Genomic DNA, 72089 nt, shown 5'->3' on the forward strand with positions numbered 1-72089 from the left:
GTGCAGTCACATGTCCGAAATCAGGCCACTGTTGTCAGCTCCGCAGCCGCACACCACAGCGAGTTCGGCCCAGCCTAGCTGCAGGAACCTGCAGAATGGGCTGCAGTGATCAGGGTGGGAGAGATTTCAAACTTAGGTCCCTGGGAATTAACTCTGGTTGCATAGGAAGAGGTTGGTCTGGCCACAGGACTTTCTTTCCGCTTGCTTGCATTCCTTTTCATTCTTATTTAAATCGATCAGATATATTTTGAGTACTTACCACGTGCAAAGCCCTTTAAAAGGCCCTGAGGAGGGCCAAAGATGAGTAAATAAGACGAAATTTCCTGAGTTTACTCAGGATTATAGTCCCTGGCTCCAGTGACGTTTCTTGTTGCCATGGGGGGGGGGGGAGTGGGGGACTTTTGCCTGGGGTTTTATTGCTGTATGACTATTTCCTAATTTCCTGAAGGAGTAACCCCTTCGTTCTGTGCCCCCATTTTTACTCTTAGCATACCAGCTATTCAGTTAGTAGCCAGCACTCTGCCCATTGCTTAGCTTGTCCTCAATTAATATTTGAGAAATGACAGATAAATGGACTTCTTGGGTAGAGCCATAAATATACCTCTTTCTAGGTCCTGGGAGGAGGGTCCCTACTGATTGATCAGTTGCTGCAATTCCTTGAGCACGGTGGGGACAGAGCCAGGAGTGCAGTTCCCAGGCTCTCGGCCTCACGTGGAAAGGCGCGGGCTCGGGTAGTAAATGGCCATCAACTGTGATCAGATGGCCATCAGCTGTGGCTCGTTGGCCGTCAGCTGTAACCCGTAAGCCATTGGTCACTAATATAACGGCCGTGGCTATGCTAGCAGCGGCTGGTGGCTGAGCTAGCAAGCGCGGATTGCAGCTAGCGAGTGGGGTTGGTTGGTTGGCAGAGAAGTGGACGGCAGGTTGCAGATTGTGTGGATCCTGTTTCCTGTGTCCTCAACCCAGCCGCCAGTGAGACTACAGTGGTGTGACTCCCCTATCTATGGCTCCGTGGGTGTTCCTTTTTGCCTCATCATATCCTGCGTTCTTATGCAGGGAGTGGGACCAGAGACCCCGCATGACAAGCTGCGTGACTAGCACCTACTTGTGTAAGCCACTCTGCTCAATGATTTAGATACATCAGCTCTAACCTTTACAACAGTGCTACATGGTAAGTGTTTTATCCACAGCTTATAGATGAGAAAAGGAAAAAGAAGAGAAGTTAACTAATTGGCCGAGGGTTACATAACCAGGAAAGGACACTCCAGGATTCAAAACTGCAGTTTTCAGTCTTCAGAGGCATGGTCTTTCCCCTGCTGTTTATGACCAGATAAAACAATCTGATTATTAGGCCAGCCTGTGGGGACAGAGCCAGGAGTGCAGTTTCCAGGTTCTCGCCCTCACGTGGAAAGGAGCTGGCTCAGGTAGTAAATGGCCATCAACTGTGATTGGACGGCTGTTAGCTGTGGCTAGTTGGCCGTTAACTGTAACCAGTGAGCCATTGGCCACTAATATAACTGCTGTGGCTACACTAGCAGGAAATGGGGGCTAGCAAGAAGATGGTGGCTGAGCTAGCAAGCGGTGGAGTGCAGGTTGCGGATTGCAGAGAAGTGGACAGCAGTTTGCAAATAGTGTGGCTCCTGCTTCCTGTGTCTCTAACCCAGCTGCCCGTGAGACTATAATGGTGTGACTCCCCTATCTATGGCTCCATGGGTGTTCTTTTTTGGCCTCACCATGTCCTGCATTCTTATGTGGCGAGAGGGACTAGAGACCCTGCATGACACCCTGCATGACACATGGGGTGCAATGAGCAGGGTACGGTGGTGGCCAAAGCTCCGCGACGGATGGGGGAGCAGTTTGTGTGTATGAACACTCAGTCTCAGTAAGAGCAGGAAGAGCAGCTGCTAGAGAACTGGACCCCGTGGAGGGGTGGGAAGATGTGGGTGGTTCCCCAACCAGCATAGGTCGGAGAAAGCGAAGGTTGTTGCAGCCCGGTGGGCTGGGAAGTGCTTGCTGAGGCAGCCCGGATGCAGGACTTGTAGTCCCAGGAGGAAACGCTTGCTGAGTCCTCCATGGGAGATGAGGGTGAGGTCAAGTTTGTCCCTCACCCCCAGGACAGCCCTGGCAAATGACTATGGACTATGGGGAATTGCCTTCCATCCGTAATTTAAAGGACCATTTGACTGTTTGGGAACATGCCACCGTGTAGTGGAACTGGTGGATGTTTGCTTTTGTGTCTTGACTGGCCTCCATAGAGAATGAGCACCTTAACTGTGAGCCGCTGTTGTTACAGCACGGTACCCTGAGAGGCCCAGAGAGAGTGGCAGTGCCCTGAGGCCCTGGCTGTGTCCAGGAAGTCTGGCTGTGTCCAGGATATTGCATTCACCTCCAGTTTCCTCACACAGGGCTGCTTGTGGAAGATGCTTGTCGCGTAGATTGTGAGGCGAGACCCTGTAGGGGTGGAGTGTGGGGACAGAGCCAGGAGTGCAGTTTCCAGGCTCTTGGCCTCATGTGGAAAGGCACTGGCTTATGTAGTAAATGGCCATCAACTGTGATTGGATGGTCATCAGTTGTGGCTAGTTGGCCGTCAGCGGTTACCGGTCAGCCATTAGCCACTAATATAACTGCTGTGGCTATGCTAGGGGCTTGGTTTGTTGGCAGAGAAGCGGATAACAGGTTGCGGATTGTGTGGCTCCTGCTTCTTGTGTCTTCAACCCAGCCGCCAGGGAGACTATAGGGGTACGGACCCCCCTATCCATAGCTCTGTTGGTGTTCCTTTTTGGCCTGGCCATATCCTGCGTTCTTATGCATGGAGCTGGACCAGAAACCCTGCGTGACAGTTACATAGGAAAAGTCAAAAGTGGAGGTAAAGTCACAGCCCAGCTGTCTGCTGCTGCAACAGTGGCATCTTGATGTTGTGTCACATCATGGCTGTCGTGCAGGGTGTCATGCTGGATCAGTAGCCCCGCTCCCCACATAAGAACGCAGGGCATGGTGAGGCCAAACAGGAACACCCACGGAGCCATAGATGGGGGAGTCACACCATTATATTCTCGCTGGCGGCTGGGTTGGAGACACAGGAAGCAGGATCCAAACGACGTGCAACCTTCTGTTTGTTTCTCTGTCAAGCAAATAACCCCACTTGCTAACTGCAATCCGCTCTTGCTGGCTCAGCCACCATCTTCTTGCTAGCCCCCCATTTTCTGCTAGCGTAGCCACGGCAGTTATATTATTAGCCAATGGCTCCCTGGTTACAGCTGACAGCCAACTAGCCACAGCTGATGGCCATCCAATCACAGTTGATGGCCATTTACTACCTGAGCCAGCACCTTTCCACGTGAGGCCGAGAGCCTGGAAACTGCACTCCTGGCTCTGTCCTCACAACATCTGAGGAGGGTTTGTGACTGGGTCTGACCAGGGCTCCTACCTTCCTCTATGGCCCTGGGTAGTCCTTAAGCCAGGGCCTCATGTTACTTTCTAGGGGATCACAGGTGCAAATAGTGTAGAAACTGGCTTGCAAACTCTGTCCTTGAAACTAGGCACAGCCTTAAGTTGACACTCAGATTCAGATGTTTCCCAATGATTTTGGAACTGCTTCCCAAGCGCAATAACTTTCAACTGCAGTCGTCCCTTGGGCTGGAAGTGAAGCAGTGACCTCAAGGTGAAAGTCTCCATATCCCATTACCAATCCAATTACCTGGCACTTGCAGGTTAGATGGGAATTGCCAGACCGGAACCCAACAATGGATCATTTAGTTCTGTGTCTTGTCTCTGACAGTAGTCAGGCCTGAGAGTCTCACTCAGGTGCTTCTTATTGTCAGCCTGCAGATGCCCAAGCATGCTGTCCTTTAAATGAAGGAATAGAGCTGGTCATGTTAATGGTGAGCGGCACAGAAACCCACTGTATTACTGCAACTCCCACCAGTTCCAGCCCCAATATCCATATTCATTAATTATTGAATGAATATTTATTAAGCATCTGCTATATGCTAAGAAATGTTAGATACTGGGCATACAATGGTGAACAAAGTCTTTGCTCTCATGGGCTTTCATTATAATGGGAGATAGAGTAGAGGCAATAAACAATGAAGCATATGGATGTGTATTATGACAACTGTTTGAAGTACTATGGAAAAAAAACCAAAAACATACCTGGTAAAGAATTTGGACAGTGATGAGGAGTTGGTACTCTGATTATTGGGTGTCCAGGGAACGTCTCTTGGAGAAGGTGACATTTCAACAAAGGCTCAAAGGCTTTGCAGGGGCATGAGGAGGCTATCTGAAGGAAGCTGTGTGGGAGTTGTGTTTTCCATGTTGGGAGAGGTCTTGGTACTAGAAGCAGAAAAGTAACCAAGTGCAAAATAGAAATATTTTTGGATGCTGGAGGGATAACAGGGTGGCAGATGTGGTTGGGAAGGAATGTGTGAATAGAGAGGTAGAGATGATTTCAGGAAGGTTGGAGGAGTCCAGGTCACAGAGGCTTTACGGACCATGATGTGGACTTTGGCTTTTATTCTGAGTGACACAGGAAGCCATTTGGAGGGTTCTGGGTGGTATAGATCGTGTAGTAACCAAGCGTCCGTTAAACATGTCTTCAGATAAATATTTGTTGAATAAATATGTGAGATATTTGTTGGATGACTGAAAGAACAAATATCACTGAATTATACAAGTAACTACACAGAGACAGAGTTCTCAGAATAACATACTGCATCCATATTCGCTGAGAAGAGAGAGATGTCTTCTCACTGAAAAAGTGATCAGCTGTCAGCTACTTTGCCTTTTATCCTCCAAATGGAGGGTGGATCTTGTTGCTAAGAGCCCAAAAGTAAAAGCATAGAGGGCAGGCAAGAGAAAGCATGCAATCCAGTAACGTTTTGGGTCTGCACTGATTCTCCTGCCTTCCCAGAAGTGGAGCATGCCCCTCCCCCTCGAATGAGGTCATTCTCCTGACAATGCAGAACAGGTGCTCCTTATTGGGCTTGATTTGAGGCATTCTTTCCATTATCTCTGCTCAAATACCTACCTGCCCCTTGTCTCAGGATCTGGATGTCCCCATCACAACCCCATTCTTTTCTTGAGCTTCAAAAACAACTTCCTCTTTAAAAGTCTCCCCTGAAACAGAATGGGAGTAGCAATCCCTTACTTTATCATTCCCTGTTTGCACTAAGTTTCCTGTTCAAATTTCACCTTTTTAAAGATGCCTTTCTTTACTCTTCTTCCTGACTCTTTTTCTTGCCGGATCAAAAATTTCCTTCTTTCCTCATCTATAGTTTGACCAAGGACCCTGGGCCATGGTTTATGTTTCTCTCCCTTCCGGGGAATTTCTTGCAGTGAAGAACATCGATTTTCATCTTTGTCTTTGGCACCCAGCATGGTGCCTGTGCACAATGCTCACAGAAATGTTTTCATTTATTGCCTTCTTTTCTTTTCATGTTTCCTCCCTTCTTTTTTTCTTGTTTTCTTGCTTTTGTTTTTAATGAAGCAGGGGTGCAAGTCATTAAGAAATTATGTTTTCTGTTTGACAAGATCTTGGGCATATAACATACATACAAGATTCCTACTGAGCCATAGGTGACATGGGTGACTGGAATTAAAAAAAAAAAAACAGCACAAAAAACTTATTGTTTTTATTTTTTATACAGGTAACAGTGATCACCACCAAACAATTATAAAATATAGATAGGTAAGCCTATAAAAATCAGCTCTAGTTCTGCTCCAAGAAAACACCTGTTAATATTTTGATGGCTATCTTTCTGAGCTCTTTTTCTAAAATACAGGCTCTTTAGAGGCCCTGTGCATTGGGCTTCTTGCAAAAAACAGGGAAGGGGCTGAGGGAAGGGTTGTGAGGCATGTGTTGGGGAAAGGGCAGATGTGGTAAGATGGTGCTAATGAGGCTGCCCACAGTCCGACTCTGATTCCACCCTTGGCATTTCTTTTCCCTTTCAGACGCAAGGGCCCAGGCTGACCATCTATCTTGTGGAATGGAGCTGTCAGAGCCACCACCAGTCTGGCATTCTAATGTCAAACAGCTTGGCACCTCTGAATTCACCTTTCCCTTCTCTCTACCTCCTTTCCCAGATTTCCCGGTGCCTTCTCTGCCTGCCCTATAAGGTCCCATGCATGTTGCCTACACATGTGACATCCCTCAGTCACAGAATACAAAGTATCTGCCTTGACCGGGAACTTCATAGGCTTGACTCATTTACCTACCTGTATGTTACTACTCAATTGACTGAACCTACAAAAAGCAAACATGTGCTGATCGATAGAGAAATAATTTTGCAAATTGTGGGCATAAATCTTTAGCGATCTGTGTGCACTGCCATTTGTTAAAATGCTGAAAAGGTAAATCAATTTTCTTTATTAAAACACGATCGCTTTATCTATTGCTAGTCTAGGCAGAGGCCAGCAGACAGGGTGTGGGGAGGAGTAAGGGAGGAGGTTTTTGCCCCTTCATTTAGGGGGAATTTGTTGATCTGAGAAAGGTCAAGTGTTGGGAGGAGATGAGAACTTTCAGGGTGGCAAGTGCTTTAATGTTAAAAGAAAAAAGCAGTCATGGACTAGCGTGATGTGTGGGAAAGACCAGCTTGAGACTGTGGAGAAGGGTGTTAAGGAGCAAAGAAGAAATATCTTCCTCATTTCAGAGTGTATCAGCCCGGGTAAGTTACATTAATGCTGTAGTAACAAACTAAAAAACCTCAGTGGCTTCAAATAACAAAATTTTACTTCTTGCTTACGCTACATGTGCATTGTTTGTCAGCGGGGACTAGGCTGATGGAGAAGCCACCATCTCAAACTTGGCTGTTCAATATGCCAGAGATAAAGAGAGGAAAGACATCAATCACGCATTGGTGAAATTAGCCTCTTCTGCTCTCATTTCATTGGCAGGGGAACAGGGATGGGGAAGTGCCATCCTATCACGTGCCCTGATGGTGGAGAGGCGGAGCACTTGTGAGTAGTTTTACTGACCAGCACACACAGCAACCTGGGACCTCCATTTTACGGTACCTTACACTGCATTGTGATGCTACGTTACTATGTCTGTGAGCACTGGGTGGAGACTATTTCTGATTCATCTTGGCATCTGACATATACTATGAATGAAAAAAGATGCTTTGTTGCAGACTGAATTAATTAATTGATAAGCAACACAGAAAGGAAGCTACAGAACTTAGTACAATGGTACAGAGAGGTGACTATGCAATAATGTCCATAGAAGCATCTTCTCTTGGGGCTGGTGCAGGTGATATTATTTTTATGGCATTTTAATGTGTCTGCAACTGTGCTAAGGCTTAAATGCATTATCCCATTTAATGCTTACAACAGGTCTCTTGTTATCCTCATTTTGCAGATTTAAAAGCTCTTTTCCTTCCACAATAAAGATAATCATGGATTTTGGAGATGACAGGCCCCTCTCAACTCCCATTACCCATCATGTCATGATGAAGTTGAAAGAACCAGACACTGCTGGTGGCATTGGTAATTTGCCTTTTCAGAGCCTCGGTTTCCTTATTAGCTAAAAAATTAACAACAAAAAAACAACAAAAAACAAAAAAACATTGCTTCGAAATGGCCTCTAAGATTCTTTCACAATAGCATTTTAAGGACTTACTTCTGAATGGTTTGTACATGGATTTTCTGGACAGCTAAACAAAGGGCTGTAGCTTTCTGTGTCAGTGTGCATAGAAACTAGAGGAAGAGTATAACCCAAAGAAGCCAAATTTTAAACCCACAATGTCATTAGATATAATATTGTTCAGCTAAAGGCTTTCTTGTATTAACAAACTACTATTAATGTTGAATTTCAAGAGGCATGTAGTGTCTCCTATATAGTAGAGAATATGCTTAGGAATTATTTGAGGAGGGACATTTTAGGGACAGAGTGTCAGACTATATTTCATTAAGTCTCACTGCCATAGGCCAGGTTTGGATGTTAATTCTTTCCACGCTCTTAACAAATCTCAAAACCGCCAGAAAATGAAGTAGAGCCCTGACTACCCTGCTTCTAACTGCTCTGCTTAAAGCAGACACTGACTCAAATAACGAAAGACTCGGGGAGGCAGTTTCTTCCTTGGATTTAATATGACAGAATGGCACAAATGGATTTAGTGGACAGAGAGGGCCACAAAACAATCCAATGCATTGTGGTGGAGCAGGGCACACAGGTGTGCAAGCTCCTGCATTACAATGTCCCCGCTGTCCTAAAGATCCCTTAGACAAGCATGGACTCAAGCTCACAATTCTCGACAATTCCCTATGTGCCAGAAACTGTGCTTAGCACTTTACAGGCTTACTTAATGTAATCCTCCTATTAGCAACACTTGGCAGAAGAGAAAACTGAGGATCGGAGAGTTTAAGGAACTTGTCTAAACACACACAGGCAGTAAGCGTTAGAGCCAAACGTCCAGCAAGACAGTGGTGATTTCACACTCTCAGCAAATGTTACACAATCTCGGTAGGTCCAGATCATTTAAAAAGTCACAGGAGGTCATGGGGTGCCCATGTAGGAATATCAAAATAGCATACAGAAACCACCAGAAGGTGATTTTCCAACCGTCAGGCCCGAGGTGGCCTGGCGTAGCTATTTCTCTAGCTTGTATGATTACTGGGCTCTCTTCCCTGAGGTCCTGGCAGGCAGGAAATGTGTCCCAATCATTTCTGCTTTCCTAGCCCTCAATCACTTCCTGTATCTGGTACACAGTAGGTGCTCATTAACTCTATGCTGAAAGAATAAACATGGTTAGATCTGGGGCCCATATTTTAGAAAGGATTTGAAAAATCTGCAGATAGGTCACTGGGTAATATAAAGGATGGTTAATGAAAACCCAAAGATTTGAGGGGATTGGAAGTAAAATATAGTCTGACACATATATTTTCTTAACTCAGGGAAAAGAAGGCTGGGGGATATAAGGATGGCTTGTATCTTCAGCTTTGTTTATACACAGTTTTTGACCCATTTAGCACAAGTGTTTTGTGCGCCCTCTGTGTGCTGGGCACTGGTATAGGCCCTGGGTGGCAGTGAGCTGTAAGAAAAAGGCCCGCCTTTCCTGGAGCAGGCGGCTGGTATTCTTGCCCTGTGCTTGGAGTGAGCGTAGCCTCCCAGGATCCCAAATTTTCGTCGCCTAGTCCTGCAATGTAGTGAACAGTGGGAGCTGGCCCCAGGACCTGGCATGCAGCAACTTGAAATCTTGAAGCATGGGAGACTTCTTGGGTTAGGGGCCTGCTCAGAGAGGAGAGAAATCAGCTTAAGTTTGTATGAGAGGAAAATACCTCATGCAATCATGTTCGTTATCTTTAAATTCTGTACTGTTTTTTCAACAATTTTTAGTGGAATCCCAGAGTTTTGTGGGGCTGCTTTGGGGGCTGTTGGAGTCTAGGAAAAGAGAGAGGTAACAACAAAGGGAGGCTTAGAGACAGATCCAAGATTTCCTGCTACATGTGGATTAGTACAGCTCCATTTTGTTCTGTATGTTTAGGGTCCACATAAGAGACCTGCAAATTCTGGCTCTATTGCTTATTGCCTGTGTGTCCTTGGACAAATGTCTTAAACTCTCTGTTCCTGAGGGTTTTTATTTTTATTTTTTGGAAAAAATGAAAGAGTCTTGCTTCTACAAACACGCACGCACACACACACACACACACACACACACACACACACACACACACACATGGCTTAAAAATTACTAGCTTAGGATTTTGCTTTGTCTTTCCCCTCACAAGCACTAATGGCAGCAGTGAGGGAAAGAAAACTTGCTCCCTCCAGAGATGCAGGGCAGCTGTAATGAGAAATTGGCTGTAGCATTGATTTCTGAAAACAAAACATTCTCTTATGCAAATGTGCAGAGAACTGCCTCTGTTTGGGCTAAAGGGAGATATCGGATTCCTCAGGCAAAGAACTGTTAGGTTGGTGCAAAAGTAATTGCGATGTTTGCAATTATTTCTAACCTTTTAAACCGCAATTGCTTTTGCACCAACCTAATAAAAGTACATTAGACAAACGCTTGGCAAAGGATGAGGATTAGTGTTTTCTTTCAGATGGTGGATGGATCTAGAACAAAGGGAAGTGGGTTGGATAGGCATTATTAGCACGATACAGTGGCTTGGGAGGAGGAAGCTAACAGAGATGGCCCACCTGTGTCGTTAGCCTACGTGTCCCTAGTCTGAGGAAGAGACAAGAGAAACATGGTGGAAAACAGCAGGCTTTGAGTCAGGGAACTTGAGTTCAGACCCCAGTTACACTATTTAATGGCCATGAGATTGCTGGCATTTTAAAACTTGTGCATATATAAATTGTGAATGTCACAGAAGTAGTGTAATGTAGTACAAGTAGAAGTAATGACCATAGTCTCTACACATTTTAGGTGAAATCATTTTGAAACAAAACAAACTTATTATAAAGAAGGTCATTGCTGGAGGGATACACTCCTGTCTTCCAGAAGTGTCCTGTCTCATGGGACAACAGGACAGGACATATAAACTTGGCATGAAGAGCAGGGGGTCAATGAACATGTGTGAAGGTGGGCAGACAACATCCTAGAAAAGCTGGCATGGATGAAGGGGATTTTCTCAGATGTACAGAAGGAGAGATGTATGAATTATGAAGGTCTGGAGGCAGACAGGAAAGGACTGAGCTTAGCTAAGCTGGAACCGAGAGCTTGGTACCAGGCATCACAGGAAACCATCTATCTATCCATCCACCATCCAGGAGGGGGACCTCAAATCTGAGAAGACCAGGCTCTCAGTTGGCTGTGAGGGATAGGCCAAGGTTTTGAAGGGACTTTTGGAGATGGCTGGAAAGAAGTGATGGAGGGTTCTGGGAAAGCCAGTGGTTCCAGCTGACAAGATAATGGAGTAGTGAATAAATAAAATAAAGGAGAGGAAGAAGGAAACCCATGATAAATCCACCTTTCACAGGTGGTGGAGGTAGATAAACACTCTTCCTCGACATTAAAGATTGCTTTTCTCCCCTTTGCTTTTTAAAGTTCAGTGGAAATGACACCAAATTGGCATTTTTTTTTCCTGCTTGGCCCCCTTTACTGGACTTCCTGACTTTTCCTGCTAGTCTTCCTCCAGCTTGCTTTCGTGTCCATGTTCATGGGCATGGGAAATTATGTGCTGGTTAGACTCTGAAGACATTGAAGGGGGGTCTCTCCAAGGACCAGCTCAACCCTTATCCCTGCTGGACTCATTCTAAAATGGTATCCCAATATCTACACAAATCGCTAGTCTTTCTTTCATATTCCCTTTCTTATACTTCTCATTTCTTCTGTAAGTATTTGTCATTCAAGTTCTACTGTGGCAATGAGTTTACATTCTTAACGTTTCCTTTACATGTAAAGTAGACATAAATTATTATCTGCAGTGCAGTGATGAGAAACCTAGCATTCACAGCATTTAGTTAGGATTAGAGTCAGACCGGAAGTAACACAAAACCCCAAATAATAGCTATTATTAAAAAAGAGAGAAGAAAATGTATTTCACTCCCATTTTAAATAATGTTTGAAAGCAGGCAGTCCAGGGATAGTATGATGGCTCCACAAAATTGTTAAGGATTCAGGCTCCACCATTACTCATCCAAGTGGGTCCGTGATGGCAGATAGACACAGCTCCTGCCATTGTATACGTATATATTTCAGGCATCAGAATGAAGAAATAGGTCAAGAAGGGCAAAATCTCACACATTTGCTCCTTTTACCTCATTAGCTAGACCTTTGTCACATTGCCACACTTAGCTTCAAGGGAGACTGGGAAATATTGCCCTTATTCCAAATGGTCATGATTAAACTAAAAACACAGGTTTTATTATTAGGGATGAACTAGATAACAGATATTGGATGGTCAAATAACAGTTTCTTGCCTGGGGTCTTGCCCAGGGCCCCAGACCAGTAAGAGAAAGAACTTAATACTAGGTTTTTGATTTAAGGTCCAGCACTTTTTCCAGTACACGTGGGCAGTCCAAGGAGGACATAGCAGGCACTAGCAGAACCCTAACCAAAGATGAGACACATTTTCTGCTTTGAAGGATTGTTCAGTCTTTGAGAAATCTAATGCATTAACTATATAATAAATGTTAAACAGTGTATGCATGTCAAGAGAATATACATTTATGTACATTAACTACATCACAAGATCAAGAGAAAGGAGCATTTCCATGTGGGCTGGAGCTGCTGAGGATGGTTCCAGCAGCGAGAACTGGAGGCCAACTTTGAGTGCTGGCTACTTCATATGGAGAGAGAATGTTGTCTCTTTGATGGGCAGCTTGTTGGAGAGGTTGGTTTCTTATCTTTGGAGGATAGTGTGATCTTAACACAGGAATTGCTGCTCAACTGATATCTGAGCTTAAATAATAAAATAAAAGAAGCCTTTCCTTCTGCATACATATAAAAGCTCTTTACTGCAATGACAACATCTGTCTACAACTTATCCTGGAGTAATAGTGATGGCTAACATTTCATAAGTGCTTGTGTGTTCTGAGCCCTTTCTATGTATTACTTACTTGTTCCTCTCAGTCTTAAGGAGTAGGAATTGTGATGCTTTTATTTTACTGTCAAGTAAACTGAGGCATAGAGTGGTTTAGTAACTTGCCCAAGATCATGTATTTAAGCATTAAAACTAATGCTCAAATCCAGGAGCTCTAATTCTAGAATCTAATTCTAGAATTCTCCATGTGACAATATATAGCTTTTTCTGTAACAGCGTTTGTCTTTAGGAGCTGATATGTTTAAAGCTACACAGTCAGAATACGCTATACAAGAAGTAGTTCCAGGGAACATAAGGAGTCATATTCATGGGGCTGAGGACAAAGCCCGTGTCCTGAGTTAGCTTGATTATGTGAGTTACTTTGCTATTGGTTTGTTTTATTGTGGATAGGATAATTGTGTCCAAACTTTTTGCCTAACTTTTCTGATCATAAAAACAAAAATGAGATGAGTGAAGACCAGAGATTTAGGTAAGTCTCTGGGCTTTCTTTGACCTTAGTTTCTGCACTTGGATGCTCTATGGAGTTTCCAGTTCAGTTGCAGAGCCCTGTTGCACTCTACCAATACTCAAGCCCTTTATGATTCCTTTTCTTCCCATTTATGAAACTCTAAAACATAGAACCAAGGATGGCAGCAAGAACTCATCCTGTATCATTCCAGATAACACTTCATAGCTCTTAAATCAATAATTTATGAGGCATGCTCCTTGTGAAACCTACACACCCATGTCCTTGAGCTGCCATGTAGAGACAATCTGCCCCCATTCATCAAGCATACTATGTGCTTAATACATTGCACTGTGTCTGAAGATACGGTGAATAAGATATTGGCCTCACACAGCTCAGTCATGATAGAGGTTCTTAACCCAAGATCCATGAATGATTTTCAGTGGATCTGTAAATACTCAAACTGTATGCAATGTTTTGTATCTCTGCCAAGATGCTCACATTTTTCCTTAGGGAGAAATTTCATAATTTTTTTTTAAATAAAATTCTGTGAGGAGATGGTAATCTAGAAAAAGTTAAGTATGTGATCAGGACAGCAACCTAAGCAAATATTCACAGCATAATATAGTTCTTTGGTAGAGATATGAATGAACTACTATGGAATACAGAAGCAGGAGCAACTAACATGTTCGTCTGGGGATGGACGTGAATTAGGGCTCCCTCAGCAGATGATGTCAGCTGGGACTAAAGGAATAAGTAGGAATTGGATAGGTGGGAAGGCAAGGAGAAGGGCATTATATGGTGTGAACTCAGAGGATGGGTAGATCTCAACTGTCCTGTACTAAGACAGTGCACGTCTGGATTTTGATGGTGGGTATACAGGCTATGAAGACGTGAGAGACGGGTGGAGGGGAATGTGGATTCTTGAAGGTCAGTGCCTAGGATTTTCTAACTGGCTAGGGAGGGTGGCTATCAGTGATTGTGGCAGTTGGGAGTAGGTGGAAGAGAAAGTCTGATATGTCCCTAATAACTCCTCAAGCAGGAATCTGACCTCTGGAAACAGACTGCCTAAGTCTTAAAGAAGGTCGACTTCACATCTCAGCTTCCTCTTTCTGAAAACTGGGCTTGATATTTGATAAATAAATCATGCAATCTTCCCTTCACACCCTGCCCCAAATGAAAACATTCACAACTTCACAACTGGCCACTGTGGGCCCCTGACAATCAATTACCCACCGGAGATGAAATTATTGTTTAATGGCTCCTGGAATGGGCTACCACTCAGACATTCATCACAATCAATAATTCATCAGCAGGGACAAAAGAAATTACCTGCCTCCTGCTAAGTGAAAGAGCCCATTTATATGCAGCAAGGCCCCTTCATGCCTACTGAGCAGGCCACCACAGGTGGGTTTCCACATTGTCAGCTCCTCGCTCCAGGGAGATGGGTAAGTAGGCTCTTAGGTGAGTACATACACCAGTACCTACTCAGGCTCAACAGAGTCAAGGCAGGTCTGGTGGGTGGGCCAGAGATGGGGATGGTGAACAAGTGATAATGCCTGAACAAATTTACAATAAACCTGTTGCCATCTCTCTCTTCCCATACTTTTTCAATGTACATTACATCTCCATGATTTTCTAAAGAGATGGATAGGAAATAATTTCCTTATAGATATTTTGTAGGCCACTGTGTTTGACTTCTGGTGAATCCTGGCTCTGCAAGATGACCATTCCTGCAGAATGACCATAGATGAATTTTTGACCTCTTAGATCTGAGTTTTTTCACCCATAAAATTGGCTTAATAATATTGACCTTAGAAAATTGTTATGAGGATTAAATGAAGGACCATATATAATACACATAACACATATTTCTTTTCCTTTCCACCCATATTTGGGAAAATATTCTATAGATAGTGTGATTCATCTTGATATTGGTGATGGATGAAATTAATTTAAATAAAGGCAGATTAAGAGAGGAATCATGTTTAAATTTCAAGTCTTAGAGAAGTCTTAGAGAACTTCCATGCTATTTCAATGTTTATGAATCAACAAAGAGCATGGAAATATCATATTTATTCTTAGATCAGCTCAGAGTCATTTTAATCAAACCAGAACCCAAGATACAAAGTTCGCTCCCCTTTCTTCCTTCACTTCGTTCATTCATCCATCCATCAATTCACTTGTTCACTATTGAATTTCTATTGAGTGCTGATAATTGGCGAGGTGCTATGTTAAACCCTGGAGATATACAGATAAAAAATACACTTACCTTGCCCCCCCACCCCATCTCTCTCAAAAAACTTGCAGTATCGTGAAGAAAAAGAGCTTTAAGTAAATAACAGAGTAAATGCAGTGAGTACCAAGTCTCCTTGGATAGGCATGGAAGGCTTCAATGAGGAGATGAAGCCTGAGCTCTCTCCTACTGGAGGGGTAGGTAGGGAGAGCCTAAGACAGGGGGGGTGCTACTTGCTCATAGTTTCCCTCATCAGTTTCTTACTCTTTTTCCAGTCTCAATATTTTGTGCTGTGCTCATTTTACAGATGGATAAACTAATATAAAGGAAATCAGTGATTTTTCTGAAATCATAGAGAGATTGAGAATAGAGCCAGAACTGGAATTCACTTGTCCTGATTCCCAGCCTAGTTTTTTGTTTTGTTTTGTTTTGTTTTGTTTTGTTTTTAACCTCTGCCATGTCTGTTGAGTGCCTTGGAGAAGAGCAGTTTCATTTAACAGACATTGGCCATCATCACAATCCACACTCTGCTAGGCCACTGTGAGAAAGGGTTGACATAAATATGAAAATGATCTCAACGTAAGACATGCAAATAAATCGTAGCAGTGCCATACAGTGAGTAATAGAAGAAGGGGTATAGCAAAGTTCTAAGAATGCACAGAGAAAGAAATAATAAAATGTACAGGGTGAGGGAGAAGGCTTTCCAGACAACTTGACATTGGAGGAGTTGATAACAGCTGTCCTTACTGGAATATGCATAGCTCAGCTCACAGTGGCCTTGAAGTAACAACGAATTCTAAGATTACATAATTTCAACATTGCCCCTGTTTGTTATTCAGCTGTCCCATTTTCTTGACCTGTGGGCTTCCTGACTAAAACTAAAATTTGCTTCTTCAACTACATGCTTAATCCTCCATCCCTGTCTGAGGTTCCTTTTGAGCCTAAGTCTGGATGCTTAGCAATAGGGAAGCAACAAGGCGTGTGTAAATGCAGCAATCTCTGCCAGTGTAGGAGTGTTTTATTATGATTAAAAAACGTTATTCCTTAAAACAACAATCTATATTGGTAATTATGTGCTGAGGTCCATCAGCTTTGTGCTCTGAAGGGTGCAACATTATTGTCAAGAACACTCGATTGCTTGCCTCTTGTTTTACAGTCTGGGCTTGCACTGGAGGCTCCATCCTAAATATTAGAGGAGAAACCAAGAATGAGACAGTGGTAAATCCAAAAACGTGCATGCGCTTCACCTTCAGATCCCTGCTTCCTTGCAGAGATGACTGACCTTAGCAGCTGCAGGGTCCTCTACCTGACAATGAGGAACAGGGAATGTGGGGCCTTGGGAACAGAGAGGTAGGTACATGGACAGGTCTCCACAGCCCAGGCAGAGACCCTGCCTTTGATCACCTTTGGTATTTCCCTGACTTTGTTTTGAATTTACCGTATTTTGCCATGTATAATGTGCACCCATGTTTTGGGTCCAAACTTTCAGGGAAAAAAATTCTTTGGTTTTAATTCAAATTTTTATTTGTTTACATTTGGTACTTGTTTTTTGTATTATAAAGTAATTTTAGCATTTATTTTTTAACATATTATGGTACAAGAAATTTTATGTGACAAATAATTAGAAAACACAAGAAGAGATACAAGGTACAAGAAATTTTATGTACCGGTAACAAATTTATGATATGTACACATCATGGAATGCCAAGACATCTTCGGTGTTGCAAGTTTGTTGTAAGTTTAACAAAACCGATGATCATATTTCAGGGTATAATTATCATATTATAGGGTACAGATATCATTATTGATTTCTAGAGTTATACTTTTAATTCATAAGCATAAATAAAATAATTAAAAATATTTATATAGATATGGAATCAGTACAACCCATGTATAATGTGTATCCTTATTTTTCCCTCACAAATTTGGGCAAAAAGGTACACATTATACACGGCAATGTACAGTATCTTCTCATTGACTAAAAATCCTGAAATTCCACCATTGAACACTCATTACTTTGAGTTAAAAAGACCTTCTTTTTGCTTATTCACTTTCTTTTCTACTCTCTCTCTGTTTCATGCACGCTCTCCCTTGCTCTTTCTCAACACAAATAGAGGGGGTTATTTTAGTGATAGTTTTACAAAACCGAAATCAAGTAAGTACATTTCTCTGTAACTTGTTTTTCTCTTAACAATATATCACAGAAATCCCACTGGGTCAATAGATATAGATCGAACAAGAACACATTTATTTTATTAGTTGAAAATTATTTTGTGGTGTGAGTGTCCTACAGGGTTTTTCACCATTCCCCCTATGGAGGGGTATTCTATTTGTTTCCACTTGTAGTCACCACAAATTATGCTGCAGTAATCATCTTTGTATGCATACTCTTTAGCACTGTACTTTCATGTTTTGGTTTAGGGACTAATTGTGATTGAGGGGCAAAGTATATGTATATTTTGAATTTTAATAGATCTTGATATTGCCAAATCATTGTAGCTATTCACATTCCCGCCAGCAATGCTTGAGAGTGCCTTACCTCCAGGATTCTTACCAGGTTAAAATCTCTTTTAAAAGGCAAATACTTCTGGGAAGGTGTTTAGCAGTCAAAATAACAATGCCTACAATTTATCTAATCTTTTTGCAGTTTACAAAGTGCTTTTTGTCACATATATTATCTCATCCAACCACAATAAAAGTCTTTCTGGATGATTTTTATAGAAGCAGAACTTCAGGACTAGAGCGCAAAGTGATTTGCTCAAGGCCAGAGGACTAGTTGATGTCAGAGGGTCATCAAATCCAGAACTGATAACTCCAGGGTGCTTTCCTCTGTACCCAGCCCTATCTTTATAGGTAAGTGTAAATTATTTAACTTTAAGGTGCAATGAAAAGAGTTCTGTATTCACGCCCATGGCCTGGCCCTACTATTAACAACGCTGCTGGCTTTGGGCAAGTGCACCAACTACTTATCCGTAAAATGAGGGATTAAGTAAGATGCTCTCCTGCGCCTCTTCCAGCTCTAACAACAATGGCTCTGAGCAGTGCTAACAGATGCTGACAGGGGTACAGAGGCCTAAAGAAAAGGGAATTCTAAGGGGGGATTGGAGTTACAGTGGGGAAAAGGAGGAAGAAATTCTTTACATTCATAAAACACTATACAAATCACAGGGTTTTTTTGTAGATTAAAGCAATAAAGGTTGAAATATATCTAGCATGATGCCTGGCCCACAGCTCCTGCCTTTTATTAAGTACTTACCACTGGGAGTATGGGTGTTGAGTATTTGCAGCCAAGCAAGTCAGAGCAGGAAATGGGAGACACTTGGTTTCTACTTTCAGCAACTTGAGGCAAAAACCTAAATGATCTTGGAGCATGTGTTCATAAGTTACTTACAAATTCTGGCATTTAAAGACTTACATGTACCAGGCAGATGTTAGTAACTTGATATACATTGAGGTATTTTCCCTGGAGGATGGTCACATTCTGTACAAGGGTTTCTCTGGTAGATTCTTTAGATCAGAGACTTCCACCTGCTCAGATTACTATGGAGGTGACTTTTAGAAGCCTCATGCTGAGGTTAGGTCTACTAAAACCCCTGGCTCTTTTTCATACAGCCCACTGTCAATCCAGTTTCACTCTTTCTATTGATTATATTTTTTCTGATTATAAAAGTAACACATGATAATTACAAAAGTAATAGTAAGCATTTATATGAGTATAATTAGCCTTCTAGCCATTAAAAACAGTGTTTTAAACACAATTGAGGTCATATTGTATTTTTATTTGTATGAACCATTTTGAGACCTGTGTTTTCCACCTAACATTACAATGTAGGTGGAAATTAAATTGCATCTGTCTTCCTCTGTCTTACACTCCATTCGGCAGAGAACACTCCAGGTCCATCCATGCTGCCGCAGCTGGCAAGCACCCATTCCTTTCCATGGCCGAGCAATATTCCATTGTATATATTTACCACCTCCTCTTTATCCATTCATCCATTGATGGATATATCCACCCAATGGATCTCATCCGCTGACATCAACCAGGCTGCCTCCACATCTGGGCCATTGTAAACAACGCTGCAGTGAACATATGGATGCGTACGTCCTCTCGCAGTAACGTTTTGGGTTTCTTCAGACAAATGCCCAGAAGTGCGGTTACTGGGTCCTTCTTTGTCTTCTCTTATAGCCTTTCTTTTAAAGTCTGTTTTGTCTGGTATAAGTACTGCTACCCCAGCCTTTTTTGTTTTTCTTTACATTTCTATTTCCATGAAATAACTTTTTCCATCCTTTTACTTTCCATCTGTGTGCGTCCTGCAGTGAGTCTTTTTTAGGCAGCATATGTAAGGGTTTTGTTTTCTTATCCATTTGGCCCTCCTATGTCTTTCGATTGGAGCATTTAATCCATTTACATTGAAAATAATTGTTGATAGATATGTAGCTATTGCCATTTTATATTCATAATTTTGATTTTTTTTTTTAATCTTAAAAAAGTCACTCTAACATTCCCTGTAATACTGATTTGTTGGTGATGAACTCTAGCTTTTCCTTGTCTGGGAAGCTCATTATTTCTCCTTCAATTTTAAATGCTAGTCTTGTTGGGTAGAGTAATCTTGGTTGTAGATTCTTGATTTTTATCACATTGAATATTTTGTGCCAATTTCTTCTGGCCTGCAAAGTTTCTATTGAGAAATCAGCTGACAATCTGATGGGGGCTCCTTTGTAAGGTACCTTTCTCTTGCTGCTTCTAGAATTTTCTCTTTGTCTTTAACCTTTTACATTTTAATTGTAACGTGTCTAGGTGTGGGCCTGTTTAGATTCATTGTGTTTGGGACTCTCTGTGCTTTCTGGGCTTCTATGTCCGTCTTCTTCATCAAGTTAAGAAAGTTTTCAGTCATTATTTCTTCAAATAGATTTTCAATCCCTGGCTTTCTCTCTTATCCTTCTGTTACCACTGTAATGTGAATGTTGTTACATTTGATGTTGTCCCAGAGGGCTCTTAAACTATCCTCATCTTTTTGGAATCTTTTTTTTTTTTTTTTCTATTTGCTGTTCTGATTGGGTGTTTTCTGCTACCTTGTCTTCCACATCTCTGATTCAGTCCTCTGCTTCATCTAGTCTGCTGCTGATTCCTTCTAGTGCATTCTTCATTTCAGTTATTGTATTCTTCACTTCTGACAGGTTATTTTTTATGGTTTTTATGTCCTTTTTTATGCTTGCTATCTCTCTGTTGAAGTTCTTCCTGAGATCACTGAACATCTCCTTATAACCAGTGTTTTGAAGTCTGTCTGTCTCTGGTAGGTCGCTTGCCTCCATTTTGTTTAGTTCTTTTTCTGGAATTTTCTCCTGTTCTTTCATTTGGGACATATTTCTTTATTTCCTCATTTTGGCTGCCACTCTGTGTTTGTTTCTATGTATTAGGTAGATCTGCTGTGTCTCCTAGTCTTGGCCAGGCGGCCTCATGTAGTAGGTGCCCTGTGGGATGCTGGCAGAATCTTCCTGGTCACCTGTACTGGGTGCTCTAGGAGTGGCCCTTGTATGGATTGTGTGCCCTTCTGTTATAGTTGAAACTTGATTGCTATTGACAGGTCAGTGGGTGGCACTGGCCCTCAGCATGAGGGATTGTGAGGTTTGGCCCCAATTTATGGGCTGCTATGTGCAATGAGAGGCTTACCCTACTGAGTGGGATTCACTCCAGCAGGCTCTGATGCCTGTTGAGACTATCCTTTGTGTGTGCTGCTTGTGGGGCTAATTGGGCAGTGCTCTGCTGTGGTCTGAAGCCAACCTCCAAACATGTAGGTTCTGGAGCCTCTTAGGAAAGGCTCTGGTGAAAGCACAGGTCACCCCTGCCTGTGACTAGCTTGGGACTACCTGGTAGGAGCTATAAAGTGATCCGCAGTTGTTCGCTGCCTCTGCTAAACCTATTGGGAGAGGCCACACTATGAATGAAGAATGGCTGCTACCAGTACCGGGCTTGGGGTAGCTCTGCAAAATGCCAGAGTACCCTGTGACCTGCCACCACCTGCTGGCTCCCTTAAGGTTCAGCCACTGATAAAGCTTTTGAGGTATGTGAGTTGGGTGAGGCACGGTCTCAGGGCATCACTAGAGTAGGAAGAGTTGTGGTTACCAGGTTAATATAGATTCTGGTTTGGTGCCAGTGCCGAACCTGGAGTGACTCAGCAAAAGTCTCAGAGCACACCAAGGTCATTCATGGCCCACCTGGGGCCCTCAAACTCTGATAGTTTTCCAAGAAAGAGTGCAATGTGGGCAGGGCTAGCTGTCTCTAGCATTGGGGCAGTTTGGCGGGGCAGGGTCTCAGTGAGTCAGCAGGGTGAAGCAACAGAGCTGACTAGACCAATCAGATTCAGATTTGGCTGTAAGCATAGGGGGTGGGCTCAACACAGGAAAGATGACACCTACCTGCTGGCTGCGTGGGAAGATGACCCCTCACAGAAAATATGGCGAGTGTCCTCCAGCCTTTATACTGAAGCTCACACTTCAGTCTGACCCCCATATGTTTCTGATGCCCCATGAGTCACTGTCCCTCCACCTGACTCCAAGGTGAGTGTCTGAGAGCGAGTGAGTCTGTGTGTGGGCTCTTTGTTTAAGAGGATATTTTGGTTTCCTGCAACCTTCCATTCCACCTGGATTATTGGAATCCCCATTTTTTTTTATAGCCAGATGTTGTGGGGTCTCCTATTCCTGGCACCAGTACTCCAGGTAGGGAGCCTGGTGGGGGCTGGGGTCCCTAGCTCCTCTGGAGGGAAACTTTATGGCTGAGATATCCTTCCTGATTCTCATCTGCCACATGCAGGTGTGGGGCTCGTTTCGTGTATCCACCCCTCTTACTAGTATTGATGTGGCTTCTTCTTTATGTTTTTAGTTTTGGAACTTCTGTTCAGCTAGACTTCAGCTGGTTATCCAAGTCGATTGTTATACAATTTTGTTGTAATTTTAATGTGTTCATGAAAGGTTGCAGGCAGGGTGTTTATCTACTCTGCCATCTTGCATTTCCATTTTCAAACTAAATGTATGTGAAAATACTTTGAAACTGTAGAATGTCATCCAAACAACACTAAGATCATTATTACTATTAAATTTAATTTGGTTGTTTGGGGACCTCTTTTTCAGTATGTATTTTAAATACTTAAGTATTTGTAAATGTTGATTAGGCCACATCAGTTTCTTCATTTGTAAAATTAGTAGTATCATTAATGTCTACTTTACTTTTTTTCTTGAAGATTATATTAATTTTTTTCTTGAGGACCATATGAAATAATATAGACAAAGTGCTTTGTAAATTATAAAATATTAATCAGATGTTAATAATAATAATAATAATAGTTATCATTAACTTAGCCATCCTTTCTGCCTTTCCCTTATCTGAAGCTTTTAAAGCAAGCCTTCAGTATCTTCAATCAGTTTCTACTGAGGAGCATTGGCGATGCCTCTGGAAAAGAAAAAACAAGGCCTGGTCATGCGGTCCACAGTGATTCCTTACATTGGTGCTTGATGGATAAAGTGGAGAGACTGATGCTATCCCTACCCTGACACTTCATGGCTTTATGGCTATGACACTTAGGATGAGTGCCTATAATTTTCTGAGGCTTATATAACATACATAACACATATATATTATATGTGTGTGTTGAGTATATTGAGTAAATGGCATAATGCTTGACATATCATCATGGCTTATTAATGATTATTATTAGTTGAAGGTTACCTTTAGCTGCATTATAAAAGGCCAATAGTCATATATTTTGGCTGACCAAGGAGAGCATGTTCACATTGGCTAGTGGAGGGCCTGAGGCTGCTAAAGAATATTTCTCTAAGAAATCTTTATGGAATCAATGATATTTTTTTAAACACATATAAATATTACCTTCATTAATAATAATACAACTGAGCAAATATTGATCCTGGGAATTATGTTATGGGGCTGAGTTTTTTAAACTCAAAATAGCAGGCAAAGCACTTGAAACCAAATAGTTTGGAGGAAAACTAGGGCAAGGAACAGGTTTTTGGTTCTGGTTTTGTCCTGTATTCATTGTGTGTGAGAGGAGCAGGAATCTTGCCTTTTGACTTGCATGAAGATGGCACTGACATTGGAATTCATCTCACACTGTGCTCCTGGGTTGTTACCCACCCAGCCTGCTTCAGACTCAGGGGGCTGCCCTGCCACTGTGGGAGGGCTCTCCAGCAGAGGATTCTGTTAAGTTTGGGGGAGGAAAGTTCCATCTGAGGTCAGGCTTCTTACAGACAGGATGTGGAGCCTTGGGAATTGAAGCAGTGTTTCTGAGAAATGCTGCCAAATGAAGCTGGGGATGTAGGGGTGGAGCTGAGCAAGCACTGAGGTCAAACCTGGGAAAGGAGAAAAAAGAGAGAGAGGCAAATAGAAATCGCACAGTGGCTGTGTGTAGCTGTAATCTAACATGACTTTCCCCTCTGTTGGCAAGGGGGGCACATGATGTTAACATTCATTATCATGTCATATTCGATTGACTGCCAGAATTTATTATATTTTCTGCTGTTACACACTGAATACTGACAAAACCCATTCCCTTGCTCAAGAAAGGTCTCTGCTTTCTAATCTTCACAGAATAACAGGGAGGTGGAAGGCCATCAATACCAGAGTAATGAGTGTCAAAGTGAGGCCAGGCTTGCAGCACCTTAATTCCGGAAGCAGCAGGAAAAGGAGGGAAGAAAAGGCCTTGGAGGGTTGTGTGCCTGCCTCAGGATAATGAAGCATTGAGATGGGGTTGGGTCTTTAACTAGGTGCAGGGGGTGTAGCTGACTGGGGTCACTCACTGTGGGTGTGTCAGTGCAGATAGTCAAGCATATGGCTTCATACAGTCTTCTAGTAAGAACTGAGCACAACAATACAGGAAGGTGGAGAAGCCATTTCTACCATTAAGGTAATCCAGTTTATCGGTGAACTGGATTATAGGTATTTTGCCTAACTAAGTTAATTAAGTAACTCCAAAACTATTTATTGAGCATCCCTTATGGACCAGGCATTGTGCCAAACTCCTAGGGATACAGGCACAGACAGACACAATTCTTCAGAATGTAACAGGCTCATGGGGACCGGGGACAGACAATCTAACAGCCATTGGACAATGTTCTAAATGTGGTAATGGAGTTTCACTGAGTCACTCGAATATTTATTAAAGCTATTTGTTTAAAACACTAAACTAGATGCTGGAAGTATGGAGATAAAACAGTATCAGTGTCCTCTGGGACTTCATAGAGAGTACTGGGGAGCACAGAGCAGGGAGGGGCCTAGCACAACCCCATCTGAAGTAAAGACTGGAACAGTGCTGGAGAAGACTCTTGGTGGGAAACTAGTAGCCAGGCGGGTGTGGGGCAACAAGGGCTCATGAAGGAAGGGGAACCAGTATGAAAGGCTCAGAGTAAGGAAGAAAATGTCTGGTTGAGAAATTTCAGCACGAACTGGGCATGCTGGAGCATAGGGGTGTGTGAGTGGAGGTGGATGGAGAAGCCACAAACCCCACCCTGCAAAGTACCATCAGTGAAAGTCACACCACCTTGGGTAATTCACTATTCCAGCCAGGATTTGCTCTTTAGCCTGTGCATTTCCCCTGTTTAGGGTTCCTTTTCCTATTTCTCCATTTCTACCCTACTCCATCTCTACCTTATCTTAAAGTACATTTCCATCAGCATTTTCATCTGAGTTAAGTATTAGGTGACAATAGCTGATGAGCCCAAGGTGAGTTACATTTTAATGGAAACTCCTAAACATTAGACAGATTTCAGAGCTTAGATCCCAGAGAACTGGGTGGAATGTAACGGGAGGCAGTAGATTTTCCCAACAAGTGCACCTCTCAGATTAAGCTATCTACTCATAATACGCATCTGCTTATGGGAGGTGAGAGCAGAGAAAGTGAATTCTGGGTGCTCTAAATTTGGTAAGTGTGTGATTAAAGAAATCAGACGGCTAAAGGCCAGGGCTGTGTCCCAGACTGAATCCCCAAGGATAGGACTCAGGGATAGATTCTTCTTTTCTTGTGTGGAGACAGAAAATTCCAGAGAGGTTTTGTTTTTCACATTTATCTTAGTCCTGAAGAACATCATGAGGAGTCTAAAATATCCTTGATGGGGGGCCAGAGACTCAATGTTTTAAATTCTGAAGGAATAGCTCTCATATGGAAAGCTGGGGTTTTATTTATATTAGAATGAATCAGATCTGCTGGAGCCCTAAGGATGGGTCAACTGAGGTAAACTTATCTTACCAGTTTCCTATAAACCTAAGGATACATTTGCATATTTGTTTGTATAAATTAAAATAATCATTTACATACACATTTGCATACTGTAAAAACTGTGTACATAAGATTAAATTAATTAGTAGCTCTGATATGTAAATTGTATCTAACAAGTACAACAATGAGGTATTGTGGTAAGAGCTCAGGCTTTGAAGCCTTTCCATGTATCTACCACTTATTAACTATATGACTTTTCTCTTTGAGTCTCAGTTTTTCTCACGTATGAAAATAAGTAAAACAATATCTACCTCATCTACCTATTTGTTTAACTCTCAGCTAGTTGAATAATAGATACAGAGTACCTAGCACAAAGAAGGTGTGCAATTTAAATCTGTTCTTTTCACAACTGGGAATACGTGGCCCAAAGTGAGAAGAGCATGAAGAGCAGTCTTTGGCAGGAGCCTCTGTATTCCCAGGTTTAGTTCTCCAAGGAATGGGAAGGTGATCCACTGGATGGTTGGGAGATAAAAACAAGCTGATCTGACTGCACGGCTTGACTCTCCCAATGTTTAGGGGCCATCGCCGTTCTCAGGGTCCCATTCCTCTTCTTAACCAGTGTGGAGTCCATGTTCGGAGATGAATCTGCATATATCAGGAACTCTCCATTCCTTTGCTCTTCTATTATTTTTTCATGCTCATTTGGAAAAGTCCAGCCGTCTGCTAACTTCTTGTGCAGACCATGACTGGAGCAACTGAAGGTGACTGGAGGAAATGACTCATAATCATGTCATGTGAGGTAGAATTTCTAGGAAGCAGATATCAAGATGGAATTTGGAATGGGTAGGGAAGGGGTAATGCATTTTAAAGATAAAGCTGAGGAGTGAGCAGTGGTAGGCAAGGAAAACTTTCAGAATATGAGGCAAATTTGACATATGTGAGAGAGTAAGGAGAACCCTGTGATTCTGAGAAAGTCTTGGCCAACTTAATGAAGAGCCCTGGTGAAGAGACTGCCCATAGAGGAGTGCCATGAGGACACTTTTTCTGTGATCAGTTATGGATGAGGAGCTGCCAAGAAAAACATGGCTTTGGCTCAAATGTTCTGTCAGATCCTACTGCATAGGGAGGCTGTTAGCTAATTGGCATAAAGTTCTGAAACTCCCTTTTCTACTGGCAGACAATTTCCATACTTTATTCCACGTAGACAATAGCAGTACTCAGAAATAATTCATCCACAGTCCCTATCGATATTCCTGCATCTGTACCCCTCATACCCTGCCTTCTTGCCCATAAGAGCTGATGAGCTCTGTGCCTACTCCCATCAAAATCAGGCCCTTCCACTTGTGTAAGAGATTTCCCTCCTGCTTGAATGCTCAACAATCTTGCTTCTTGCCCCTCATCACCCCAGCAGACAGATATCTAGTTGGCATCTTACTTCTGCAATTCCCTTAGTAATACTCCTTCAGATTGTTGCCCATACTCTTCATCTCCATTTTCTCACTTCAAATTGTTCTTGATCTCAATCTACTGAAGATTTTGTTGTCTCCACCACACTAGTGAAATTGTTTTGTCAAGATCATCTCAGGTTATTACATCTTACTTGACTTCTCAGCTACATTTTGTAGTTTTCTTTGCTTCTTCTTCTTGGAAAACTTTCTTCATTTGGTTTCAGAGACACTGTGCTCTTGGTTTTCTCCTCTCACTGGTCACATCTGAGCCTCCATACGCAGTCTCTCCCAATCTCCACAATTTGTCAAATTGGAATGCTGCAGGGCTCGGTTTTTATACGTCTGTCCTACCTCAATTTACTGCCTAAGTGATCTCATCTGCTTGCAAGGCTTTAAGTAACGACTTACCGACATCTTTGATCTCTTGCCCTGTCTTCCTTGCTTACCTCCAGATTGGTGTGTTTAACCATCTCCACTTGGATATCTAATGTATATTTGAAAGTCAATAAGTTCAAAACAGACTTTTGATTTTCCCCTTCCTCTAACCCCTTTTCTGTCCTATTTAACTAGGTCAGACCAAAACTCTTGCTGTCATCCTTGACTCCTCTTTCACATCCCACATTCAAACTATCAACAAATTATTCAGAATTAACTTTTGAAATATATCTAAGATGTGATTACCTTTCACTTCTTCCAACTCTGCCCTCTATTTCAAGCCCATTGAACCTCTCACTGCGCTAGTATGACAACCTCCTAACTAATCTCCCTGTTGCCACTTATATACCCCTGGGCTCTATTCTTCACATAACAGTTGGTCAGGTCATTTCTCTGCTAACAAACCTCCAGGGGCTACCATCACACTAAGTGCTCTGGTTTTAAACTATCCTTAAACTTAGTAGTTTAAAGCCATATTATGGACTGAATGTTTGTGTTCTTCCAAATTCATATTTTGAAACTTTACCCTCTGCCCCAGTGTAATGGTATTAGGAGACGGGAACTTTGGGAGGAAATTAAGATTAGATGAGGTCATGAGGGTGGAGCCCTCATGAATAAGATTAGTGCCCTTATAAGATCACCAGAGAGCTTTCTTCTTCTCCTTGCTCTCCATGTGAAGATGCAGTGAAAAGTTGTAATTCTGGAAGAGGACTTTCACCAGAACTTGACTATTCTGGCATTCTGACCTTAGACTTTCTGCTTCCAGAACCGTGAGAAATAAATTTCTGTTGTTTATAAGCCACCCAGTCTGTGGTAGTTTTGTTATACGTAATAGCCTATGGTGACTAAGACAAACAGCAATCATTTTTATTATGTCTCCAGATTTTCTGGGGCAGAAATCCAGGCAAGATGGAGCAAGGTGATGCTTCCTTTCTAAATGACGTTGACTTAAATCACTTAGTAAGATTCAACTTAAAGCTGTTCTGGTTCTGAGGGTCCAAGATATCTTTGCTCTCATGCTTGGCACCTTGACAAGGAGGATTGAAAGGCTGAGCTCCATTGGGCCGGGTTGGGCTCCTCTTCCTCTCCATGTCGTCCAGCGCCTCTCCACATCATCTCTCCAGCAAGACTCTATATGGTAGTGAAGGGCCCCCCAAGACCGGAATAAAAACTGCCAATTCTCCTAAAGCCTAGGTCCAGAGGTGGCTCAGCATCACTCTGCCATAGCCCATTGGGCAAAGCTGTCACAAGCCAGCCCAGATCCAAGGGGAGGAGAAACACACCTCTCCTCTCAATGGGAGGGGTAGCAAAGAATTTGTAGCCACTTTGAGTCCACCATGCTAAAAATACAATTAAGATTCTTTTTTTATGGAGTACAGTGTCCTACATGATTGGTCTCTGGCCACCACTCTCACTTCATTTCCTCTGCTCATTTTATTCCAGACACTTTAGCTTCCTTGCTGTTTCTTGAATATTTTTTTCTGATTCAAGACACTTGTAAATGCTGGATAATCCCCAAAACATTCACACCAAACTTTACCCTCTGCCCCCTACCTCTTCATTCAGGTATCTGTTCAAAGGCTAACCTCAGAGATGCCTCTTCCCACCTGGCCTGGCCTCTCTCTTCTGGTAACCCATGGCTCTAGTCATCACCTGACCTTATGTTATGGTTTGATTATTCTTTATTTTGGGAGTGGAATGTTTTCTGTTTTGCTCACCACTGAATCTCCAGCCCCTAAAAGAATGGAGGGCACTTAGAAAGGCCTTGGAAAATATTTGTTAAATGTTGCAGAAATCAGGTAACTTTTTTCTGTTCAAGGAGCTTAGCAGTGATATGGGGGAGACCAGGTATGTTCTCTTATCCTCTGAGGCACCTTGTTAGAAATGACTTGACTTGACTTGTATTTATTTCTTATAGTTGCGTGTGGGAATCATGGGAAAGGAAAATCTCAAATGTAGTGATAGAAAAGAGGCTCTGGAGGGCTTCCTTCCAATCACTAAAACTGGCAGACCCCAGTGTTTTCAGATTGGCTTAAGTATATCTGCGTAGTTAAAGCTTATGTAGAGGGGGAGAGTTTTGGGTTTGCAAATGTTCTTGTCTTGCGATGGTGCTGTGTGGGTTGAGGTAGAATGTTCAGTCAGATGATCAATTCTTACTGAGAATTCTAGGACAAAAATGACTTTGAAATACCATGTTTCTGCCAGCAGATTGATTTATTCTTCATTAAATTCCCAGCGGAGAACTTAATGCCTGTCACATAATAGGCACTCAATAAATATTAGTAAAGTAATATATTCCATTGAGGATTACATATGTGGTTTCTGTTGAAATCAAATGTGAGGTTTGATGTTACATATAAGAACCCTGGCCAACTGTGGGTCAGGCTGCTGGCTGGAGACAAAAGTGTAAAGAGGGTGGTCTGGAGAAGTCTCAGAGCCCATCCTGACTGTACCACTCTAAGACCTTTAAGACTGCTGTGATTGAAAAACAACAGAGACCCAATATAAACTAGCTAAAGCAAAGTGGCCACCCTGATGGAAGTACCCTGGGGTATCTTATAGAATCTATGGAATCTGAATACCAAGGAAGATCTGGGAAAGCCAAGAGGCAGCTGGGTCTCTGGAGGAAGCATAGCTGGTGTTTGAAATGCTGGCAGGAGCCTCTTCATCCTGCATCTCAGATTTTCCCTGCTGTGTGTTGGCACCTTCTTCTCATGTTGGATATCAGTTTTCTACATATGGCAAAAAAACATGGCCACCTATAACATTCAAGATTTGTAGCTTTGGTGAAATGAGGGAGGCTCATATGATTATCTCATAAACTCAACTTCAGTAATGGAGGAGAAGGAAACTTTTGCTCCAGCTGGTTATTGGTGTAGTATCCTGAAGAAAGCAACTGTGGTTAGAAGGTAGACTTAGATAAGAACACAGTAGCTCATATGGAACTGGAATAATCGGGGGATGGAAGGATGGTTCTCAAAGAATGGCAGACAATCATGTAACTGTTAGCCTCAGCCACCTTCTAGGTGAAGCTAATCCATATATAATTCCTCTGAGAGACAATGCTTGTGTTTTTCTCCACATGGTCACACCTTCTATCCACAAATGATTGTGCTTTTGCCCCAGGGCAACACATCCAAATTCTTCATAACTTATGCAGAAGTCCGGAAGGAAATATTGATACTGGTTAGGTTATTTTTTAGGAAACTTGGAGTTGGTAAACTTGGAGATTGAAGGAGTTATCAGTGGGGGCAGAAGCTGAAAGTGTGCATTGGGAGATGACACAAGTAGGTTTGAGCCCAATAGGATAGCCGAAACTGCGTGCTGCTCAGTTATAAGGATGCAAAAGCCATATTTAAGCAAAGGAAAGTGCTCAGGGGCATAAGACGGGACTTGATACACAGGCAGAAACTGATTGCTGTAATAGAGGTGGGGGTGAGGGGAGGTGAGAGATGTGACCCTGAGAGAAGGACCAACAGCTAGCTCCCAGAGCTTCCTGGATCCCTATTAACATTCCAGTGTCAATCTCAGTCTACCCATAATGTTAGAGTAAACTCTTTTATATAAATAAGCTTGGTCTCTGTTCTTTGAACCAAAGAAATTTGAAGGAAAAGTTGTCCTTATGTCCCCACATTGCTGGTGGGGTGCTCTGCCTCCCTGGCTCAGACCAGTTCTGGAGAACAGATTAGAAATTCAAGAGACTGGGTATTTATGGTGAAAGTTAAGACAAAGAGGATTTTGCCCATTTCACAGATGAGGAAACTATCACTATATGAGATAGTCATATAATTAGACATCTAGCTGGAGGTTAGACAGTGGATGAAGAATTCCAAACCACATACTTCTATTCCAACTTCAATGACTTCATTCCATTACAGTGACCTTACCTTTGGTTACTTGCACTGAAACTGTTAAGATCTTAGGACTTTTATTGATCTAATAAATTACATTTATAAGAAAAACTCTAGAAAGAAAATGCACTTTTACTTAATTATCAATAAAAGCAGAATCCTGCATTATGAAGTTTAAATTTACCTATTTTGTGCCAACACACACACATACACACACACACACACACATCTCAAGTAGAGAAAAACTATATAGTTTTGCATTAAAATCACTATTGCCCTTTGAAAATATAAATTTTGATTAGAGGTAGTTTTCCCCCCACAATGATTGATTGTTTGACTTTAATTAATACTCTTCGGACTACTATTTTACAAATTATCTTCTTAACTAAATTTTACTGTTTAATTTAAATTTAACAATTGTTGCTTAATCAATACCTGTAATAGATTGGATAGTGGCCCCCCAAAATTGATATGTCCATATCCTTACCCCCAGAATCTGTGAATGTGACCTTATTTGGAAAAAGTGTCTTTGCAGATGTAATTAAGTTGAAGATTTTGAGATGAGATTACCTGGGTGAACCCTAAATACCCTGGCAAGTGTCCAAAGACAAGTGTCCTTATAAAAGACAGAAGAGGAGAGGACACAGACACAGAGAAGAAGAGGCCATGTGAAGACAGAAGCAGGAGTTAGATTTATGCAGCCATGAGCCAAGGAAAATCTAAAACACCCAGAAGCTGGAAAGGCAAGGAAAGATTCTCCCCTAGAGCCCAGGGGAGGTAGAGCCTGCTGACACTTTGGTTTTGAACTTCTGACATTTAGAACTGTGGAAGTATAAATTTCTGTTGTTTCAAGTCACTTTGTTTGTGCCAATTTGTTACTGTAGCCATAGTACTAATACAGTATGCTTCCTTTTTCTTTTAAGAAAATCTTTACTTTCTTTTGCCTCTACTTCCTCAAGCTAATTCATATTTGCTCTATGATTTGATCCTGTTCTCCCAGGGGTCTCTTAAACTATGTTCATTTTTGGTGTTTTTTTTTTTGTTTTTGCTGTTCTAGTTGGGTATTTTATGCTACCTTGTCTTCTAAGTTTGATCCTCTGCTTCATCTAGTCTGCTGATGATTCCTTCTAGTGCATTCTTCATTTCAGTTATTGTATTTCACTTCTGAGTGGTTCTTTTTTATGGTTTCTATGTCCTTTTTTATGCTCACTATCTCTCAGATGAAATTCTGATTCCGTTGAAATTGGACATCCTTATAACCAATGTTTTGAACTCTGTATCTGGTAGGTTGTTTGCCTCCATTTTGTTTAGTTCTTTTTCTGAAGTTTTCTCCTGTACTTTCATTTGGAATGTAGTTTTTTCTGTTTCCCCATTTTGGCTGCCTTTCTGTTTGTTTCTAGGTATTAGGTAGATCTGCTACATCCCTCACTCTTGACCAGGTGGCCTTATGTAGCCCTATGGGGCTGAGTGGCACAGTCTTCCTGGTCACCTCTACCAGGTGCTCCAGGAGGGTCCCTTGTTTGGGTTGTGGGTATCCTCCCGCTATAGTTGAACCTGGACTGCTAGTGGCATGTCATTGGGTGGGATTGACCCTCAGACTGATTGGTTGTGGGTTTTGGCCTGATCCACAGTTTATAGACTGCTGTGCAGGGGGCTTACCCCACTGAGTGGGATTCACCCCTGTGGGCTTTGTTGTCTGTTGACATTGTCCTTTGTGTAAGCCACTTGTGGGGCTAATTAGACAGTGCTGCTCTGGTCTGAAGCCAATCTCCAAGTGTGTTGTTTCTGGGGCCTCTTGAGAGGGGCTCTGGTGCAGGCCCATGTCATCCATTGCCTGGGACCTGCCAGGAACTACCTGGTAAGAGCTACAAAGTGATCCACTGTTGTTCACTGCCTCTGCTAAACTTCAAGGTATGTGAGAGAGGCCATGCTGTGAACTGAGGACGTCTGCCACCAGTAACAGGCTTAGGGTAGCTCTACAAAATGCTAGGACACCCCATGGCCTGCTGGCTCCCTTAAGGTTCAGTCACTGATAAAGCCTCATGCGATACTCAAGTTGAATGACACAGGATCTCAGGGATTCACAAAAATCCCTGGAAAAACTTGTGGTCACCGGGATAACATAAATTTTGTTTTGGTGCCAGCGCTGAGCCTGAAGCTACTCAGCAGAAGTCTCAGAGAACACTGAGGCCAGTAGCCATCAGCCTGGGTGGGGCCTGTAGGACTCAGATGTTTTCCAGGAAAGAGTGCATGTGGGCAGGATTGGCTGCTCTCAGAGAACGTGCCCCTAGTGTTGGGGAATTTGGGTGGGTTGGGGTCCCAGTGAGTCAGCAGGGTGGAGCTGAGGAGCTTACCAGACTAATCAGATTCAGATTTGGCCATAAGCATAGAGAGGCAGTCTCAACACAGGAAAGATGGTGCCCACCTACCAGCTGCACGGGAGGTGGACCTCCTCACAGGGAAATGGCAACTGTCCTCCAGCCCTCAAACTGAAGCAATACAACTTAGTCTGCTCCCCAAAGGTCTCTAACACACACCAAGTTACTAACCCTTCACTGGAACCCAAGGTGAGTACTTGGGAGTGAGATAGTCTGTGTTTGAGCCCTTTAAGAAGACACCTCGGTTTCCCTACACCTTCCGCTTTACCAAGGAGGTTGGAATCCCCACTGTTTTTCACAGCCAGATGTTGTGGGGTCTCCTTTTCCCAGCACCAGTACTCTGGACTGGGGAGGCTAGTGTGGGGCTGGGGTCCCTCGCTTCCCTGAGAGGGGAACTCTGTGGCCAAGATATCCCTCCTGGTTCTCAACTGCCACGGGAAGGTTTGGGGTTAGCCAGTTCCAAGTCGTTTCCCCTCCTGCCAGTCTTGATGTGGCTTCTTTATATGCTTAGTTATAAAACTGTTTAGCCAGACTTCAGGTAATTCCCCAAGTTGATCAGTGTATAGTTTAGTTGAAATTTTAATTTGTCCATTGAGGAGAGCAAGTACAGTGTTTATCTACTCTGCCATCTTGGATCTCCTCGTTCCAGGCTTCAGTTTTAAATCTAAAGGTCCACTCTGGCTGCTTTAAGGTTTTAGAGACTTAAGCATTTCAGAAAATCAAATTCTGTGTCTTTGGTTAGTTATTGACTTGTGTGAACTAATCTGTAGAGGATGTGACCTATTATTACCTGTCCCTTGCAAGGTACTTCTTGTGCAAAAAAAAAAAAAAAGAAGAAAAGAAAAAAATAAAGCTACCCTCCTCCATGCACCTTCCCTTAGCATCTCAGCTTGCTTTAAAATTACTCTGTGTCTCATTCCTTTTCTCTAGTCTGAAACTACATGAGAGATAAATGTGGAGATGGTTCCACTGTGACACACTCTGACAATCTTTTTTTAGTTAGGTTAAAGTTATAATATAGCAACCGATCTTCTAATCTCTCTATGAAGTCCCTTCTCTCAACTGACAGATTGAATTATTATTATTATTATTATTATTATTATTATTATTATTATTTTTTTTTTTTTTTTTTTACAATACTGGAAATCATCCTTTAGATTCTGTAATGAAAGACTCCTTGTTATGAAAGGGTTAGAGTGAGACTTGCTCTTTCTCTTAAGTCTACTGAACATTCAAAATGGAATTTGAGTAAGGGAAACATTTGTCAAACACACTTACACAGCAGTTTTCTTACATCAAATTTGGCTGGTTAGGATGAATCTTAAACTGATTGTTTTCTTGGCATAAGCCAGTATTTCTTTTCTAAGTTGATAGGAAACTAAACAGAGCAATTAAACTTTACTACCCTCTCCCTGGGACTCTACCAGATTTGTTCATATATTTGTGCTGTTTAGGGGCCCCCTGGCTGTCCTTGTCATTAACAGCCCCATTTCTACCAACACCCTTATGAGTAAGGTGAAGGATATTCGAAGACAATATAACAATCTCCCAAAACATTGAAGAAGCAGGAGAGGAAAGTGGGCTTGATGGCTAATGTTAGCTTTAAATTAAAAACACCACTTCCTCCCCTAACACACACACACACACACACACACACACACACACACACACACACACACATCAGAATTTTTTTTAAAAAGGTGCATGTCTTGCCAGGATTATTTATGTAAATGCTTTATAGAATGGGCCTAAAGATATTTTTTTCTCAGCAGCCTTTTGAGCAGTTTCTGTCTTTTTCATCTGTTTTCATCTAAGCTGTACTTTAATGTCTTTTAACTGTATAGTTTTATGTGTCACCACTGATGCTAGTCGCCAGATAAATACAGCATACTGCTGGCATAGATCTTCTTTATGGGGTATATATATACAAAGTTGCTTCCACATTTGTACACGTGCTCCATATTTTTGGAACCTGAAGCTGACAGGAGAAATAATAAACCAACTTTGTAAAGTAACAGATTCCCAATAGTTTAAGGCATTGAGGAAATCTTGACAACCCTTTTTATTATGATGTATAGACAGCATTCATACAGCAGCAAACATTTATTCTGTTGCTACCAAGTTCTAGACACTCTGCTAGGCTTTGGGGAAACCACTATGATTAAAATATGGGCTGTGCTTGAGAATTTTAAAGTCTTGAGAGGCAGGCATGGATATAAATGAGCTGAAACAAAACAATGCAATAATTTAAATGGAATATCTTGGGAGCTCACAGGAGAGAATGACATTTTCCAGGTGTAGGGTCAGCAAAAGCTTCAGTGCACAACCAAATTTTGTGGCTTCTTGAGAACAAAGAGTTAACCAAGGTAGATTCAATGCTGAAAATAGCATTTATTTTACCTGAAAAAATAGGACAGTAAGTGGGTGACAAATTGCTCCATGTTTATTTCTTCCTTCAGAAATGGAAATATTACAAGTCACTGTGAACAGTTTTTCGTGCTCTCCAAGTTCTGCCCCTATCCAATGTGGGAGAAGAAAATAATGAAAAGTAGCTCTGATAGCTGCCTTTAAATATTTGAGGTGCTGTCCTGTAGAGAAGGAATAATACTTGCTCAGAGATGCTCCAGAGGGTCATGGTTGGGACCCAAAGGCAACAATTACAAGAAGGGAGATTTTAGCTTCATGTGAGAAAGAGAGCTCTCTTCTGTGTAACTGGCTGCCTGATGGGCAGTAAGCTCCCATCACCAGTAGGATTCAAACAAAGCTAGGTGATCATGTCAAGAAGAATAACCAAGCTCAGGTTTCTTCTAACCCAATGTCATTTTCTATTGGATACTTTGATTTGTGTTTGATTGGGGAGTAGAAGGAGGGTTGGGGGAAAAGGTGAAGCAATAAGGCACAACAGTGGTGTTTAGGATAAAGGATTCTCACTTGTTCCTCAAAATCTCCAAGTAGAATAATTCTACCCTATTATCTACTCAAACTTCTTCGTATCTCTGGATAGAAAGAGGTATGGATATTATCATTCCAATCCTATAGAGAGTGAAGCCTCTAAAACTCACCAAGAATAACATCTACTTTCCATTAAGGTAGCACAAACTTATTTCATTATGAGATGGTGGGGTCTTGCAGATTCTCAGAAGAAGGGAAAGTAGATGGGCAACGTAGTGTTTATTTATAAAGCCAGATTTTACATACAGTGTCTGCCAAGGATTTAGAGCCATGCTTCACGTGAATAAATCTCTCCAGTGTCAGAGACATAAGACGTTGTCAAGCTGCCTATGAGACAATGTGATCATAAAGTCTTAGAACTGAAAAACCTCCAGTCACCTTGGTAAAAAAATAATCTTCTCTCAAGTGACGCTTTGTAGTTTAATGGAGTTGCTCCCTATTCAGTAAATGGAATCTGGAGTTGTGCTGTGTGCTGCAGGAGGGGCTGCAGAGCAGCGGGACGATGTTTCTTTCTCTCTCACTCACTCCGAGTTCTCACTAGGCTGACCCCAATCTGCTTTTATAGTCTCGTTGCCCATAACTGTCCTACACGAAACATATGCCTCAGCCAAATTGCCTACTCAGCCTGCCCAGGAAGGCTATGGAGAAGAGTTCAAGCCAGAGGAACTGTCCGAGTGAAGCAGGGAGTGCCCCATCTCTTAAATGTGGGTTTGGCTGAATAGGCAGGATGAAGTTAAAATGAAGCCCAAGCTGGATTTTGTTAGGTAGCCAGAGAACGTCCCAATAATCATAAATGCATCTGGTCAGGTGACTGGGGGTAGAAATCTAGTAGAAATGCCCTGTCTCGACAGCAAAATCCTGGCCATGTCACGGATGAGTCCATGCGAGTATGGAGAATGGGACAGGAGGATGGTGATGGATAGTTTGAGGCCTAATAAGGTCTAATTAGTCGAAGACAGGAGATGAGGTGTCAACCAGCTTGGGGTCCATGGATGCCAAGAAACTTACCAACAGAGAGAGGAGTTTCCCTGAAAGAGGCTTGCAACCAAATGCCATTTCAGTGTGGGATTGATCGACCTAGAGAGGACTGACTCATTAAGACAACATTCTGTGTGGAAGAGAAGGGCACATCTGGTCCTGTTTTTGCTGTGTGCCAGAATCTTTACTCCAGTCATCAGGAAGGATCTGACCTCCAGGACCTGGTAGTTATATATAACAATGGCCAGAGAGATACTTTAACGTGGAGCTTTTTGAAGGTGACAAAAGGATTTAAGTGTAATAGAACTCACAACATATAATAAGGGCAATCTACTGTTCATTCTACATTGCAATATAGAGCAAAGGAAGTATAGGTTTTCAGTTTCTTTTCAGTAAGAAAATGGGTTGGTTTAACCCATTTGGTTCTGATATAGTCCAGATCCCTCTTGAGTATTTCCTGTATTGTTCTTAACTCAAAATATCTGTGCTAATATAAGTATTCCTTGCTAAAGGAGCTTATTTGTTGATGCACTTTTTTCAAAGGAGTTTTTTAAGACCTGAGTCTTAGCTGAATTCTATGGAAAGCTATACTTCCCCCTACTATATTCCTCAAATAGCTGGTTGTGCTGACATGTCTCTGAGATAGACTCCAGCCTGAGCACTATTTGTCTCCTACCTGGGGTGGGTGAGGCTAGTCTGGTCGACAGGAACCAGAGCAGAAAGGGCTGGTCATTTGTGTAGAAGACCTAGCCCTGAGCTTTATACTGTGGGAGTGTGTGTGTGTCAGGCGGTGGGGCGGGGGTGAGTCATTGAAGGCGACTAAGCAGAGCAGTAGATGAATCTGGAGGCAGAACATTGAAAGTGGATGACAGAGAAACTAAATCTTAGAAACCTATAGGCTTGCTATCTGATTTATCTCTCTTGAGGCTAGTAGACCCATTTCATATATCCTCCAATAGGCAGATCATCTCTCAGGCAAAGTGGGATGCTGTAATGAAATGCTGTTTCCAGTGCACGGACATAAGGAGATTTTTGAATACTTAAATTTGGAGATACAGAGTAGAAATTAATGAAACAGAGTTAGATTTTGAGGGGATAGGGGCACTTGGTGATGGGAGTGGAGTTAATTTTATCTTCGGGAGGTTGGATTAGAAGAAACCATTACATAGAAAATCAAATGTATCCTTTATTTGTCTTGGAACTAATGCTTTTTGACTTACTTTAATTTAGTACAATTCTTTGGTCTTCTGAAGCCTGTGAAATGGCACATTTCTAGGAAATTTGTCAACAACTGGTGCACCTCCATAGAGAAGATAACTTAAATACAAAATTTAGTTCTTCTGTTGTGTTGTTTGAAGGCCCAGACGATCTTCTGAGAGATCATCTTGGTGGTGGGTAGAATAACACTGGAAGGTTCTTTGAGGCCATTAGTCCTTTCTGTCTGTCACCCTAGGATAAGGAGGATAGAAAGGGTGAAGTTGCAAAGTGAACACAAAGGTCTGTTAAAACTGGAAAACAAATGGGGGTCTCTGGCAAAGATAACTGGGTGTGTTAGTTCATGGAGGTGGAATGTTTCTTGGACAAACATATACAGTCCCTTGGTTAAAAGAAAGCAGGATATTTTGTGAATGTGCAAATGACCATAAAACTGTTATTGTTAGCCCTAATGTGGAAGGCGTCAGTGACAAAACACACCAACAGGGATAGTGGTTAATTAAGGTTTGGCAGTAATTGGAGGAGATTTTCAGATTTTCTAGTTCCTCTTTTGGCACAAATAGACCCTTCAAAGATATCTGGATATTTTGGTATTTTCTTGATAAATGATCACCAAACTTCTGTCACTGAAATCTAAAGGATGAGTTGGAGCTATTGAGGCAAGGGATCAGTGGTGATAATAACTTAACTCTAAAGTATTCCTAGGAAGAGAATACTGTGTTCAAAAGCCCATGAGTAAGAAACACTACATTGTTTACAGCATGTTGAAGTTATGACATGGTAGAGGAAGAGGAATCACAAGAAAAAGTTTCAAGTAAATCCTTGTAGGTCATTTTAGAGAATTTAGGCAATGAAGTCCTTTAATAGATTTTATACTGGAGAATAAAGTGACATGTTCATACTTGAAGTTCAGGCAGCTAATGATGATATGGAAGGTTTGAGATAGGGAGACTTGTTAAGTGACCATGGGACGATGCAAATAAGAGATGATGTATATCTCAGCTAAGGTCCTGGCTGCAAGCAGGGAGCAGATGAGAAGAATTAAAAAATTAGAAAGTACGATTGATCTGACTTGGTGATTGTACTAGTCAGAATTCTTTAGAGAAACAGAATCAATGGTGTGTGTGTGTGTGTGTGTGTGTGTGTGTGTGTGTGTGTGTGTGTGTTTCCATAATAATGGCTCATGTGATTATAGAAGCTAAAAAAATCCCATAATCTGCCATCTACAAGCTAGCGAACCAGGAAAGCAAGTGGTATGATTCAGTCTGAGTCTGAAAGTCTGAGAATCTGGGGCCAATAGTGTAAGTCCTGGTCTGAATCTGAAAGCCTGAGAACAAGGAACATCTATGTCTGACGTCTGAGGGCAAACAAGATGGATGTCTCAGCCCAAGTGAATTAACTCTTCCTTTGCCTTTTCTGTTCTATTTGGGCTGTCAACGGATGGGGTGATGCCAGCCCACATTGGTGAGGGTGATCTACTTTACTCAGTATACTGATTCACATGTTAAATATTTTCCAGAGGTACCCACACAGACATACCCAGAAATAATGTTTACCAGTTATCTGGGCATCTCTTAGCCCAGTGAAGTTGACACATAAAATTAACCATCACAGTGATGAATTCATATGAAAAGTTACTTAGAGGGAGGAGACAAAGATGACAGCCGTGTTTCTGGTTTAGATGGTAGACCCATCAAAGTAGATAGTGGAGCAATCAATTATAACAAGAAAATTAGGCAGAAGAGAAGGTTTTGGGGGATGGGGGTCACTCATTTTTAGATATGCTGTGTCTGAGGTATTGTGAGATGAGCAAGAAAAAATATCTATCTGAACCTCTGGTAAGGAGTTACAGCTGGAAATTTGGATTGAGGAGACATTAACTTACATGTAGCAATGAAGAAAATGAAAGTGAATGCGTGGGCTTCAGGAAAGCCATAAGCATACATGAGATAGAACATATTGGGCCCATGGGGATTAGGCATTCTGGGCCTTGGAGATTCATTTCTTCCCTATTTTGACAGCTCAGCAAGATGCCAACTAGGTAGCCCTGAGTTAGCTCACTGGAACAGGCTGAACTCCAGAGCCTTTTCCTCTTTCTAATAATGCCATTTCCCTGAAAAGGAAGTGCCTACTGTTCAAGTGGGAACTACATATTCCCTGCTTCTTCTCAACTCTGCTCTACGTGGGTACTGTAATCCAAATATTCACAAAGTGAGATGGTCTTTCTGGTAGAGCGCTTCCCATGGTGTACCCAGCCATGTCTAGCCTAGACGTGGCTCTTTGTGGGCAAGGATCAAAGCTGCATGGGCTCTGCCCCTTCTCTTCTGTAAGTTTTTCCCCATAACTCTTTTATATATTTTCAAAGCGTGACACTGGTTGTGGTGGTTGTTGTGGTGTGTTTGTCTGTGCTCCCTTTCCATGGCATCTATCTTTACCTGACTTGAGGAAAGGAGACTTGGGTCAATGAAATGACCTGAAAAGTAAGGTTCTTGCTAATGTCTGTAGGATGTTACTGAGAATTAGCTAGAAAGGTTAGGAGTATATAATTTATTCCAATCAGAAATCAATGTAGAATTTTATGCAAGAGAATGACATATCTTTCAATTTTCTTTTGGAATACTAACATGAAGTTTCATGACAAAAATAAAGACCCAGATCCTTTAAGACTATCTTTGAAAGGAGTATCTCATGGTAGAGAAGGATATTCTGGACTCAGGACTCTGATTCTTCTTCTAAAAATACCTTTTTGTAAGTTTCTTTCTAATTTTTACTGTTTTGGCCAATTCAGCATGATGGGGACATTTTTACTCTATGACCATTCCCTTTATACCCTTTTAATATATCCTTGCAGTAAGGCCTGATGTTTTCATTCATTATTTTAAGATTTTATGATTATTCAGTAACTCAAATGATACTTTGCTAAAATTAAGGAGTTTTTTAAATGACAAATATTTTACAGTAAATTATTATGGAGAATTTACTCCATGCAGGGAGGTATCTGAAGTGCATTCCATGCAAAGACTTATTTTATCTTCACAGAAACCACATGAGGTAAATTCTGTGATTATTCCCATTTTAAAAATAATGATGGGATGCAGACAGAGAGTCCATAAGTCTTTCAAGATTACTTGGCTAATTAGTGGTGGAGTCAGGATGTGAATGAGAACTGTTTGCCTATTGGGCTCTTGCTCTTAACTGCTCTATCACCTCTTTACAGTAAACAGAAAATAAGACATATCTAAGGAATCTTGCAGTCTATGGCTTGCCCTATCAGGTCCAGTGTCCTCTCCATAAAAGATCCATGGCACATACGGAGTAATTGGTCCCTTTTAGCTCCTAGACTAGTCTCTTATTCTAGACATCATATCAGTACCCAGTGCTCAGGGGAACACAGCAGAATCTATACCACTAGAATCCCAGGCCATAGGGTTTTAAGACCAGAGAGGGAGATAAAAGGAGTCCTTTTCTCTCCAAAGCCTACTTTCAATAGTCTGTAGTTCTCTCCAAGGCATCTCCTCTGACAGGGAGATTGTCAAAGCAATTCTGTACTTTTTCTGTTTTGGGCATATCTTTACCAGGGCACAGGTCTCAGCTTTTTATTTCCATCAACAGAGCAAGTCCAAAATATATACAGGAACTGCCCACTTGTACCACCATTGTGTAGGTTGCTATGTGGGGTGGTTGGCAATTTCCTGATTCCTCTAGAGAGAACTCATCTCTGTCTCTCTCTCTCTCTCTCTCTCTCTCTCTCTCTCTCTCTCTCTCTCTCTCTCCCCACATCTTTGTTTTTCTCTTTCCCCTATTGTAACCTGCTCTTGATTTAATTAATCATGGTGCCTGCTGTAGTCTCCTCTGGTTAGTCTGTAGGCACCACAGGACTTAGGCACCATGTGACCTTAGTTTCTATAGCATCTCTCACTTGCATATGGTGGCTTCATACAAAATATGTGTTCCATAGATGAAGGAGTAAACTTAATTTAGTTCAAACCTAATTTTTAGCATCCAGTCTCCTGCCCTCAGATTCCTCTTTCAAAAGGCCTTCTGAATTTTTTAATTTGTTGAATATTTTAAAAAACAGATCATGCAATTCAGTGGTAACTTAATATATTCCTCCAGAATCTTCTGTTAATTAACTTAGTGATTTAACAACACTGGACTTTATTGTCATTTTATAGTGCTTTGCTAATACTTCATTTTTATTCTCATCTTATTTCTCCACCCCCTAATCTGAAATAATTTTTACTACCTTCCATGCAGCACTTTTTATCCTTCATAATCAATATTAATTTCATTCTAAGATCAAATTTTGAGATGGAGCTGTTAGCTTGGTTCAAGTTTGGAGATCAAGAGGTAGTTTGTAGACTCTGTGTTTTCAAAGAAAATTTCTTATTAAGATAATTATCTGCCAGGCTACAAGGATAATTTGAATCTCCTTGGCACAGAACTCACACACTGATGTATTGCTTCAAGGTGACTGGGTCACTCTTCGAGAGAGTTTGCCACAGCTTGGGTGAAGTGGGCATGGAGGGTGAGAGGGAAAAGAATCCAAGAAGCAGGTGGTGTTCGCCCCATTGCCCTGGATTTCTGTGCAGTTGGCACAGTGAGGCTTGGCATTGGGAGACTCATGCATGCTTCTCCAAGCTTTCAGAAGCATTTGACACTGCACGGAATGAAGGTTCTAGGAACAAAGCCATCAGTGAGAGTGGGCCAACAGGAAAAAAAAAAGGTAAGGGAGAGATGGTGAATAAATAGATATCAAAAAGTAACTTTGAGGAGATTTGCAGTGATCTGAGAACACATCTGGATTTGGTGAGGAATTTTTGCTCCATGTTCCAAGTAATTTGTGAATTCAAGACATTCCATTTGCAATAGACCTTAAAAAGGTTTGAGTAGAATTTGTTTTCATTAAGATGAACAATACGATTTACTTGTTCATCATTTAAAAAGTCAAGAAGTTGTTATATAAGTGCAGAATGGGAGCAAAATAAGAAATCATTTCTGTTCTTTCTGGAATCAGCATTCTGAAAATTAGAATGAGCCTTTCTTTTCTTGGCTTGGTTTTTGTCAGGAGAATGTTATCCACTGAGTAATTATGCAGAGGTTCACATGGGGGAAATGCAGACAATGGAGGTAGCTCTTTAAAAGGGAAAGTAAATAGCATCATGGCTTAATCCAAAAGGAGGCCTTCTGATTCATAAATAGATCATGAGATGATGGAGCTAAAGGCAGGACTGACATCCGAGGATGGGAATGAACCCTTTGTGTATGTTTATAATATTCACAAATCAGTCTTTTCCTTTTTTCCTATTCTCTGTTTTAAACAGCTAAATGAAAACCACTCTAGCATTCTTTTTCTCCCTCCTTTTCTTTCCCATTTTTCTCCTCCTCCTTCTTTCCCCTTGTCTTCCTCCGTCTCTCTTTCTTCTGCTCGACATTTTCTCCAAATTTTTTCTCAGCTACCTCCCAGAACACATGCTAAGTTAAAAAAGTTACATTATTTTCTTCAGGCATTTTTTTTGGGGGGGGGGTGAGCTTACATACCTGAACTCTCATACCTAGAGCAGTAGGTACCTTCTACATAGATTTTAATTGCTTCTTTGCTATTAAGGTCCTATTATGGTATATTTTGTATTTTCATCTTTTAATTTCATCTTCTAAAGTGACCTGACAGGAGGTAAGACAGTATCTTTCCCAGTTTTATAGATTAGAATACCCAAACAAAGACAACTGCACTGCTCAGCCTGTCTTGACTGGTAAGGGACAGACTTTGGAACTAAATCCCCACCCCCCCCTTTTTTTTTTAATCCCACACCTATTGGTCTTCCACCCTTTCTAGCTGCCCTGGATCACTGTAATAGTTTCCTAAGTTGTCCCACAAAGTCACTCTTTTTTTTAATTAAAGTTTATTGGGGTCACAATTGTTAGTAAAGTTACATGGACTTCAGGTGTACAATTCTGTATTACATTATCTATAAATCCCATTGTGTGTTCACCACCCAGAGTCAGTTCTCCTTCCATCACCATATATTTGATCCCCCTTACCCTCATCTCCCACCCCCCACCCCCCTTACCCTCTGGTAACCACTAAACTATTGTCTGTGTCTATGAGTTTTTGTTTCTCATTTGCTTGTCTTGTTCTTTTGTTGTTTTTGGTTTGTATACCGCATACATATGGTTGTCTACTTTTTCTGTCTGACTTATATCGTTTAGCATTATAATCCCAAGATCCATCCATGTTGTCACAAATGTTCCTATATCATCTTACTTACCGCCGAATAGTATTCCATTGTGTATATATACCACAACTTCTTTATCCATTCATCCATCGAAGGACATTTTGGTTGTTTCCTTGTCTTGGTCACTGTAAACAAAGCTGCAATGAACATTGGAGCACACATGTCTTTATGGATAAATGTTTTCAGATTTTTTGGGTAGATATCCAGGAGAGGAATTGCTGGGTCATATGGTAATTCTATTCGTAATTTTTTGAGGAACCTCCCCACTGCCTTCCATAACGGCTGCACCAGTCTGCATTCCCACCAACAGTGTATGAGGGTTCCTTTCTCTCCACAGCCTCTCCAACACTTGTTACTATTTGTCTTGTTGATGATAGCCATTCTAACTGGGGTGAGGTGATATCTCATTGTGGTTTTTCTTTGCATTTCTCTGATGATTAATGATGTTGAGCATTTTTTCATACGTCTATTTGCCATTTCTTTTTGGAGAAATGTCTCTTTAGGTCCTCTGCCCATTTTTCAATTGGTGTCTTTGTTTTTTCATTGTTGAGTTGTATGAGTTCCTCGTATATTTTGGATATTAGCCCCTTGTCAGATGCACTGTTTTTAAAAATCTTCTCCCTTTCAGTTGGTTGCCTCTTTATTTTGTCGATGGTTTCTTTTGCTGTGCAGAAACTTTTAAGTTTCATATAGTCCCATTCATCTATTTTAGCTTTTACTTCCATTGCCTTTGGAGTCAAATTCATGAAATGCTCTTTGAACCCAAGGTCCATAAGTTGAGTACCTATGTTTTCTTCTATGCAGTTTATCGTGTCAGGTCTTATGCTTAAGTCTTTGATCCATTTTGAATTAATTTTGGTACATGGTGACAGATAGCAGTCCAGTTTCATTCTTTTGCATGCCACACATTCACTCATTTTTTTAATACCTTTTTTTTATTGGTTTCAGGTACATAAAACAATGTAATAGTTAGACATTTATCATTTATATCCCTCACACAGTGACAACCCCCCTCTCCCCCATCCACTATCCCTCTGACATCGCACACAGGCATTACATTTCCACTGTCTCTATTCCTAATGTTGTACTCTGCTTCTTGTAACTATGTGTATGTATGTATATATATATGAAATTATAGTTGACTTATATTTGACATTCATTATTCTTCAGCTTATGCTTCAGGTGTACAGTGCAGTGATCAGGCATCTACATCTTCCCTGAGGTGGTCTCCCTAATGAGACAAGTGTCCGTTGGATACCCTACAAAATCTTTACATTATTGATTACATTCCCCAAATTGACTTTCATAACCCTGTTGCAGTCTTGTCATTACTGACTATGGTTTCTAATCCCCTCAACTTCCCCCTTATCCCCACCCCCCATCTAGCAACCCTCAGTTTTTTCTCTGTGTCTCTGAGACTGTTTCTGATTAGTTCATCCATTTATTCTTTTTTTTGGATTCCACATATAAGTGAGATCAGATGGTATTTGTCTTTCTCTGTCTGACTTAAATGCTCAACCTCACTAACCATCAAAGAAATACAAATAAAAACCACAACGAGATACCACCTCACACGTGTCAGAATGGCTATCATCAATGAATCAACAAACAACAAGTGCTGGCAAGAATGTAGAGAAAAGGGAACACACATTCACTCTTGATACTATGCAATGTGTTCTTCAAACAGAAGCTCAAATGGTCATTTTAAAGTAAAGGTTTGATCTTGCAGTATCATGCCATAAATTGCTTCACTTTGCTCATGGGGTAAAGCCTAGTATATTTCACATGCCCACAGGTCATAGAGAGCTTGGCCAGGCCTGGCTCTTGACTTCATCTTGCCTCTGCTGCCCCCATTGCTGTTCTCCATCCACTTGCTTTGCCTGTCGCTCCACAGCCTCTTGTTTGCTCTGCATGGGATGTTCTCTCCCCATCCCTGCCTTCAGATTTTGGCTCAAGCAAAGAATCAAGGATTGATTCTTTGAGAAGTCTTCTCTGATGACCTCTCCTACCCCCTAGATCAGATTCTTCTCTTCTACCTTCTCAGGACACAGCAGAAATTTTATACCCATGTGTATGAAATGTTGCATACACTTTACAAAGATTTGATTAATATTTATCTCCAATAGACTTTAAGCTCCATGAGGCCAGAGGCTATGTCTTTCTTGGCTCATGATTATAATCAGTAGGTACTCAAAAATATTTATTGAATTATGCCAATGATAATAGAATTGAACTGTGTAGAAGCCAAGCAAGTATGATTTTACTATGTGAATTGTCTTGGGAGGGTGTGACTTTGGGACTTGGACAACCTAACAATTTCTTTAAGGATTGGGTAGAACACAATGATTAAATATGAAAATTAAAGACAGTTCAAGATAATCTTGAAAACTAACAGGAACCATTAAAGAAGGTAGTAGGACACAATTCTCCAAGAGTAGTGTCAAATGCTATGTCTTTGGAGAAATCTTTCCTGATCAACTCAGGTCCAGTTGGATGTTCCTGCTCTTTTTCCCTCGCCACCTAATACAGTCCTAATTGTTTAAATTCCTGTTTGAACTCACCTCCAACTCTTTCATTGCAGGGATCATGTATTTCTATTTGTCTGTCCACCTTCTCTCATAAATTTCTAACATGGCAGGAATTTTACTAATATTTGTGGAATAAATGATTTTGCACTTATTAAAGAGAGTCAAACCATGATCATATATAATCAGGAAGAACCAACTGAACTAGTATTATATAAGGGCTGAAAGAGTAATAGTGGATACCAAGCCAACGAGAAGTCATTTGCAGTGATCTTGATGCTCTCTCCCATCTGCTTCGCTAAAGGATGATGAGAAACAGATCGTACTAATCTTATTGTTGTCATTGTCATCATCCCAGATTCATTTTATCTCTTCTATGGGATGCTCATGATGTGGTGAGAAAATGGTGGGCTTTGCTGGCATACACACCCTGGGTCTAATGTTGTCCTTTGTTAGGTCTGTGACCTTCGACAACTCATCTGGGCTTCAGATTTCCCATCATGGAATAGAGATAATATCTTCTTCTCAAGGTTGTCCCATGGTTTGTGAGACAGGTACACATTTCATCAGCATGTGAGCTTTCCCAGCCTTTCCTTTTCCCCACCCCATCAGCCCTAGCCCACCAAAGAACTTTTTGTCTTTGCTGGGAGCCTGCACAGCTTTCCTTCCTCCTTTCTAATGAGAATTTAGTCTGTGACAGATAGTTCTGCTGCTTTTTTGTAATGTTGAATCAAAAAAATGAATGAAGAGAGCTCTGACTAGAGAAGTGGGAGGTAACAGAGAAAGGAATAAAAGACCAGGGCCTTATGGCAGGAGCTCCGGGGCATCTGGGGATAGTGTTGGGGTAATCAGGGAGGGCTTCACGTCGCTCTGGAACACAGCAGAACTGTAGTTGAGTAGTCAACGTGTTTTGCTTGTTTGTTTTTAGGAAATACTACTCTATTTGATGAATGGGATTCTCTTGATATATTTAAGAGTTAAAGTTATAATCCCTTTAAAACTTAGTTATGACTTTCAGACTGTGATCCTTTGAATGAATCACTACTCCAAGATTGGGCCACATGGAGACCCAGATCTTAGTGGATACACACTTAGATGACATGATCTATGCAAAGCCCTTCAGCACAGTCTGGAACATAATAAGCACTTAATAAACTACTCTCATTCTCCCTACATCTCATGGCCTTACTGACACCATTCTGAGTCAGGTAGACAAAACAAAGAGGCAGATGAAGAAAGTTATTGGTATAGGTCACCCCAAAGCTCCCTTTGCTTCAATTATTTGAGTGTTTCTATGGGAAATGTGTTTGAGGCTCAAATTATTCCAATAATTGATCTGAGTCTCCACTTCACTTGCCCTCAGATGGGAAAGCACGCAGTTACACAATTGGCTTCTGGAGTTTACTTTTCTTTCCGAGGTTGTTTACTGAAAATGGTGAATAAAATCGGATGTTCTCGAGCCAGCTGCCCATCATGAGTGATATCCTGGGGTCCATCTGGCTAGATTTGAGGTGACGTGCAGGTCAGCCTTCAGGGCCACAGCTGTGTGAGGATTCAAACTGCCAGAGCTGGGTGACCTTTCCAATTGATGTTGGCAGGTTCAGGGCTCTGCAGAGAGGACAACAGCTCTGAATGACAGTTAAAAAAAAGAAAAGCAGAAGAAATCAAAAATCAAATAAATAAAACACAAGTAGAGAAAGGAGATTTCAACATCAAAGGAAATAAATGCTATGAAAGATGGAGAGAAGTTTTTGATGATTTAGACCTCATTGGCGGCTTGCTGCCTCTCCCTCTTGACTCTCTTGTCTGCATTCTGGGGAAAACGGAGGGAAACATTCTTACTGATTTTTGTCAAGTGAAAGATGCTTAATATGGTAATCAGCCCCTTCTGAGGAGAATGTATGTAGCAGCTCTTGCAGCCCCAGCGGCAATGATTATACAGTCCCTAATTGTCTCTGGTGTCGGCTCAGACCAAAAAGATGAAGGGGAGAGGGCAGAACCACCAAAATAGAACATTTGAATCATGTACCGAGGGGCATTCTGGACTTCTCAAACCACGAGGAGAAAATCCAGTGGTGGGGAAAAAACTGTACCTATCCTCATTTCTACCTTGATACTCACTGAAACTGGATTTTGATTATTATTTTGTTTTTAATTTCCATAGCTTGATTCCCCCTGAAGTATTTGGACATTTGCTTAGGAAGCTGTGCTGAATCCTAATCTGCTTGTTTCCTCACATGCCCATCGAAGTTGACATTAAAGGGTGTGTAGGACAGCCTTGGGACTAGAGTGACCTGCTCCCTTAGCCTGGTTCAGGTGAATGGACACAGCAGTGCTGCTTTCCCATTCATTACTGGTTTAGAGTGTTCTATAGGCCCACAAAAATAAGCCTTTAACCTCAGTGGCATTTTGGGGTGAGTCCCTTTAAGTGCAAACCTTGCTAAGCAGCCCTACCGTGGTCTCTCGTCATTCATCCACCATCCATCTATTCAGTCTTTTACTTGGAGGTGACATGACGTGATGGAAACAATATGAGCTTTGGAGCCAAATGACCATGCAAATGACCTGCCAGCCATGCCACCTTGGGAAAGGGAGACAGCTATCACTTACTGAGTGAGATTGCCATGTGGAATACATACCGTGTTTCCCCGAAAATAAGACCAGATCTTATATTAAGGTTTGCTCTAAAAGATGCATTAGGGCTTATATTCAGGGAATGTCATCCTGAAAAATCACGCTAGGGCTTATTTTCCCGTTAGGTCTTATTTTCGGGGAAACATGGTACCTGTCGGGAGAGGTAGAGAGACACAGAGATATAGCAGTGGAAATAAGAGAGCCAGACTGAAAGTGCCCAGCTCACAATCTGGCATATCGCAGGCCCTCCGGGCAAGGCTGGAGAGCTCAACTGTCCTGCAAACACTGAGAGCTGGTTCTATGCCAGACACTGACCTAGGTACGGAGGTCACAGGAGAAAAGCGAGACATCCCATAGGAAATTGTTAGGGAATCTAAGATGATTTTTAATTTCTTACCTAAAGAAACTACAGAGTACACTGTGATCTTTGAGGCTATAGTATCCGTGCCTGGAGATTGCAGTGCAGTGCGATAGCAGGCAGGCATTTTGACATGTTAATGATATTCTCCTACCAGAGCTGCTTCAATGTGCCTCTGGGCTGGTTCACATCACTGGTGATTAAGGAAACAAACACATGGGCTTGTAATAAACATTGTGAGTGCTGCTGCTGCTGCTGCTGCAGACTATTAAAAAAGCCCTGTGGGCGAGAAACAAAGGCTTAAGGGAAAATCTCACCTTATCAGTCATTGAAGGTCTACGAAGAAGTTTGAGGCCTACAGAAGTGAGACATCCTTGTAATGACTCTATATTGCAACCTCTTTCAAAAAACTGTTTCTTAATTGAGAAGTGATTAATGTATATAGTGCAAGCGTCTCTAGCAGAGCTTCGTAGCAGAAGATATTTGGGGCTGGGAGAGGGGATAGGGTCTTGATGTGTGCCTCGTAAACCAGTGCTTCTGAAACCATATTTGAATAGGGAAACCATATTTGAATCTGTTGAAATACAGATTCAAAGCCACTCGTCTGGAGCAGGGCCTGACAGTCTGTATTTTTCCAGCTGCCCCGTACTGCTCATCCTCAGACCACATTTTGAGTAACAAGGTACAACATTTTAGCAGCTGTCTCTGCCCCCTACCCTGAGGGAGTACTGTACCTCTGTTGGAGGCAGGAGGGGCCTGATTCAGTAAACTTCCTCCCTGGTCCACTTTTTACACCCACTGGTTCTGCTTCAGCTGGAAATCATACTTGATTCAGCAGGTGCATTCTCCCCTGCCTCCTGGAGACACATCTGGAAAGTCAAACACGCAACGACTTCTTGGGGTTTCCATCCAGAACGCAGTGGGTGAGAGAGAGATCGCACAACTTCCTGGGATGGAGCCAGTAAGAATTCTATCTCCACTCGCTGCTGCTCTTCCCAGGTTTGGACAATGATGATTAAAGGCCCACGTTTCCACCTAAGTGTTGGCAATGGCTGGCAGGCTTGAAAACACGAGCTTTTCCAGCGGCCCATAAGCATTGGGGAAATACTTTTCATTCTGAGCAGGGTGATGCAAATTGCCTAGCATCTGGAACAAATTGCTCTCTGGTTACCTGGGCTGCAGAGGAGCAGGCGAGAAAAGGCTGCCATCAGAAAGAGAAACAGAGGCTCCCGACTCCACAGGAAAGGCAGGAAAGGAGGGCCAGCAGGACCATGGGGAGGCTGTGCAGCTTCTGTGTGCAGTGACAGGGAGAGGCATTTCTCTGGAAGAGCTGGGGAGCAAGTCTCCTCATTAGCACCCTGTAAAGCGGGGTTCTGTAGAGTGTGGAAAAATGTGGACTTGGGAGAGCGGAGAGGGACTTGCTGTGGATTAGAATGTATGGATCACACTGAGGTCCAAGTCCCAGACACAAGTAATAATGGCTACACTACTGTCTGCTGTGTCCTAATCCCGCTATGCATTTCTCTATGAATCCTCATAACATCCCTTGGAAGTGGGCAGGTTGTGTTTTATGCCCATTTTATGAATGAAAAAAAATTGAAGGTGAAATAAGTTGTCCAAGAACACACCCCTGGTAGCCAGAGCCCATGGTTACTGACGAAACTAGCACCATCCTGCAAATACACTGTTTTCAGATTGTGAATAAATAGTCTGGGGTGATACCAGCAGTCTCTTCCTCTCCTGGAAATGCCCACCTCCCCACCCTGGGCACTCCTGTGGGGACTTCTGCCCTGCCTTTCGGCTCTTCCCTTTCCGCTCCTGACCCTCTCCACCCCCTGCAGTCCCAAGTCCACATGGGACCCATTTCTGCCCTCAGTTCTTTTCCCTTGGTAATATCTCCCCTGCACCCATGATCACCACTGGAAATTTGCATATTCCACTTTCATCCCCTCTTATCTGTGTCTTCTGAAATGACCAAGATGACAACTAGCAAGGTGGATAATACTGGTCTATGCTGGTCCACTGCTGGCAGTGGGCTGGCTCAGGCAACCTCTCTGTGCCGTCCTCTTCCCCTGCAAGGCGGCACTCACAGAATATGATGCTGGCAACACACTGTCTAGCAAAACCCTAGTTCTGAATTCATGGTACACAACTGCTACTCCTACCTGGGTCAACAAGTGGATGGAAATGACACGTTTAACCCAGCAGCAATGAAGATGCATGCCCTAAGAACTTAACGTGACTCACCAGTGCTTTCACTTGTATTTGGTTCCTTCTCCTGATGCTTCCTAGCTCTGAGAATTATTCTCCAATATTTTACTCTTCCCATTTCTTTCCTTTGATTTATTCTCCTTTGTCTGGAAGTATACTGCTTCCCCTGTGGCAGGCTGAAAAAGTGACATTCCAAAGATATATTCACTTTCTAACCCCCGGAAGCTACAGATATCACCTTATGTGGCCAAGAGTGAATATTACCTTGTATGGCAAAAATGGGATTAAATTACATATTTGGAAAGGAGTTTATTCTGGATTATCAAGTTAGGCCTTAATTCAATTGTAAGTGACTTCATAAGAAAGAGACGGAGAAGTTTTGAGACAGGTACACAGAGAAGGCAAAAGCAGAGAGACAATTATACTAGTCAGGATTTTATATATATATATATATGCATATATATGACTATATATGACTATATATGCATTTGTGATTATATATGTAGAGATATATTATTATATACAGAAGGTGCTAAAAATGTATACACATTTTAAGTAAGAAAAACTGTATTAAAATTGTACTACTCAATATACACCAATAACAAAAGAGGAATACAAATCACAAAGAGGAATACAAGTCACACATACAAATGTGACTTCTGCAATTACAAGAGGTGCCCAGAGTGGTTACCATCAGCGTCCAGACACTTCTGATTACGGCGAACTACAGCATGAGCGGCAGCAATGCTGACCAAAGTGTCCACTTGTATAGAGTTTTTTGGCTCCCCCGGTATATGTATATAAAGAGAGAGATTTATTATGAAGAATTGGCTAACATGATTATGGAGGCTAAGAAGTTCCACACGATCTGCTGTCTGCAAGCTGGACACCCAGCGAAGCTAGTAGTGTAGTTCTAGTCTGAGTCCAAAGGCCTGAGGACCAGGAGAGATGGTGGAGTAAGTTTCAGTCTAAGGGCCAAAGATCCCTGTCCCAGCTTAAGTAGTCAGGCAGAGAGATGGAATTCTCCCTTCCTCTGCCTTTTTGTTCTAATCAAGCCCTCAACGGATTGGATGAGGCCCACCCACGTTGGGGAGGGCAATGTGTGCTTTACTCAGTCTACTGATTCAAGTGCTAATTAATCCCACCTGAAAACACCCTCACAGACACACCCAGAAATAATATTTAGGCAAATATCTGGGCACTCCATTACCCAGTGAAGTTGACACCTAAAGTTAGCCTTCACAACATTGGCACGGAGCAGCCATCAGTCAAGAAATGCCAAGAGCCCCCCAAAACTGGAAGAGGCAAGGATCAGAATTTCCTTTAGAGTCTTTGGAGGAAGCGTAACGCTGCTGACACCTTGATTTTGGACTTCTGGCCTCAGATTCTGTGAGAGAATAAGTTTTTATTGTTTTAAGCCACCCTGTTTGTGGAAATTGGTTGCAGCAGCTCTAGAAAATGAATATACTTCCAGTGAATGAAATCATCCTTCCTAAAAACTATCTCTCCCCAGCAGCTGCTGAATTTCTTTCCCACCCTTATTATCTCAATTTAACTGTCTGTAATCCTTTTCTACCTCTTCACTCTGTGCTGTTCTCTTTATTGCCCTATAACGGAGCTTCCTAGCCCGAATTAACCAATAAAGTCCTTGTGGTCCAGCCCATTGGCCAGGCCTGCTGTTTCTACTTCCTTCCTCTAGGATATCACATCTGCTTTGTCCATCCTTTCTGTGTGGCTGCTCCTTCCTTTTGGCCTTCCCTTCCCTTCCTCTGCCAGTCTTTGAAACATTGGCTTTTATCTGGGTTCCCTCCTTGATCAACCTCTCTCCTCAGTCCACATACCCCTCTTCCAAAGTTTTAGCTAAAAGTCCCATGGTCATTTTGGAAGACCCTGCTCAACTTTATTCCAAACCTCAGTCACATCTCCCCTTTTGCTCCCAACTCCCACAGGCTACGTTGACTCTACCTCCTCTGTGTTTGCTAGAATCAAAAGTAGCAATCACACATTGACACGAAATCAAAAGGGTATTAAATTTGTCAGAAGAGGCCATTGACACAGCAGGATTCATACACACAAACTTTAATCAAACCCTGTGTTGTCAGTTGTCCTTGCTTTCCAAACATTCTTTGTCTTGCACTGTAGTGGCACAGCCAGAGACAGAACCTGCAGCTGGGGATCAAGCAGGCCTCAACCCTTGTACCAGGCAATTCCATCAGAGGTTTCTTTTGTTTTGTTTATTTTTTTCCTAATTCAATAGTTCCTGAAAAAAATGGGAGGCCATCATTTGGCGTGAGCTCAGCCCATTTCCCACTGGCTCATCTGACCATGTGATACATTCATTTTTTCCAGTTGCTATCAAACAAGAAAGGCTCAGCAAAAGGCCTTGGAGATGAATAAGTAAGGGAGTAAGCCACTGTCTAGCTTAGCTGGACAGGTGGCCCAATATGCTGGAAAGTACATTGATTTATAGTAGGGTAGGCTGGCACCTTCTAACAATTCTTAGAACTGGAAATCAGAATCACGTTACTGATTACAGTTACTTAGGCAGAGGTATTTTCAGCATTTAGACAAGTTTCTCTGAGTATTACAAGCTGCCAGCTTTGTATGGATTACCCAGTCTTCTCCTCTACGTTGGGCCACTCCTCTAAGCTTTGTCTTGTTATCTGCCTGGATGTCATGATTGCCTTGAAGTCCCACATACACTTCACACTCGGGTTCCAGACTCAATTTATTATCTTTCTCTTCCTATATTTAAATTGCTTTTCCTAATTTGCTTACCTTCTTTGTTAGTAACCCCATCCCCTAGTGACCTATGCTGGACACTGGGGAATCACTTTAGACTCCTCCCTATCTTCCCACCCCTTACTCTACCATTTGGCAATTTGTCTCAGTTGGCATTCTAAATCTTTCTTGAATCCTACAACTACCTTGACTGGATGACCTTGGACAAGCTCTTGACCTCCCTATACCTTATTTTCTCTTCTGTAAAATAGAAATTTTAATAGTGCCTTCCTAAATTTACTGTGAAAATTAAATATGTAATACTTTGAATTTGAATGAGATCTGGCACGTGAAAAGCACTCAATAAATATTAGCTATATTATTACTGCTTAAAGTCTTCACCATCTTCTGTATACAAAACTACTATGTCATTGGCTATTGGACTTTCTTCCTTATTTTGTCCGGCTTAAAACTATTCTTTCCAGAGCTACCGGAGTGATTGATGATTTAACCCACAAGTCCAAGTGTATCATTTCTCTTTTAAAACTCTTCAAGTGTTCCCGTTACCTACAGGATAAGATAAGAGTTTCTTAAGAAGGTAAAGGAGGTCCTCCATGATATGGCTACTGCCCAGCTCTCCAGCCTTGCCCCTGGCATTTTCTGACTCGTATTTTGTTTTCTGTCACTACTAAACTGTGTAGATAATCATTTGACTACTGGAGATGGACGAGTAGGCTCCTGTGTAATTCTTTTTCTCTGGACTGCCTCGTCTCCACTTTGAACTCACATTTTTTTTTTCCAGATGGCCTGTCCTAGCTAATTTAAGACTTAGTCCATGTGTGTACTCCTGTATCCCTAGACTTGCCTAAGTTCCCTTATCTCACAGGCTCACATATACCTCGATCATAGAATTCAACAAACTCTACATGTGATTATGTGTCTATCTCCTCTACATCTTTTTCTTCTTTGTATTCACAACATGTGGCACAGCACATAGTAAACGTCTGAAAATGCTCACTGTGCTTAATTGTCTCCTCTGTCTAGGAGGTCCTCTCTAGATGGGTCCAGGGAAACCATTGCTTTGCAACTTTGGTGAATTGGGGAAGTGGGAGATCAGGGCTGCACAATTCCAAGGGTTTTCATTCTGGTAGAATACAGCGTGGATAATATCTCTTGGAGTTGTGTAGCTCAGTGGCCCACCAGGAGAGGCTATGGCAGTATGAACATACCGTGTTTCCCTGAAAATAAGACCTACCCGGGCAATCAGCTCTACTGATGCGTCTTTTGGGCTTATTAATATAAGACCCGGTCTTATTTTACTATAATATAAATAATATTAATATAAATAATATAAGACTGCGTCTTATATTAATTTTTGCTCCAAAAGAAGCATTAGAGCTGATTGTCTGACTAGGTCTTATTTTAGGATTCAATTGCTCTGAACACGATTAATATATAACATTTTTGAGGTCAGTTAAGGCAACAGGGGACAGGTGATGAAATGCAGAACACTGAAACACCAGGCTGAGACTGGGTCTAGAAGAGTCAAGGATGTGGCCTGCAGAGGCACAGCTAGAAGGAACAAGCACAGTTCCTGAAGTGACCCCTACTAGAGGCACATGTTGGAGGATAGAGGGGTTGCCTGTCATTTAAGGGTATTCTTCAGCTCCTGGGCAGGTCTATGGGGCCAGTCTCCCGGTCCAGGAAGGCATGTGAACTTGAGCAAAGCAGGGTATCCATGACTTTCTGTTGCTAAGTTGGGTATAAGGAAGGGTAATCAGCCAAAACCAAGGAGAGATAACTCAGGCAGGATCCAGTTGTCTGAATACGGTATGACAGGGAGTGGGTCAGGGTAGAATTTGATAGTAGTGATGGGGACGCCCAGGGCCATCCTTGGCACTGCCTCCTAGGAAGAAATGGCAGCTGGAAGCCATCTGGAGCAATCTGGTCATCAGGGAGCTGGACCCTGGCACTGGAATCCTTGTTTGGCGAAGGCGGTCAATCCCAAACTTGACTGAGGTTGTTGTCCCTGCTGATGGGCCATGGTTTCCCATTTTTAAATGCAGCATCACCTCAGTGACAGGACAAAGCTTCGTTGTAAAAGTACACACTTCTACATGGAGCGAGCACAGGAGTTGTGAGAGGTGTCCCGATTTCAGAAATATTAAAAAAAGAAATGAATTCATCTTCTGCCAAGAGGAATACAGTTTTTATTAGCTCTGTGAGAAGTGGCTCAGGAAGTGGGGCAGGACCAATCCCACAGGCGGGCATTCCCACAGCTAAAGGCAGAGACAGGCAGCCCCAGGAAACTCTGTGTGAGGAGACTCGGGGGTCCTCAATCCCTATCCCACCCCTGCCTGGCTCAGTTCTGACGCATTTCTTTGTTAGGCTGCTAAGCCCCAGAATGGTTCGGTCCTCCCTCCTCCCTCCAATCAGGGGTAGGCCGGATTTTCCCTTTGCCAGGATGTTTTCCAGGATTTCCTAGGGAGATCCCACACTCCTCATTCACCTGTCCAAGGGCTCTGTGCCCTTCGCTGTTATGGAAATTCTTCCTCATCTCACACAGCCACAGTGCAAATTTGGTTTTCTCCTATGAGGAGCGGCAGAGCAGCTGTCTGGCCCTCTGAGGGGCCATTTTATGTTGGTTCTTCATCTTTTCCTGGGTTTGCTTCCCCAGATGACAGATATTCCATAAGAGCCCTCTTCACCTCCTGTACACTGGCAGGGAAGTAATTTATCACTGCATTTTTAAAAATCCTCATTATAGCAAATTAAAGCAGCAAAGCTGGCAACAGAGGGTTTTTGAAAAAAAATAGTGTTCATGAAATATTTATTAAAACAGCCATTGTAATAAATATTTGAAAACCAGTTATTAACGTTAAATCATATCAGTGTCAAGCATACGTTATACACCGTCTGTTCTGCTAATTGAGTGTCAGGGTCAGACACTCTGTCTCCTGGCAGGTCAGCTGGAGCAGTGTGTCCCTGCACTCTGATGGCTTCCCGAAGTCTCCACCAAAGACTGTTCCAGAACTGAGATAGCATGGAACCAGAGACGCTCCTGGGTTGCATGGGCCTCTAACCACTCCTCGCCCAGCTGTAGAGAGAGACAGGAGGATGGGGTGGCAATAAACTTGGCAAAATCAGCATCAGGAAGGAACTACAGGATCCCTCGTGACAGAGAACCTTGTCTGCCAGCATTAAAGATTTTTTTGGAGATGAGAGTAGTAGATTCTTAGTTAATTGTGGGAAATGCTGGAATAAGCCCTGAGCCTACCCCAGTGTGATTTTCACTATCACACCTGTTTTTGTTTGTTTTGTTTTCCCTCTTGATTAACATAATGTGTCTGTCCATCTGTGACCTTACCCTGTCCCGGCACCTGCAAATCCCATGTCTGCCCATGACACTCACTGGACATTCATGAATACAGCACACACGCTGCCTGCGTAGCCGCAATTCAGACTCCTCCCTCAGTCATCCCCTGTGTGTTCTGCTCTTAACTTCCCCTGCCACTGTCCTGGCCACATGTTTTCTCATTTCCTTCCTTACCTCTTAGTTGGCTATTTTTTAGTCTTTTTCTGTAATACAAAGAAAATTTGAAGGAGAAAAATGCAAACATTCATAAACCTGTCACCCAGAACAAACCTTGCCATCTGACCCTGCTCTGTAGACCTTTTTAGTATTGTTGCTGGCTACCTCTGTTCTTACCACTGTCCCACGTGCCCTACCCTCTGCAGGAACATTGAGTCTTGTTCAGTTCCTTGTGCTGTCTGAGATCCTTCTGGCCATGGGGCTGTTCTATATGTTGTTCCCTTGGCCTAGAGTGCTTTTCCCAACATCTTAGCAATCAGCTACTCTCTCCTCCTTCTGTAGTCCTCTGTTTAAATGCCTCCTCCTACGGTTGTCCCTATGATGGGCTTTCATAGTTCCTCATACCTGTTCTCAGACCTCATCACAGCTGTCATTTTCTGTTTGTGGGACTATTAGACCAATGTCTGTGTTTCCAACTTGCTGTAAGATCCATGAAGAGAATGGTCATGTTTGACCTCTCTTGGAATGCTAGCATCTAGCACAGAGCAGGTGCCAAATAAATATTTGTTGAGTAAATAAATTAAGGAGTTAGTTGGATCGCCATAAACTCCTACATTTTGACTTAGTATAAACACATATTTATATGTAACTACATTTATGAACCATTATACATGATGTTATTTATTTAAGACACAGGACCAAACAGTAGGCATATTCACATGCTGTTCTTATTAAGACAGGACTCAGAGGCTCAGAGAGGTTAGGTAATTTGTTCATGGCCACACAACTATTATACTAAAGAGTAGGTCTCAGGCTCCTTGATTTCTGATTTCATGCTCTCTCCACTACATCTTGCAGCTTTCTCTAAAGTTTAGTTAGCTTCCTTGTGAAATAGTCCAGTTCATAAACCATGGTGAATATAGGAATATAAAGATTCATTTTCTTGGTGTTATCATTTCCTCCATTTGCTCCCTATGACCACCACCTAAGATGCTTTACATCTGGGCCTAAGGTAGTTTTCTGGCATCAGTAAAAATACATGCAAAAGGCAGTGGTAGAAATTGGATCTGAGAAGCAGAGCATCAGTGTGCTTTTGACTGTTCAAAGCAAACAGGGTTCCGACAAAGCTAGCAACAGGTCCCTCACTTAAGTGGATTCAGGTTTCTGATTCCCTAACAGTTCCAAAGCCTGCAAAGATGATATCACAATGTATCAGCAAACATAATAATAATAAAGTCTTCAAACCTGATGAGGGGGCAAAGCCAATTATTATTTTTCAATACAGAATAAGCAGAATGATTTGCCAGTGGGGCAAGAGACTTATCCCATGAGTTCCTGAGAAAATAGAATAAATGTTAATTCTATAAACTACAATCTCATGCAAAGCAAAGCAAGAAAATAAATCTGAATGTCAGGATAATAACAGACACAGTAAAATCAATATTGATTATTTGGAGGAAAAGGCAGTAAAATGTTAAGTTCTGAGGCTAAAATTATACTAAAAGCTGGAGTTTAAGCACAGAGTGTGGCTAAGGAATGCATATAAAGCATTATCTAAACATCAGTAGAGATATTTTATTTCTAGTGTCAACATGCTCTGTTTTATGGGAGAATGCGGCTGCACGTCTAAGGTCTTCGGAAATGGAAGGCGGGGGAGAATCCCAATGGTTTCTATTAATTGGGATCTCGTGGGGTCTATAAATCTCTTACCTTTGTTTTTGGCTCTGTCATATTTCTCCTTGGCTGTGGGGAGAACGATGGAGACATATGTGTCCTTCACATTGATATAACTGAAAAGAAGAAAAAAAAGAGCAGAAACAGCCAAGCAAAAAGTAAACTCAGCTCCTCCACATTATGATGTGTCACACAGTCGGCTCAGCTTTCTTCTCTGAAGTGAGGTCTCTGCTGCAGGACGAAGAAGAACCGTTTCTCCATGGAGGCTGGCCAGCCCACAGAGAAAGGAAACTGAATACCGAGCAGAAGTAAAAGGCAAGATAATTCAGTTTATTTTGAAAGAGAAAGTGGCCTAAAGCAGATTAAGCATATCCATTTTAACAACAAGAAAACACATTCCAATTAAGTCAGACCTATCTGTGAACTGTGTTCCCTAGGAGGTGTGTTCTGTTTTCTTTACCCTGCAGTTACATAAAGGGAATCAGGAAGAGGGGGAAGAAGAAGAAAGGGTGCACTTGCAGGGGAAGGATAAAAATGGAACTAGGAGAAGAGGAAAAAGGGAGAGGGAGATGGTTAAACAGTGGGACAGACACAGAGGACAGAAGTGTGCTGGCACCTGAGTCCTGTCTCTGCTTCTGACTAATTTTGGAACCTGAGGCAGCCAGTTACTCACACTGTAACCAGTGTTCTCTTCTCTAAAGTAATGAGGGGAGGGTGAGAGGATGCATGCAGACTCCTTGACTCCAAAGCCCTGGAGTCTACAACGCTCTTGGACCACCATGACCTGTCTTCACCTGGGCTCTGTACCTACCTCAGTGATGTTCCCTGTTATCTGATCCATTTTTAATGTTGTAAAATCAATTTCTATCACAATAATATACGCATATGGGAATAAACCAAACAGTGTAGAGTGCCTGATGATACGAATAAATCATCCTGGGCCCCATCCCACCAGGATAATTTTTAATACCATAATAAAATTATGGTGATGACAGTGGGTGATGACACTATGGTGATGACAGTGGAGTCTCTGGGGTGAGACCCAGATATCAGCCTTCTTCAAAGCTCCCTAAGTAATTGTGACATGGAGCCAAGGTTGATACCACGTTTTAATCTAAGGCCTAATAGGAACCTAGAAAATAAGCTTAAAACTTGATTTCTTGATTTTCAATTTTAGTCAATATCAATTTAATACTAATTCAACATTATGAATGGTGAGAAGTTAGATTATTAATCCTCCCCTCTTACACACACAGCATCTCTTCTCATTACTTGAAATTTTATTATGGTATTAAAAATTATTGTACTTGGTTACATTTGAATATATATTCTTATATATACCTAAATCCTTATTATTACAGTGTCAACTTTTGAGAGTATCTTCTGCATAATCTCTGGTTAAGATGAGAGTATCAGTGCCCGAACTGGTCATTCTTCCTTCCTTTCCCCTTCTCTGTCATGCCCCTTTTCTCTCACATTGACAGGGCTGATACATCATTTACATTCTGGTCTGCAGCACAAACAAGCCTTCTGTTTTCTTGTCCACAGGTTTTCTTTTAAAAGTTGAAAACTAATAAATAGCATTTATTTTATTGTGACCATGAAAAATATTATTCAATCTCTGGCCAAGGAGAGAGCTGGGTTTACATTTCCTTCCCTACGGGAGTCCCCTCTAGGAGACTGTTCCTAGATTCCAAGTCAAATAGATTCTCTTTTCTCATACTCTAGCATTTGCTTAAAATTATGCTTCATTTTACATTGTTTCTTATTTAGAATATGAATTTCTTATACAATATTTTTCATGAGGAATTGATGATCTTTCTCCTGGACCGCTGCCTTTGTCATGCCTTCAGTTATTTTTCAAACGCTGAATTACATCTTCTGTCCTCATGAGTCTCTGTTTTTTCCCACTTATCTCCATCCTGGAGCTCCATCCTCCTCCTCCAATCTCTATGGGTGACTTTTAGGCTTCACACACAGCAACTGTTGTGAAATGTCCTCTGCTGCTCTCTTAAATGAAATCCTCTGTTTCTAGGCACACACATTTTCTTCTTCTGGGGTTATCGAGTGAATTCTATTAATAAAACAATTTCCTACGAAAGGGTAGTTTAGAAGTCAATTTTTCAGTCCTTACATTTTAAAAGTGACCTTATTCTACCCTTACAAGTGATTGATTGTCTAGGTGAGTATTAAATGATGGATTGAAATTATAGTCCTTCTGAACATTGAATACATTGCTGTACCATCTTCCTGTATCCAGCTGGCTAATTGGAAATCAGGTGGAACGCATACATGCTTCTCAGACCTTTGTAGGTAACTTACTCTTGTCCCTCTGGAAGCTCTTAGACTCTTCTACTGAGAATATAGTTTGGGTGAGTTTTTGTTTGTTTGTTTGTTTGTCTTTGTTTTGCCTATTTTTTTTGTCTCTTAGAAGCTTCTATAACCTTCTCTTTACCAATGACAATATGTCTAGGTGTAGGTCTTTTTCTTTTAATCTTAAAAACTCATGTCCTTCAGCTCTGGAAATTCTTTGTTTCATGGATAAGTCTTTCTTTGTATTTATTCCGTTTTCTCTTTCTAGGGTTCATATTAGGTGGATGTTAGTTCTTTGGAGTCACTCCTCTTTAGCGCTTAGTGTTCCCTCATAATTTTATTGTCTTTGAGTTTGTGCTTTATAGCTGGGAGATTTTCTTAATTGTATTTTCCAGTTGTAGCATTTAAATCTTGTTAGTTGTATTTTTCGTATTTATGAGCTCATTTTTCAGCTTCAATTATCCTCTTTTTCATAATGGAGAAAGTCTCCTTTTGCATCTCTCTCAGTAGATGATGATGATGATGATGATGATGATGATGATGATGATGATGATGAAATTTCTTTTCTGTTTTCAAAATTACGTCTTTTTCTTCCAGGGTCCTCTGTTTTGTTTGTTTATCTAAGCCTTTCTCTTTCCTGCTTCTGGTTGTCATATTTAAAGTGATCATTGTTTGTATATTAATACTTAAGAAAAAAGTATTGGAATTCTGGCCTTGGACTCTGGGCAGTATGGGGCAGAACCATACAAAGAGTACCGACATGCTTCACTAAAAGACTGAACTTTCTACAATTTGCTCAACTTATTTAGCAGACATTTTCTTTCTCCTTTGTTTTCAGTTTGACTTTTCATTTCTTCCCCCTTCTATGCTTGCTCACTCCCAGCCCAGAACCTCATAGGGCTCCATGGGACAAGCTGAATCCCACCTCATCTGCTAGCTCTGAGTGGGCAGTGGCCTTTTGTCCTTGCTTCATTGCTTTCTGTCTCCAAGAAATGTTTTAAAATGTCTGTTTGTAAGAAACACCCACATATTCAAGCTCCTCTTCTTGTAGCTTTTGCATATTATTTTATTCCCTTTTACACTTCTGTACTTGTATTTTAATTGTGTCTTAGAAGGAACTGGAGGCAAATGAGTGTCTTTTGTCTTCTCTACCATTTTAATCATAGCCGAGTTTTTTTAAGATATTAAATTGTTGCTAGATAAAAGGTTCTCAACTCCAATTTATCCTTAAGTCTTCCAAATTTCTGTTTTCGATAGGATAGTGATATGAGAAAGAAAACACTTTCTGGACTCAATTGTCAGGAGTCCAAGCAATATTACCCTAAGCTGGATAAAACCTTGTCAAGATCGAGTGGTTCATATCCTCTGTGATAGGCACACTGATCATAAGACTACAGTCCCATAGAACCAGACAGAATCAGATGGAACCTCTCAGATTATCGGGTAATATTTTCTTGTTTTAGAAAGGAGGAAGTGGCAGCTCAGAGAAACTAAACTGCTCAAATCACATAGCCAATGAACCTAAATCTTCTCTCATTCCATTCTTCTTTCCACTATACCACCCTTAATTTTAATTAAATTGGTGTTGATTAAAATATAATTCAGATCCTTTAACTAGTGGTTAAAAAGCTGTATTTGAACAGACATAGCTCAAGAAGCACAAATGCGATCATCTCAGAGAAGCACAACTTCTAATAGCAACTTTAAAATGAAATGCAAACTCTTTTAGTACATTTCTGGGAGGACCACGTGGTCACTCAGGGTGTAGATGTGTGATGATTCCCCTGGTTTCAACATGGCATTTTGGGGACCTGCTCTTGTAGAGTTAGGGTCAGTTATGGCACCACCAGACCGAAGCGGTCTGGCCCGGAGCTCCCGGCTGGGGTCAGGGGAAGCACAGTGACTAGCAAGTGGCCCAAGAAGGCACATCCATAAGCAGGTGGATGTGCCTCATACCATCATACCAGAGCAGAGACCGTGGGCGCCAGGCGTCCCAAGACGTTTTCTCTAAAGGAAAATTAATTTGTGTTATTTACAAAACCAATGATCTGAGTCGGCTGGAGTCTACATTTTTTTTTAAGTTAAAAAAAAAAAAAAAGGATAATGAAGCCCAACCCAGGCCTGGCTCACATAAAAACTGATGTAAAACAGATTTACAACAGTGCACTGCCGGGCTTTTATGTGCGGCTGAGCTTCAGAGGGGGGCACATCCATCTCTGAGGAAGCCAAAGTCAGTGAGATTTAAACGGCAGCCTTTCTTTGTTCCATAATAGGTTGAGCACTTCAGAGTAAAAAGAATCAAAAGGTGTTAAGCATGATATTTATAATGGCAACATTGCACACCTATTTTGGTAATAGGCTTTAAGTACTTAAGACATAAAATCATCTTATATTTCACGTGCTAGGCTGTGTCTCTTCCTTTGTGAATTTGTCACATAGGAATGATGTCAACACAGCCTGCAAATAAATGGTTGTTAAACCCGAGAGTTGATGTCCAGGGCCTTAGCTGGCTTAGTGTTCAAAAGGTCTTAAGTTCCCAGGATAATTCAGAGGCATGTGAATGGATTGTTTCACAGAAGAGAGGAGCTTATCTACATAAAATACAAACCCTGGGTATAATAATTACAAACTTTATTTATCCTTCCAGAAGTTTAGTCTATATGTCATGAAATATTCAGAAATTGAATACATTCCAAAAGTCCCCCTCCCCACCTCTGTTTTCTGTTAATCACGTAGGCAGAGTTAGAAACATCTGTGATAGTTTTTGCAGGGAAGGTCATTTTGCAGGGAGGTGGAGTCGGAAAAATTTCAGGGTTTTCACAAGGCCTGGGCATAGCTGCCACCAACACAGTTGGACACTTTAGTTTTTGTCTAGATAACTAGGAGAGGAGAAAAGAGGCTATTGAGTGTAGCAAGGGAAGCAGAAGATTTTACTAGTGTGGTCAAGCAGGAGGAGAGGCTCCAATATTGCTCTAGTATCACAAAAGAAGCCAAGGAACTTCCCCATTTGTGTCTACATGAGGAACTGCTGCAGAAACTAAAGGCACGCACTGGATGGGGTGAGAATGTGTTTCGGAGTCAGATAAGGGCACCTGAGCTTTGCAGAGAAAGTTGAAATGAGAACAATGTCTTTGTCCATATTGAGTGCAAAATAATTAGGTGAGACAGCAGAGAAGCTAGAAGAAGACATATAGAGAGGAAAAGTTGATTAATTTCCCCACTTCTGGTGTGAAAAGTTCATCAACTGAAAAGCCAAGAGTGCATGAATAACTAGGTAATAATACATTTAACTGTCACAATGGCTTCCTTAATTCATTCCTCCCCCACCTACCCCTTGCTCCTGTCTTCAGTGTATAATATTAACATACATTTTTTGGTATCTCTTTGGATCCCAAAGTTTTCTTATGAACTCCCTGCAAGGGTCAGTGGCAATTTCCCATTTATAACACAGATTCTGAAACCAGAGTTTCTTGGGCTTATGCTGTCTCACTGACCAGGGCAGAACAATCTAAGAACACCAAGATAATCTTGAGGGCCTTAGTGATCTCTTCACATTCAAAGAGTGAACATGATGAGTTAATATTTTCTTCCATGTTCTGTAATAATCTTCAGTGCACCAAGCTTTTAATTTTCAAGAGGAACCCACAAATGTATATTAATAAATATGCATACTTATAATTTTGCATAAGTTTCATGTCGTCATGCCTTTCTTGTAAGTCATGGATCCAATAATAGAAGAGAGCATAAGATCAACGTAAGCATTTTTATACAGTCACATCCTCTTTTTCTGGAAGATTCCTGAGTAGCAAGAGAATTGTTAGCCTAACAATGTATGTGCATATTTCTCCAGGGTGAACCAAGACCAGATGTTTGTAACACCAAACTAAGTACACATTTGGCGATTATCTGGATTTTGTTCATTGGGGAAAGCCCTGAACCCATAGAACAGAAGATGTTTTGATTTAATCTTGTCCACTTTCAATCCTGAATTTCTCACCCAGCCATCCTCAGGGCTTACCCTCATTAGTTAAAGACTCATCTCTATTTGATTCTGTGATGCGTGGATGATTTCTTGCTTAGGTTTTATCCCCCTCCAGTCCCCAGTCTCCCGGAATCCTCCACGTACACTCTCTGCAGTGTAAACGACAGGGGGAATTTCATTAGAGCGATAGAATGTAATTATCCATTTTTAGAAGGGAGCGAGGATTCAAGGCTAACAGCTCAACACTTGTCAGAAGCACCCGGGGACCATCTTCTGAAGATGACTGTGTGCAGTGTGTTCAGAGCCTGGGTTTTCATGCTTCTTCTGCAAATCTACAGAGACTCTGCTTCATTCCCCACTGCCAAACTCACTTCAAACCCCGCTGTGTTCTGAGCCTGAATCCTAGGCAGAAAAATCCTAATCATTAAATCTCACAAAAGTTTTTATTTTGATCATTTTCCCCATTTATCTTGTTTTCGTCACTTACTCTTTTATTCCTACATATGACCAGGTCAGTTTATTGCCTTCTTCAATCACTGAGTTCTATGTCTCTCTGAGTCATTTTTTAAAGTTGGATTAGCTAGTTTGAGGGGGAAATACAATCATTTCAGTTTTGCCCTTGTTTGAACTTACTTAGTATCTCCACACTTCCCACTGAAGTAGTGGGAAGATATGTGTCATTTGAAGCTATCTTCAGTCTTTCTGTCAATGGAGAGCCACTATTGGCCCCTGGAGGATGGTGACACTTGAAAGTCTTTCCTCCCAACTTCCTAGGTGACATTTGTGGGCTCATATGGATTGAATGACACATGATATGTAGGCACAAGGAGGGCACTTAATGTGAGAAAACTTGTTCAGATTTTCTTGGGTTACTTATTTCTCCTTGACATTCTGTTTGATTTACCTAATGTAAAGGCTCTGTGATATCCCAGGACAAAAGGAAAAGAAAGAGCCTTGAAGTTTGCCAGAATCCCCTTAAAAAATATCTTCCTCTTTGCCAGAATCCCCTTAAAAAATATCTTCCTCTCCCTTCTGCCAGTTGGGATAACTTTCAACTTTATAGCTCAAAGTCCTAAACTCTCTCCTGAACCCCAAATTTGTCTCTCTCAGTTCCATTTGAGGGTCTAAATGCCTCCCAAATTGAACATTTCCCAGCTTCTTGATTTCCTCCACCAAACCTACTCCTATTGCAGTCATTCTTATTTTAATAGATGGTACCACTACTGATTTAGATGCCCAAGCAACTATATTTAATTACGTAAGTGAGTATGTCTCCTTGTTTCCTCTTTTTTCTTAATTGCATCACCTTAAATATAAAATCTAATAGCAAGTCCTATCAACTCTATCACACAAATATCCCAAATCCATCTCTTCATCTCTACTGCTACCACTTTAGTCTCAGCTACCATAAACTTTTATTGGACTTCTGCAAGAGCCTCTCATCTCTCTCTGGCTCTCTCATCTATCAATCATTTATCTATCTAATTTTAAAATAGGGAATAAAGGAGCATTTTCTTATGGTTTAATAAAGCATAAAAGGGCATACAGTAAAAAGTGCACCTCTCAATACTGCACCACAGCTATTGTCTCTCCTACAGTAAATACAAAATAAAAAACAAAACTAAATAAAAACTTTTAGTTTGAACTATATGCCATTGTCAATTTTTCATCATTTTTGACCTCCAAAAAAGGCAATTGAGTATGGTTTGATCCATTAGTTTCTTATGATGTCTTTTAAATATTTTGCAATGTGTATACATGCAAAATCAAAACAGTACAATTTCTGTACACTTCCCCCCGTCCACATTTTACATAAAACTAGCAACCTTTACAATATGGTGATATATACCAACATTTTTTTTTTCATTTAATAATACGTCTTGGAGATATTTTGTTAACTTTAAGTAAAGAGTGAATTTTAAAAAAATAATTGTTGAACAGTCCCATTATTTGGTTAGACCCTTATCAATTTATTTTCTCTGCTATTAATGGTCATTTAGGCTATTTCTAATATTTTGCCATTATACAATGCTGCCATAAATAACCTTGTACATGCATTGCTTCATAAGCACTAAATTATTAGCTGAGTTCTTTTCTGTTACTCTCCATTTTCCCCAATCCATTCTCTAATAACCAAAGTGATCATTTTTGTTTTAATTTTAAATTTATTTTATTATTTTTAAAAATTAAGTGTGTTGAGGTCACACTGATTAATCACATTATATAAAATTCAGGTGTACGACTGTACAGTACAACACCTGTATACTCTATTGTGTGCTCATCACCCAAAGTCTAGTCTCCTGAAGGTGATCTTTCTAAAACATAATTCCAGTTATATTATCCTTATACTTAAGATCCTCCAGTGACAGGCCTACACAGCCCTAAGTGATTCAGCGTCTGCTGAGCGACAGGTTTACTGTGCTCCTTACCCCCATGTCACCAAATGCCAGTCTTCTTTGTGTTCCTTTATTCTACATTGTAGGGCCATTGCACTAATTGCCTAGACTGTTCCCCCTTGGATCTTCATACTGCTGTCTCTCTGCCATTTAGGCTTTAGTTTAAATGCAGTGCTGTGCTGGTAAATGTTTAACAGCCAGCTCTCCGGACAAAAGAAGCCGTGATTTGTAGCATTTGTTAATTTGTGTAAATATTCTGCCATAGCCTACTTAAAGCTACCAATGTAATGTCAAACTGCTCACAAAATTGTGGAAATCTTAACACTCTATTCTTCTGAATTGGTTGCTGGCTTCAGTATAAATGATTAAAATATTGCTTTTCCTAACAACCCAATTTAAAGTAGACCCCAATCACTATTAAATCCATTTCTTTTATTTTTCCCTTTAACTATTATCACTATTGATCTAATCTTTTCCTGTTCAATTACTTATTTGAACTGAGTCCCAGGAAAGCAGGGACCTTGCTTGTCTTTTTCAAGGCTTTTGTTTCCTGTGTTTAGATTGATACCTGAAAAATAATACGTACTCAGAAAATATTTGTAGAATGTATATGTGAAAGAATAGATTTCAATCACTGATTAATTTCCCTAATTTTGACTCGAAACCTTTAAACATTGTTCTTCCGACTTTCCACCTGAATATGTTCCAAAAATCTGATGTGACTCTCATAAGACCAGTCACATTTAAATTTTCTTGGTATATGGTCACTGTTTTTTCGATTGCTTAAACTGCAAACCTCTCTGTACTCTGATTCCATGTGACCTGTCCAGCCTCTCTCTCTTCACAGTGCAGCCTCCATCCCAGTTACCACCTCCCACTAAAAGCCATGCCGGTCTCCATTTCTGTGACTTTCCATATACATTCACCTAATCCTATTTGAACATTTCCTCATTTCCCCTTTTTAAAATATCAGTCTTTCACAGTCCTATTCAAATCCTATTTCCTTCTTGAAGACTTCTTGCTCTTCAACCCATACAGACATTTCCCTTCTCTGAACTGCTATTGTATCTACAGTTGAGAAAATCTCAAGCCTTGACCTAAAAAAAGAGGATGCATCTTAAATATGGACTGTATAGTCTTGTGATATTAATATTAAGTTTTGGATAGGTTATATAGAATGTTTTTCTTTTCGGAAGTAACATGTTTGATCTATTTAAGAATGAAGTGTAATGATGCCTATACTTTACTCTCTAATTATTTTTGATATGGGAAAGAGAGAGACAGATTGAGAAAATGGGAGAAAATAATTGTTGCACTGAAGAGTAGTAGGTGTTCATTGTTATATTATTCTTTTGTTACTTTTGTAGTTTTCAAATATTCAAAATAAAAAAGTGAGAAATAAATGATGCATTAGAAATACCTACTAGGCTTTAAAATACACAGTTATTTGGACCCCACCCATGAAAATCTATAGATTCTGATTCAGATATAGATGATTAAGTCCAGGCATAGGTATTTTTATAGAATTCCACAAGTGCTTCTGATGTGTAATGTCTTTGGCTGGGCTTCTTAGAAGCCTAGTGTGAGATCACATGCTTCATTGGAGAACAGTTCTCTGGAGAAGAGGAGTGAGAAAAACAGAACAGGGCAATGGAAAAAAGTTAAGCAAGGATGTGGTCTTAGCTGAAGACTGACTTCAGGTTGATTCCACAGGAAAACTTTGGAGTGCAAGTCACACTGAGCTCAGTCCCATTTTGAGACATTTTGCCCTGATCTTTTGTATCCCCAGGCCACTCAATTATGAGGTCTAATCTGAAAGAGGAGCTAATGGGGGTGGGAAGTAGCCACACAGAAGGTTTGACCAAGGGCATTTCTCTGTAGGAGACAGCTGTGAGCTGTCATCCACCAACATGTTGTGTGCGGCATAGGAACACCATCCAGTGAAAGGGACCTGGGCAGGATACCAGCAGGCTTCACTACGTGCAGCCTGAATGTTGAGAAGCACCACGTCTATCAAAGCAGCATGGATTAGAAAGGTCATGCTCCTTATTCTGTGTGTCCTATCTCCCCAACTGAAGACAGGGAACATGTCTTCAGCTAATAATGTTTTCTACAGAGGTTAGCACAGTGTTAGGCACATTATAAACAATTATAGATTCTTACTGGTTAGTTGACATGGCCTACCTCCGTACTCTTATAATAGCATCTATCCAGGAAGTTAAAGAAATTTGCTTAGGAGATAGGATTCCTTGACTCTGGCATGGTGAGGAGAAGAGTGTAAGATGTACTGTGGAGGATTCAGTGATAAGGTCTACCAGTTGCCCAAAACTTCCATGTTATAACTGCCAGCTCCCGTTCATTGTCTGCTGCATATCAAACACTGTATTCAGTGTAGAATTCAGTGCAGAATTAAAAGAAATATAAGAGAATATAAGAGAAAATATTGTTTTATTATTATTATTTCTCATTATTTTCTTATTATTTTCTCTTATTATTTATCTCTTATAAGAGAATATAAGAGAAAACATTCTCTTATTTGGGGTTTCCTCTGAAGCAAACCCCAAAGAATTCAAGCACAAGTACGTAGTTTATTTTGGAGGTGATTCCAAGACACATCAGGAAGAGAGTGGGGACAGAGACTGGAAAAGAAAGGAAGGCAATACTTGGCAGCATTAGCAAGTTAGCACCATGGGAGCCTGCAGCTTAGCTCACTGAGAAATGCTGGGCCCAGTGTATAATTTACACCTCAGATTTTTTATACCCAAGAGGTAGGGAGCTAAAATATTTATATTCCAATCATATCAATCATTGCTTGAGGGCTGCTCTTGTGGGATTGGGAAGCCTGATTCTCCGACTCCTCTTG

The sequence above is a fragment of the Rhinolophus hipposideros genome (genome assembly GCF_964194185.1).
Source record: "Rhinolophus hipposideros genome assembly, chromosome: 24".
Taxonomy (NCBI): domain Eukaryota; kingdom Metazoa; phylum Chordata; class Mammalia; order Chiroptera; family Rhinolophidae; genus Rhinolophus; species Rhinolophus hipposideros.